This window comes from Chiloscyllium punctatum, chromosome 4 (genome assembly GCF_047496795.1).
Source record: "Chiloscyllium punctatum isolate Juve2018m chromosome 4, sChiPun1.3, whole genome shotgun sequence".
Lineage (NCBI taxonomy): Eukaryota > Metazoa > Chordata > Chondrichthyes > Orectolobiformes > Hemiscylliidae > Chiloscyllium > Chiloscyllium punctatum.
In genome coordinates, this window is record NC_092742.1 from 63,498,125 (window position 1) to 63,570,213 (window position 72,089).

The 72,089-nt window shown below is 39.4% G+C and overlaps 2 protein-coding genes across 4 annotated transcripts in view; one reads left to right on the plus strand and one right to left on the minus strand.

Annotated features, from left to right (window-relative positions):
* Positions 1-14,515: 14,515 nt before the first annotated feature.
* Positions 14,516-51,550, plus strand: gemin2 (gem (nuclear organelle) associated protein 2). Of its 3 annotated transcripts, none has more exons than XM_072568860.1 (11): positions 14,516-14,658; positions 17,310-17,450; positions 18,269-18,353; positions 19,737-19,826; positions 20,417-20,476; positions 28,522-28,641; positions 32,416-32,460; positions 42,803-42,871; positions 44,503-44,613; positions 50,473-50,531; positions 51,320-51,550. In XM_072568860.1, the coding sequence occupies exons 1-11, from the start codon at positions 14,654-14,656 to the stop codon at positions 51,354-51,356; spliced, it is 822 nt and encodes a 273-aa protein (XP_072424961.1). In that variant the 5' UTR covers positions 14,516-14,653; the 3' UTR covers positions 51,357-51,550. The 3 variants fall into 3 exon arrangements, with proteins under 3 accessions (XP_072424961.1, XP_072424963.1, XP_072424962.1); XM_072568862.1 differs by lacking the exon at positions 14,516-14,658 and adding an exon at positions 14,669-14,865; XM_072568861.1 differs by lacking the exon at positions 14,516-14,658 and adding an exon at positions 14,876-15,062.
* An 8,430-nt stretch (positions 51,551-59,980) lies between these two features.
* trappc6b (trafficking protein particle complex subunit 6B) overlaps positions 59,981-72,089 on the minus strand; it is a 19,877-nt gene continuing 7,768 nt past the window's right edge. The window contains exons 2-6 of the mRNA XM_072568863.1: positions 71,546-71,613; positions 69,683-69,800; positions 67,619-67,702; positions 60,656-60,749; positions 59,981-60,259 (exon numbers count right to left, since the gene is read on the minus strand). Of these exons, the coding sequence (XP_072424964.1) occupies positions 60,228-60,259; positions 60,656-60,749; positions 67,619-67,702; positions 69,683-69,800; positions 71,546-71,613 (396 nt within the window). The 3' untranslated portion in view covers positions 59,981-60,227. The remainder of the gene's footprint in view (positions 60,260-60,655; positions 60,750-67,618; positions 67,703-69,682; positions 69,801-71,545; positions 71,614-72,089) is intronic.

The window sequence follows — 72,089 nt, forward strand, 5'->3', positions numbered from 1 at the left end:
AAGCATCCCTCCACCATTACTTTTTGTCTCCTGCCATTAAGCCAATTGTGTACCCAACTGGCAAGCTCACCCTGAATTCCACGTGACCTAACTTTACTATCAGTATAAAATGCGGAACCTTGTCAAAGACTTTACTAAAATGCAAATACACACGTCTACTGAAATGTCATCATTAATCCTTTTGGTAACTTTCTCAAAAAGCTCAATCAAGTTTATGAAACATGATTTTCCTCGCACAAAACCATGCTGACTATCCCTAATTAATTTTTGCTTCTCTAAATGTATATAAATCTTATCTTTTATAATCACTTCCAACAATTCACCCACAACTGAAGACAGACTCACAGGGCTATAGTCCCCCGGTTTCTCCATACAAATTTTCTTAAACAAAGGTAAAACATTAGCCACCCTCCAGTTATCAGGCACCTCATCTGTAGTTATAGATGATGCAAGTATTTCTACATGGAGTCTTACAATTTCCTCCTTTACTTCCCACAATGCTCTGGGATACATTAGATCAGGTCCCACAGACTTATCCATCTTCATATTCTTTCAGACCCCCGAACCTCCTTGTCTGTAAAGCAAACTGTTTCTAAAACATCAAAGTTTATTCCTCTGCATTCTCTAGAGTCCATTTCTTTCTCCACAATAAAAACTGACATGAAATATTCATTTAGTATCTCTTCCATCTCCTGGGGTTCAACACAAAGACAACCTCCTTGATCTTTAAGAGGCCTACCCTCTCTCCAATTACCCTCTTGCTCTCAAAACATTTGTTGAATCTCCTGGGATTATTCTTAACCTTATCTACCAATGCCATAACATATCCACTTTTTGCCTTTCTGATTTATTTCCTAAGAATGCCACTACATTCCTTGCATTGATTAACAGATTCAATTGAACCGAGGTGTCTATATCTAAAATAAGATTTTCTTTTATCCTTGACTAGAATGTCAATATCTTTATTAATCCATTGTCCCTTAATCTTACCAGCCTTACCCTTCACACTAACAGGAACATAATGCCTCTGGACTCTTGTTATCACATTCTTGAATGCTTCCCGAATCAGTCTTTGCCTTTCCAAATACATGTACATCCTGTCCCTCAGGATTCCCTCCAACAACTTGCCCACCACTGAGGTCAGGTTCAACGGTCTATAGTTCCCTGGCTTGTCTTTACCACCCTTCTTAAACAGTGGCACCACGTTTGCCAACCTCCAGTCTTCCAACACGTCAATCTGTGACTATCGATGATACAAATATCTCAGCAGGAGGCCCAGCAATCACTTCTCTAGCTTCTCACAGAGTTCTCAGGTACACCTGATCAGGTCCTGGGGATTTATCCACTTTTAACCATTTCAAGACATCCAGCATTTCCTCTTCTGTAATCTGGACATTTTGCAAAATGTCACCATCTATTCCCTACAGTCTATATCTTCCAGATCCTGTTCCACAGTGAATACTGATGCAAAATATTCATTTAGTATCTCTCCCATTTTCTGTGGCTCCACACAAAGGCCGCCTTGCTGATCTTTGAGGGGCCCTATTCTCTCCCTAGTTACCCTTTTGTCCTTAATATATTTGTAAAAACCCTTTGGATTCTCCTTAATTCTATTTGCCAAAGCTATCTCATGTACCCTTTTTGCTCTCCTGATTTCCCTCTTAAGTATACTCCTTCCTTTATTCTCTTCCAAGGATTCACTCGATCTATCCTGTCTATACCTGACATATGCTTTCTTCTTTTTCTTAACCAAACCCTCAATTTCTTGGGTCATCCAGCATTCCCTATACCTACCATCCTTCCCTTTCACCCTGACAGGAATATACTTTCTCTGGATTCTTGTCATCTCATTTCTGAAGGCTTCCCATTTTCTAGCCGTCCCTTTACCTGCGAATATCTGCCTCCAATCAACTTTCAAAAGTTCTTCTCAGTATCTCAGAAAGTTGCAGATGTCAGTATCTATGACTGCATCATAAACCCTCAAAGCTGTCCTGATACTTCTATTCAAAGACCTAAATCTAATTGACTTTTCATCTGAACAAAATTCTGATCTAAAGATTTTCCATTATTTTATGGCAGTCAGTGTTCTGATTTTGTCAGCAGGAAGCTTGGAAAACCATGAGAAGTCATCCTTTGAGTTTAGACACTGGCCCACAAAGATGTTTTTTAGCCCCCTTTTGTCTTTTTATAAAACCAAGTCCTCTGCACTTCTCGACTGTCTTGTTTTTCATGTGTTTGTTGGGATTAAGTGGAGATAATTCAGTGCTGGAATATAGCTCAGTTGTTAATCACTTTTGCAACTTATTTAAAATTTTTTTTGTTTATGATAAATCAATTTTTGAGTTAATTAGAGAAACCTGGTGAAAGTCTCTTTTGTTCTTGGCCATTTTGTGGATTAAATTAAAACATGTAAACCATTGGTATGTCTTGAGAACTTTATCCTGGAAATATGACTTAATTTAAAATTATTTCCTATAAATAGATTCTCAAGTGTATAACAGGTATGAATCCACCACAGACTAATGTGACATTTGATAAGATGACAAATCCATCACTGACTTAGCCCTTGACCAGAATGCCCCGTGACGTGACCCTTGACAGTAAACCATGTAGGTCAATGCTTGGTATCCCGGCAACAAATACATCATCTTAATTCTGCAGCAGACCACTATGCCAGTCAGCCATGACAGCAAACTAAAGGGTAACTACTGGGCCATCAAGATGAACTACTGGCTGATGAGTCCAATGTGCACGTGGACAGCATGCATACAATGACTACCATGCTGTTGCAAGTAATGCTACAGATCAACATACTACAGAAAAATCTTGACTGCCTGGATTCAGCAGAATAGCTATCAAGATTTTTGGTAATCTACTATATGCGGCATGATGGTTAGCACTGCTGCCTCACAGCACAGAGACCCGGGTTCAATTCCCGCCTCGGGCAACTATCTGTGTGGAGTTTGCACATTCTCCTTGTGTCTGTGTGGGTTTCCTCTGGGTGCTCCAGTTTCCTCCCACAGTCCAAAACAAAAATATGCAGGTTAGGTGAATTGGCCATGCTAAATTGCCTGTAGTATTAGGTGTAGGGGAATGGATCTGGGTGGGTTGTTCTTCAGAGGGTTGGTGTGGACTTGTTGGGCTGAAGGACCTGTTTCCACACTGTAAGTAATCTAATGTTGTAGAACCTTACCAAGATGAGGAGAAAGTACCCCCTCACAATGTACACCTAAGAAGCAGAACTGAGAAAATTGAGGAAAAATAAGAGAAAACCTAGATAGTCTGTTTTTGCAATGGCTGCCCAAGTGCGATGTTAGTAATCACAACAGTTCCATATCTTACTGACTATGTCCCTGAGCATTCCAGCACCTGCTTGCAAAAATACAAAGAAAACCCAGCACAAAGTAAAAATTATGAACAAAATTTATAAAGAAAATCATCTCACAATGGAGTCCAGTACAGATTCCAAAAACCTTGGAGTCACTTTCTCTCTCATAGCGCCTTTGTTTTCAGGTTCCCAGGTCAGACCTACTTCCTGCATGATGGCTACTCCAGTCACAGCGCCCTTTTGGATAAGAGGTGCAGACTAGCTTTATTTGGCACTAGCAAATTGCAAACCTGGCATCCCTGCTGATCTACTGGTTACAAGCAGCAATCATTCAAAAACTTGGCAGCACAAATTTGGCAACCTGTCTGCACTACATTGAATGAGCTCAGATTAATCATACATAATGATCGCTCCGCACTTCAGGGGCTATCCAATTTAGCCTCTGTATTCTTTTTGCTAATTTAATTAGAATGTGTACAAAATATTTTTTAAAAAGAAATAAAAATATATCGTGAAGAATTTACATTTGGACCCTGATAGAAAGTGACACCATTTATAGGTTGACAATGTAATTCATTAATTGGCAGATTCTGCTGCCTGTGCCTTTTCCAGCGCCACACTTTATCAACTCTGACTCCCCAGCATCTGCAGTCCTCACTATTCTCCTAGACTTTGTCCAGACCTACAGTTCTAACATCCACCTCTGAGTTCCCTACCCATTGGAGAGAATGGAAATATTTGCATAACCATTTTGTTAAAAGTTTTCTAATTAAAGGTATCATAGTGTGATTGAGAAAATCTCACCAAGATTTACATTTTTGGTTCTTCAGAAACACAGAAATGGAGAGGAGATATATTAAATATTCTCCATGAGTCTCTGACTCTTAACCTGAAGGTCTACTGAGAGAGGTGAGGGACTGCACTGAGGAAGCCTCTTCCAAGGACTGGAGGAAGAGATTAATCTCTCCAACTAGAAATGACTGACGAAGTCCACAGCAGGTGTGGGTTTTCTACCTTGGAGAAAATGTATTAAAGGGAATTCAGGTCCACAGGAAAGCATGGCAGGTAAGTGGCATTAGCATTTGCCTAGTCTTCTTCTGCTCACCATACAGCTCCATTCATTCCTCGCTTTAAAGGCATACCATAAATCCATCTAAGCAGCTCACACTTCCAATCCTCCTCAACCAATTGTCTTTTCACACCTGTGTCTCACAATAATTCTCATTCTTCTTCCACCCTTTCTTCTCAATCATTTATATCTCTCCGCCTTCTCACATTGTAATAGCAGAGAGCACATATTGTAGCAGAAAACAGAGACTGAGGAGGAAATTGATGGGATAATGATCTTGGTAAGTGTGTGGATGCGCTTGGATGGCCTTAAGTGATAGGTATCTTATTGACCACACACAATAAGTATTTTCTTGCAGGAAGTCACAAGTGTCAGCCATGACCTGACTTGACAACCTGAGACTTCTCTGGGTCTCCCAATCCTGTGATGTTGACCAGGGAGTGTAGCAAGGCCCAAGACAGCTGTTTGAGGAAATGCTAAACATCAGGGCTGAGCTCATTGGCCAAGGTGGTCAATACTCAGAGTAGCTGATCTGGTGCAGACCATTCCCATGAAACAGCCACTGATTGCTGCTATTCTGAACAATGGCAATTGTTGGCCCACTATGGTTGCCAGAATCAGTGATGCTCCTCTTTCTTTCTGTCTTGTTAACCTCATCCTCTGGACAGTTCTGTCCAAGGTTGCTCGACCTGCTGTACCTGCTGAATTTCATGTGATAGAAAATGGCTCTTTCCACCACCACCTTCTGCCAAGATCCACTCCCCAAAGCAAGCTCCCTGCAAGTGTGACAGAAAACAGAGCAATTATAGGAAAAAGTATGGCAATGTGTGACAGAGTGAGAGACAATGTGAGTAAGCATGCATGAGAGAGTTAAAGAGGGAGTAATAATGATAATGAGAAAGAGCATGCGAATGAGCTTACATGAGTAAGTATGCATTTACGACATAATAAGTGAGTGTCAATAAGTGAATGAGTGTTCACTGCCACAGAAGGCTGTGGAGCCAAATCATTGCGTATATTTAAGATGGAGGTAGTTACCGGGACAATGGGGTTGAGAAACATCAGCCATGATTGAATGGCGGAGCAGACTCAATGGTCTGAATGGCCTAATTTCTGCTCCTGTGTGGTCTTATAGTATGTGTGAGAGAAATGGTGAGAGAGTGATATAGAGTGTGAGGAAGTATGTCAGTCAGAGTGTGAGGAAATTAGTATTTTAACCGAATGTGAGTATGAATAAGTGGGTGTGCCAGAGAGACATAGTGTGAGTAAATGACTGAATGTTATATGAAGTCAAATCCTGCTCACAAACTGAAACACGAACACACCCACTGCTCCCCCTCTGAACACAACCTCCACACAGCTCTGACTTGGCGTCATGACAATTTTCAAATTTCCAAATGGGGTCACTGTTGGGCAAAATGCTTGGATAATCAGAATCTGTACAGTATGGAAACAGGCCTTTTACATAGCCAATTCACCTGACCTGCACACCTTTGGATTCTGGGAGGAAACCCACACAAACATGGGAAGAATGTGCAAACACCACACAGACAGTCACCCGAGGCTGGAATCGAGCCTAGGATCCTGGTGCTGTGAGGCAACAGTGCTAACCACTGAGCCACTGTGCCACCTGATGTTTTCAGAAAAGATTCATAATGGCAACAAAAAATGAATCCCAGTTTAAACAACCTTAGTTACCCAATTAGTCAGAAACGTCTATTCAGTATAGAAATGCACAGATATTCAGGATGATTTGGTAGTTATAAAAAAGTTAAAGGACTGAATGGTGTTCCAACTTGTGGCTAGGTCAGGGTAAACAAATTTAGTTTTAAAAATCAACCACTTCCAAAGTCTTTTCACTTTTATAAGTATCAGAGTGAAGGAAGTCATTTTAATACCTAACATCTGACTACCTATAGACAAGTTCATATTCAGTAACTTTTTAAACTATATATTGGTTTCATGTAAAAAGTCAGTAATGAAAAAGATATTAAGCAATGAACCTCAACTAAGTTATATTTAGTGAATTAATGTTATAGGTAATTGTAATTAAAAGGACTGGACTTTTTTTAATTAATCCTTTAGAAACTTACTTGTTTCCAGAAACTGCAAAGCTAAAAGAGATTGTTTAGACAAATAAGAACTTTACAACTTTTAAAAACTACATTTTTCCAAAATACAGCTCAAGAATAAAACTAATCTAGCACCCTATCATGATCAGCAAGAAAGCTGTTCTCTTCTGCAAGCTGTCTTTTTGAACTACTGTACCTCGTATTAACTAAATATATTAATTGAAGGTTATTGTACTAATTAGTGAGCAATCAGCAACAGATTAATTTGTGAACCATAATTGAGTTACAATGAATGAATCAATAATGAATGTCATTATATTAAAAAGACTGAGTTTTACTTTCGATACAAATATAAAACCTTAATTGCTACTTATGTAAAGAATGTGCAATTAAAATGAATGCTTTGGCAAGAGAGACTTACAAGCCTCTGATTAGTCCCAAAATTTAAAACTGTAAAAAATAACAGATTGTATAGAATCAGATAGAGTTTATATGAAACATTTCTATTGTATTCCTACCGACATTAATAAAAGGTATGTTGTAAAAATAAATGTGGGATCTTCACTTAAATTATTGCAGTAACAAAATTGGCTCATTATTACAACAGATCCAATTTTGATGTGAAGTAATGGTCACTTTGGGGATAAAAGAACAGGTTGCGAAGTTCTTAATTGCTAGCCAAGCCCTGAAGATATCTCAAGGCAGAGAACAACTATCAAAGGAGGAGATTGCAAGCTTTATACTGCCACAGACTGCAGACCTACTTGAAGTTGTAAACAGTCCTTGTCTTAAAGTTGTTAAGTATATCTATTTAAACAAACTGATTTTAAAACAGTCTAGAGATTTCTAATTTTGCCTTAATTGATTATAGTCTTCTTCAAATTGTTGGAATATTGCGTGCAATTCCGGTCTCCTACCTTTCGGAAAGATATTGTGAAACTTGAAAGGGTTCAGAAAAGATTTACAAGGATGTTGCCAGGGTTGAAGGATTTGAGCTATAGGGAGAGGTTGAATAGGCTGGGGCTGTTTTCCATGGAGCATTGGAGGCTGAGGGGTGACGTTATAGAGATTTATAAAATCATGAGGGGCATGGTGAAATCCAGAACTAGAGGGCATAGGTTTAGGGTGAGAGGGGAAAGATATAAAAGAGACCTAAGGAGCAACCTTTTCACTCGGAGCGTGTATGGAATGAGCTGCCAAAAAAAGTGGTGGAGGCTGGTACAATTGCAACATTTACAAGGCATCTGGATGGGTATATCAATAGGAAGAGTTTAGAGGGATATGGGCCAGTTGCTGGCAGGTGGAACTAGATTAGGTTGGAATATCTGGTCGGCATGGATGAGTTGGACCGAAGGGTCTGTTTCCGTGCTGTACATTACTATGATTCTATGACTCTAAATCAAAGTAAATTGAAGTTGGGTGTGGCTGACTTCAATTAAGTTATAAATAATGAGATCAGATTATGTAAATGTTAAGAAATTCTTCTATTGATAAGCGCATGGCTGAGGAGCTGGTGTATGGGAGAGGGATTCACATTTTTGTATCATTGGAATCTCTTTGGGGTAGAAGAGACCTGTACAAGAAGGACGGATTGCACCTAAATTGGAAGGGGACTAATATACTGGCAGGGAAATTTGCTAGAGCTGCTTGGGAGGATTTCAACTAGTAAGGTGGGGGGGAAACCCAGGGAGATAGTGAGGAAAGAGATAGATCTGAGACTGGTACAATTGAGAACAGAAGCGAGTCAAACAGGCAGGTAGGATTAATAAATTAAACTGCATTTTATTTCAATACAAGGGGCCTAACAGGGAAGGCAGATGAACTCAGGGCATGGTTTGGAATATGGGACTGGGATATCCTAACAATTACAGAAACATGGCTCAGGGATGGGCAGCACTGGCAGCTTAATGTTCCAGGATACAAATGCTACAGGAAGGATAAAAAGGGAGGCAAGAGAGGAGAGGGGAGGGGGTGGCATTTTTGATAAGGGATAGCATTACAGCAATACATCCAGGGAAGTTATTTGGGGTGGAACTAAGAAATAAGAAAGGGATGATCACCTTATTGGGATTGTATTATAGACCCCCCTAATAGTCAGGGGAAATTGAGAAACAAACTTGTAAGGAGATCTCAGTTATCTGTAAGAATAATAGGGTGGTTATGGGAGGGGATTTTAACTTTCCAAACATAGACTGGGACTGCCACAGTGTTAAGGGTTTAGATGGAGAGGAATTTGTTAAGTGTGTACAAGACAATGTTCTGATTCACTATGTGGATGTACCTACTAGAGAAGGAGCAAAACTAGACCTACTCTTGAGAAATAAGGCAGGGCAGGTGACTGAGGTGTCAGTGGGGGAGCACTTTGGGTCCAGCGGCCATAATTCTATTACATTTAAAGTAGTGATGGAAAAGGATAGACCAGATCTAAAAGTTGAAGTTCTAAATTAGAGGAGGGCCAATTTTGATGGTATTAGGCAAGAACTTTCGAAAGCTGTTTGGGGGCAGATGTTCGCAGGTAAAGGGACGGCTGGAAAATAGGAAGCCTTCAGAAATGAGATAACAAGAATCCAGAGAAAGTATATTTCTGTTAGGGTAAAAGGAAAGGCTGGTAGATATAGGGAATATTGGAGGACTAAAGAAATTGAGGGCTTGGTTAAGAAAAACAAGGAAGCATATGTAAGGTATAGACAGGATAAATCGAGTGAATCTTTAGAAGAGTATAAAGGAAGTAGGAATATACATAAAAGGGAAATCAGGAGGGCAAAAAGGGTACATGAGATAGCTTTGGCAAATAGAATTAAGGAGAATCCAAAGAGTTTTTACAAATATATTAAGGACAAAAGGGTAACTAGGGAGAAAATAGGGCCCCTCAAAGATCAGCAGGTCAGGCAGCATCCAAGGAGCAGGAGAATCGACGTTTCGGGCATGAGCCCTTCTGCCCGAAACGTCGATTCTCCTGCTCCTTGGATGCTGCCTGACCTGCTGCGCTTTTCCAGCAACACATTTTCAGCTCTGATCTCCAGCATCTGCAGTCCTCACTTTCTCCCCTCAAAGATCAGCAAGGCGGCCTTTGTGTGGAGCTGCAGAAAATGGGAGAGATATTAAATGAGTATTTTGTATCAGTATTTACTGTGAAAAAGGATAAGAAAGATATCGACTGGAGGGAAATAGATGGTGACATCTTGCAAAATGTCCATATTACAGAAGAGGAAATGCTGGATGTCTTGAAAAGGGTAAAGGTGAATAAAACTCCAGGATCCGACCAGGTGTACCCTAGAACTCTGTGGGAAGCTAGAGAAGTGATTGCTGGGCCTCCTGCTGAGATATTTGTATCATCAATAGTCACAGGTGAGGTGCCAGAAGACTGGAGGTTGGCTAACATGGTGCCACTGTTTAACAAGGGTGGTAAGGACAAGCCAGGGAACTATAGACTGGTGAGCCTGACGTCGTTGGTGGGCAAGTTGTTGGAGGGAATCCTGACGGACAGGATGTATATGTATTTGTAAAGGCAAGGACTGATTAGGCATAGTCAACATGGCTTTGTACATGGGAAATCATGTCTCACAAAGTTGATTGAGTTTTTTCAGGAAGTAACAAAGAGGATTGATGGGGGCAGAGCAGTAGATGTGATTGATATGGACTTCAGTAAGACGTTCAACAAGGTTCCTGCTGGGAGTCTGATTAGCAAGGTTAGATTTCACAGAATACAGGGAGAACTTGCCATTTGGATACAGAACTGGCTCAAAGGTAGAAGACAGAGGGTGATGGTGGAGGATTGTTTTTCAGACTGGAGGCCTGTGAGCAGTGGAGTACCACAAGGATCATTGCTGGGTCCCCTACGTTTTTGTCATTTACATAAATAATTTGGATGCGACCTTAAGAGGTATAGTTAGTAAGTTTGCAGGTGACACCAAAATTGGAAGTGTAGTGGACAGCAAAGAGGGCTACCTCAGATTACAACAGGATCTTGACCAGATAGGCCAATGGGCTGAGAAGTGGCAGATGGAGTTTAATTCAGATAAATGCGAGGTGCTGCATTTTGAGAAAGCAAATCTTACTTACACACTTAATGGTTAGGTCCTAGGGACTGTTGCTGAACAAAGAGACCTTGAAGTGCAGATTCATAGTTCCTTGAAGGTAGATAGTATAGTGAAGAAGGCGTTTGGTATGCTTTCCTTTATTGGTCAGAGTATTGAGTACAGGAGTTGGAAGTCATGTTGCGGCTGTACAGGACATTGGTTAGGCCACTGTTGGAATATTGCGTGCAATTCTGATCTCCTTCCTATCGGAAAGATGTTGTGAAACTTGAAAGGGTTCAGAAAAGATTTACAAGGATGTTGCCAGGGTTGGAGGATTTGAGCCATATGGAGAGGCTGAACAGGCTGGGGCTGTTTTCCCTGGAGCGTCGGAGGCTGAGGGGTGACCTTGTAGAGGTTTACAAAATTATGAGGGGTAAATAAGCAAAGTCCCCTGGGGTTGGGGGGTCCAGAACTAGAGGGCATAGGTTTAGGGTGAGAGGGGAAAGATATAAAAGAGACCTAAGGGGCTTTTTCACACAGAGGGTGGTATGTGTATAAAGGGCATGCTCAGCCCATACAGTCACTGTGTCTATAATAGCAATACCAGAGACACCACAAATAACTGTCTGTATCTAATATTAGGAGCTGCCAGAGGAAGTGGTGGAGGCTGGTACAATTGCAACATTTAGGAGGCATTTGGATGGGTATATGAATAGGAAGGGATATGGGCCGGGTGCTGGCAAGTGGAACTAGATTGGGTTGGGATATCTGGTCGGTGTGGACGGGTTGGACCGAAGGGTTTGTTTCCATCCTGTACATCTCTATGACTCTATGATAAAGGAGAAGACAGAAGATTGAATCCTTAAGTTACAAAAACATAAGTGTTAGGCAATTCTTTTCCTAGGGGTTGACAGACAAATGGAAAAACATGTTAACTTGTGCTAAATTTTGCCTCCGTGAATAGCTATAGAAGTAAACTGAACTAGTTCCTAGTTGAGGTAGAAGTCACATTTTATAGAGATGGATGATTTGACAGGTAAAAACATATGACCAATCTAGTTTTCTGGAATAGTTTTATTGCATACAATAATGAGAAAAATGTCCAGATCTTTCCATCCCAATTGCCTTGAATTATTATTTTTTTGCCACTCCCGGGGTTGAGTTGTTCTCACAGCAGCATGGGACAGGGTTGATCTACTGAATGTTATTTTTGTGTGAGCATTTTCACATGCTTGAATGTTTGCAAAGATCTTTGTTCACTATAATGATGACTTTTAATCACACAATACAAGGATGTGGGTTGGTGCATGATATGCATACTAAAGTCATCAGCCTTTGACAGAATTGCAGTAAGATATTTAAGGTCGATTGGATTTTGTAACAAGACCAAGAACATTATTGCTCAATTGCTTAGGTCAGTTATATCCTTACAAAATAAGTATTGTACAGGGAAATATGTTGGTGGAAAGAGGGTGACTGATCATCTGGGAACAAGATTTTTCACAATAGGAAATGGAATTAACACAGCTACACTACATGGTCAGAATGTGAAACATAACAACAGGCGAAAATGTGATTCGAGAGGAGAATGCTTTTTGACAATTCTGATTGATCGTTCAATTCTAAAGTGAAATTAAAGTATTTTAGTTTCAACACGCTCACCTCTGGATTATAAGGAAACATATGAGACTGCCACAGTAGAATCACCAACAAGTGATTTAAGTGTTGCTAGAAATGAAAGTATTTAGATTAAGGGTTTTTTTGTTTGTAATTCTTACTCCTTATAGACTGTTTGCCTATGGCAAAGCTTCCCAAATTAGAATTTGAAATAAGCAAACTGATATGATGTGGCCTCAAGCTCTGAGGAAACTACCTTGAGAATCTTTTATCAAAGCTGCCTGAACTGCCACTGGAACCATAAAGGGCATACTCAGCCCATACAGTCACTGTGTCTATAATAGCAATACCAAAGACACCACAAATAACTGTCTGTATCTAATATTAGGACCAAGGAAATGAGTGATTTTCAAATGTTCTCAATCAATTAAAATACTGGGATTATGTTTCTCTCACTGCCCACTTCCAATTTATCATTCTGTTCCCATCCAAAGGATCAAGGGAGCAATGCAGCAAGCAGAAGGGAGGGGGTATGGTTAAGAGTAGGGCAACTAGTGTGGGAGCAAGTAGCTCAGTAGAAAGCAAGGTGCCAAGCAGAGCACCAAATGGAATTAAGAGTGGCAAGGGACTCCTCAGGCAGCACCATCCATGCACATAGGAGTCTACTTCTAACGCTAGGTACTTACCAAGGACGTGGTATTGACCTCCTGCTCCACTACAGTGAGGGGAGAAACTGATTTTATTTTAAATTGTCAGGAAGGTATGGAGGTACTTTTTAAAAAATTGATTGATGTATTTTATTTTGCACATCATTTCTACTGGGAAGAATATTTTACCTTGTGCCTTATTTTGCTCAAGGATGCCTGAAGGAAACTAACTTTGGATTTATCAATTACAAGATAGAATACAGGAGAGAACACCAAATCAGGAGAGAGATAGACAGCTTAGTGGCATGATGTAAAGACAATCTTTCCCTCAATGTCTACAAAACGAAGGAACTGATCATCAACTTTATGAAGTGGAGAACACGCCCCTGTCAGTATCGATGATGCTGAGGCTGAGCTCTTTGACAGTTTCAAGTTCCTAGGAGTAAATATCACCAACATTCTATCCTAGTCCATCTACATTGACGCTACAGGCAACAAAGCACACCAACACCTCAACTTCCTCAGATGGCTAAGGAAATTTAGCATGTCCACAATGACTCTTACCAACTTTTATAGGTGCGCCATAGAAAGCATCCTATCCAGGTACATCACAGCTTGGTCTAGCAACTATGCCCAAGAGTGCAAGAAAATAAGAGTTGTGAACACAGATCAGTCTATCATGAAAACCAGTCTTCTTTCCACTAACTTCATCTATACTGCCCACTAACTCAGGAAAGCAGCCAACAAAATCACTTACAAAAACAGAAGTTGCAGGAAATGCTCAGCAGGTCTAGCAGCATCTGTGAACAGAACCAGAGTTAATGTTCTGAGGGAGGGTCACCAGACCTGAAACATTAACTCAGTGGTTTCTATTCACAGAGCTAAACCAGCAATGTCTAGTTTTGTTTCTTTCAGTTTTTATTTAACAAACTGAGTTATACCATCTTCCACCTTCTTCCATCGGCAGAAGATACTTAAATTTCAACACATACCAACAGAACCTGCTGTTATCAGACTTGTGAATGGTCTTTTCATATATTAGAGTTTATCTTTATCTACACCTTCTCTTTAGCTCTGCATTCTGTTCTATTACCCTGATCTATTTGTGTAAGGTATGACTTGCCAGGTTCGCACACAAAACACTACTTTTTCACTGAATCCTGGTAAATATGACAATAATAATGCAAAACCAAACATTGATTCCAATGGGAATCTAAAATTCATTTAAAAACTTTGTTTTTTTTAAAAGAAACACAAACACAATTTTGAGAGCACATATTGTTTTATTTCGAGCACCAGGAGAGTCAAACTGAGCACAACAGCAAGGACTATCCACAGTCTCAATGAACTGGAGCAAACAGCACTCAAAAACTGAAATTGCAAAGAAAAACTATTACTTGTCCACCAAAATGCAGTACATCGGTGATAGCTGCATAATATATAACATGTGGATAAAATCCTGGCCCATCATTTACAACAGTCTAACCTGCTGATCTCATTGTACCCACGTTTCCTTACCAACCTTTCTACAGAACAAACACCAAACACCTCTGCACTTTCACTGCGCAGTTGCGTTACCTCCCCCATATCATCCACCATCACTGCGCAGTCGCATTTTCGCCCCGTCATCAGCCACCAGCATTGCGCAGTCGCATTACCATCCCTTTAATTCCGCCGTCACTGCGCAGTTGTATTACCACCAGTCGTTACTGCGCAGTCGCGTTACCCGTCCCGTTACCGTCCGCTGTCACTACGCAGTCGCATTGCCATCCCGTTGGACCCGCCGTCATTGCGCAGTTGTTACCGTCTGTCATTACTGCGCAGTCGCGTTACCAGTCCCTTTACCGTCCGCCGTCACCACGCAGTCGCGTTACCCACCCCGTCACCGCGCATGGGATAGCATGCAGTACGTTCTGGTTAATATCGCGCACAGCAGTTGCATAAAACGAGTACAGGCGACGGTTTTTAACATGAAGTGGATTGATGCTTCTACTTCTGGGTGGAGTATTGATAGAGGGGAGCTGCTAAAGAGCTGGACGGGGCGGGCAAAGGGGGAGGTGGCGATTGGCTACCAGTGGCCATGTGACTTTGGGAGGTGATGACCCTGTGCTCGGTGAGTATGTGCAGGTTGAGGGAGGGAAGAGGAGAGCAGGGTTTGAGCCTAATACTGAGACTACAGCATATTCTTTGTGAATAGTAGAAACTACAGATTATTCCTCATGTTGTGGCTTTCCTTGAACTTGTGTTTCCATTTCCGGTGATGGAAAATGTAACTGAAATCCAGCTGCATCTGTAGTAATGTCATAAAATGTTAGTTTTGGAAAGGAGCCTTAATTATTTAACCACAACCATTTGTAAACATTTTTGTAAATATTATATTCCATGTTCTTTAATGAAAATAATCTCTATTATTGTCTGTTACTTGATTTTTTTTCCTATCTTTGATTTGATTAACTGCTTTAAGTTTACTTTTCAGTTTCACTGATGTCTAGCCTGTCAACTAAAGAGGAAAGGCTTTGTCTTTGTGATGTAACTTAACACAGTTTGCCCTTGTGCAACTTGTGAAGATAATTTCAACTGAAAATAAAATCAAAATAGTGCAGATGATGGAAATCTGAAATAAAAGCACTTATGAAAAAAATTTGACATGTAAACATTAACTGTTACTCTCTCCACAGATGCTACAAGACCTGCTGAGCTTCTCCAGCTTTGTTTTCTTCTTTCGTATTGAATTCATTTAAGTGGCCAATGTAGCACCAAATTGACATGTAGCATCCAAAATTTGGAAACAACAACAAATCAATGGAAAAGCTCAGCAGGTTTGCCAGCATCTGTGGAGATAAATCAGAGTTAATTTTTTGGGTCCAGTGACCGTTCTTCAGAACTGATTGTAGCGAGGAAAAGATTTTTTTTAATGCAAAATATAGGGTGGGAGAGGAAATAAAGAGTAAATGATAGGTGGCATGATGGCTGTTTAGTTAACAGTGCTGCCTCACAGTGCCAAAGACCCAGATTCGACCCAACTCCTGGCAACTGTATAAGAACTTGTGCATTTTCCCTCTATCTGCATGAGTTTCCTCTGAGTGTTCTGGTATCCTGCCCAGCCCAAAGGTATGCAGGTTGGGTAGATTGGGCGATTTGGCATGGTCAGAGTGACCAAGGATGTGCAGGTTAGGTGGGTTAGCCATGGGAATGCAGGGTTACAGGGATAGGGTAAGGGAATGAGTCTGGGTGGGGTGCTTTTGGAGAGTTGGTGTGAACTATGGTCAGCTGCCACACTGTAGGGATTCTGTGAGAAGTAGAGAGAGCAAAGAGCGAGAAGAACGGTTGGACAATCAAAGGAATGGATACCGTTCAGTGCAGCAGAATGAATAGCTGCTAATAGGGACTATTAGTGGCTAACAATGGGTTGTGTGTAATCGCAGACATGTGATAACAAAGACTGGTGAATGGGGTTAGGATAAGGACGTGGGCGAAGGTGCCTCAAGCCCTAAAATTGTTGAACTCTATATTGACTGGAGAGGCTGGTCGAGTTGCCAAGTGGAAAGTAAGGTGCTGTTCTTGCTTGCACTGAGCTCCACAAGCCTGAGACAGATGTTGGCCAGAGAACAAGGTGGTGTGTTGAAGTGGTAGGCAACTGGAATCTAAGAGTTTTTTTTTTGCAAACAGAATGTAAGTGTTCTGCAAACCAGTCACCCAGACTACACTTCATTTCTCCAATGTAGAGGAGACCACATTGTGTGCAGTGAATACAGTGGACTAGATTGAATGAAATGCAGCTAAACACTGCTTCCCCTGGAAGGTGTCTAGAACCTTGGATACTGAAGAGGAAGGAATTAAATGAACCGGTATTACACCTTCTGTGGCTGTCTGGAGGGAACGGTCCTTACAGAAGCCTGACAAGGGATGGGAGGAATATCCAAAATTTCAAGTTTACTTAACACCATCTAACAAACAACACGCCTACCTTTATCTACTTTTATACAGGAAGAACAGCATCCACTGAGGCTTAGAATTTTTGTTTTGGTGTATTAATTTCTGTTGATACGATCCCAGTTGCCCCTGTGCTTCATTGATACAAACAGCACTTTGAGAATTTCACTGATTCTCAAAATCAAAATACTTAAACCGTGCTTTTAAACCAGTTTCTTTTTGAGGTGTTGGATCCATTTCTTCCTGTGAAATAGTATAAGTACTTTCAGTACTATTTGGTCATAAATCAGTTATGAAACCAGAATAGTGCTTTCAATGGATACTTATCCAAACATGAAAAATATGTAATACTGCAGAACAGTGTGTTAAGTACCTGAATATTCACAAATCAAAATCACTAATTGCAATGTGTATTTTACAATCGTGGACTTTTCAAATGAGAACTGATATAAAAACTTATGATCAGAAACTTAAGTGTTTTGTTAAAATATGTCTGCAAGGTGTGATGATGCTTCCTTGTCTTTCTGTTCTGAAGTTCTCAACTCTTGTTCCAATGTTTGATTTTCGTAGATAGTGAATTTTATCACTCTGGTGAATTAGATGTAAGTCTAACATATTTTATAGCGTAGAGAAAAGCGTGACAGCAATGAATTTTGAAGAAGATTTGATGCCCAGGCAATTGCCTGTGGATGACTGGGATACTATTGAAGACTTTGATCCTAGCGTGCCACCCAGAACACCCCAAGAGTACTTGAAAAGAGTTCAGTAAGTAAAAGTGAAAGAATTGCCAAAATTGCAATTAAATATTTGGTATGAGTTGTAAAATATAGAAGAAAGTAAAGACTGGTTTGTATTCCTTGTAAAGAATTTTGAATTCCATGTAACGTGAGTTGTAAATGTTTTATTAGAGTTGAGATTTGGATCAAACATAGCTTGTTCCTTGTACCATTTATCAATCTAATATGATAGTTGAGGGCTGAGAAGACGTCACTGTTATAGGTGACACATGATCATGCGGATGAGAGGATAGGGAAGTTAGTAGGTTAAATGCCCCCAAACATAAAGTTAGTCTGGCCAAGCATGTTTTAAATATAGCATTGACCTTTTTTTCACTCTTAACCCTTGCACCATTTTAAGAGATTTTAGTTTTAATATGAGCTTGTATAGTATTTGTGAACAAAGTGTTACGTACCTTGAGAAATTAGCAATTCTGATCAAAAGTGGAGATCTTAATCACCCATCATACTGGTGGGGATTTTCCTGCTTCCAGTCTCCAAAGGTAGATTATGAAAATCTCCAGATCCCGTAATTTGGCATGTGCATGAAATCACAATAACATTGATAGAGAAACGAAGGTGAATGTAATGCAAATAGCAAAAGAATCATGGTGCTTCAATTTCTCACAAGGTTTTATCCTATGACATTTTGGTGGACAGTAAAATATGAACAGTGGACATTCAAATGTAAGACAGGTGAAAATTGCTGAGTACAAAATAAGTAACTGAATGATTTTACTTTGTGTTGCTGTTTACAGATTAACCTATAAATTGTAATTTAGAAGTTGTTTAAAATTTTGCACTCAGGATTGAAGCATCAAGATGTCCTGAAGTGGTAGTGGCAAAAATTGACCCAAGAAAGTTGAAACGGAATCCAACAGTGAATGTCTCAGTAAGTACAATAATTTGATATATTACATGAAAACATTTGTTTTGAAAGAACACATTTTATATTTTTAATTGTTTCTTGTCCACTTTATTTCTGTAGTGTCAGTCTATGTCAACAAGTAAAATTTAGCAGAAAGATAAAACTGACTGAGGAAAATTGGCTGTGTTTTCACAGCAGGAACTTTTTCTTAAGTAGAAATTGAAAGAAAAGTAGCTTAGCTTGCCCAAGGAAATACATTTTAAGACATGCTGTTCTGTAGTATTGAGCATGCATTATAGTTTTAGGTCTCTAGTATGTCATGTTAGGAAAATGACTTTTCAGAGGTTAGAGAGTATCCTGACCAACATTTCTCTCAACTTATTTGGATGGAATTTATTAACGGCCCATCCGTTTACGTGTTGTTTGGATCTAGGCATCGTACGTTTCCTGTTTTAACGATAGTGATTGTACTTTGAAATAATTGTTGCACAGTACTTTAGAACTTAACAAATGAGATTCATGTTATTCTGACTGAAACAACAAAAAATATTATTTTGGTCTGAGTGTTTTTCTTTGATACTTGGTTAAGCTTTTTGTCCTTCTTGATGTTGTGCATGTGATCTTCAGATCATGTAAAACTGAAGCACAAATAGTTCTTTTAGCCCATTAAGCCAGCAGCAATGAGATTCATGGCTATCTGATTGTGGTCTTACTCCATTGTTTGCCTATTCCCTATAACACTTTAGATCTTTGATTGACAAGACATTTATCTTAGCATTGAATTAATTAAAATGAAGTGTAACCATTTTGTGTAAATTTAAACATAGAGCTTGCACATTGACCATGTCTAGAATTGATGTATTTTGAAATGTATGCATGGTCTTACAGGATTGTGGCAAAAATAATGCACTTTTGTTTCTTCTCCAAATTAGTTTTGAAAAGTTTAAATATTATATTATCATTGTATCTATTTATATGATCTACTGTAACCTTGTATAAAATCATGTTGCATATTTTATTCAAATTGCCACGATATTTTTGTATGCCCTCTTATTCTGCCCCCAAAAGTAAAAACTTAATGTTTTAAAAAAGAACTGCTGTGGAATGCAATTCAAAAACCTAAGCAGGTACTCAAAATGCACTGTGTTGAAGTCAATTTTTTTTGCCATATCTGTAAACTGTTCAGCTCCTTTCTTATTGTTCTTTTCTGTAATTGACCTTTTTTTTAAAAAAAATGTTCTATTACATCATAAAACACAAGTATAATCAATATAGTTACCTTTACATTTAAATCACCCAGTCCATCCCTATTCTGCTGTAAAAATGCAGCTACATTTGTCAGATCACATATACTTTAGGTTATCATGTTGTACATTTTAGAAATTTATGATAATTTATATATTTTAGTTATCAGGATGTCAACCTGCCCCTGCAGGATTTTCTCCCAGTCTCCGTTGGCAGCAGCAACAAGTAGCTAATTTTTCAATCCTCCGACAGGTAATGTATTTGTATTGTTAAATTATTTCTATAGATATTTAAGAACTTGGTGATGAAAATTAATTTAGAATAACTTTCCGTAGGAAAGCAGGCAATGTTACATAGTAAAGAAGCTGCTTGTTGAATATGGTGCACTGAGACTTTTAATAGAACCTTTCAATCCCAAAAACTAATATGGTGATTCTATGGCATTTCATATCAAGCTCTAATTTTAAAGTATTTATAGGATAGTTCATTCAGTGGAATACATACAGTTTTAGTAGGTTCAAAAATACACACAAAAATGGTTTTTGATTTAATATTTCCACATATAATTCTAAAACGAAAATGCACAGTGAATAATTGTGGCCATTGGGATGCCCCTATGCTAATTTATGGTGTAAAACATTAATAGAAAATGCTGCAGGATAAATTGTATGTGTGGAATGTAGCCCCAAACATCAGCACCAGTTAAATGCTTATTTGAAAGTATAATTTATTTGTGTCTTCTAGCAGTATTTAATTTCATGGGTTTTTTTTGCTTTAATATTAGTACAGTGATGCTTGTGTTTTAGGAAAAAGACATCAATTTTTATTTCTTTATTTCCAAGAGTATAGCCAAACACCGGGATCATTGGAAGTCACAGCCTTTGGACAGTAATGTAATGCTGGTAAGTGATTTGCACTGACTCAATACCACTAATTTAAAGTAATGAATATTAGTGGAAATGTTCACAGACTTGTCTTCAGATGGGCTTGCAAACCTGTCAATGAGTGATAGATGCAGGAAAAAAAGCAATGTTGCAATTTTCATCAAAAGGATCACTTTGTTACAAGAAATCAAAGCAAAGTAAATTGGGATTTGAATTTGACATTTTGGAAATAAATTTTGAGCATGAGTTTGGTTTCGTCACTCCACTGGAGACTGTGCAGTTGAAGCTGAGGGCCCTTTCTTTTGCTGGTGCTTGCTGTGCCCCCAGCTGTTTCTGATGTCATGAGCTGTTTTGAGTGGACATCCCCTACATGCACCAGAAGCAGCTAATTTATTGCTATCCTGACATCATACAGCCTGAGCATCTGATAGAATGTCCATCTACTATATTTGGACCATATAGGTCAGTTGGATAAATTTAGTCATCAATCCACGTATACCAAGTATTCATCTACAAAATGGGTCCTGCACTAGCTTATTATTTTCTCTTGTTGTACCGAGAAGTGTTAGTACACATACCTGTGTACCTTCCCACCATCAAAATCACCATGAGTTTTCTTTGCTTTTCTCTTAAACTAGCAACCACCACCAGTAAAAATACCCAAGTATCCAATTATGTATCTAACTGAGGATTTACAAGCAAAATTCATTGTGGGCAATGCAAACCATCAAATGTGAGGGGTTGGGAAGCTACAGCAGCTTACTTTTTTTTTAAATCAACCTGTTCAGACATGTTATGACACATATCTGGGGCAGGTGGGACTTCAACCCAGGCCTCCTGGCTCTACCACTTCACCTCAAGAGGCCCTCTTCAGCAACTTTATTAATTTTTTGAATATGTTTTATTTAATATATTTTCTAAACAGCCTGTTCAGAGATGTTATGACATACCTCCCTGTGTCTGCGTGGGTTTATCCGGTGCTCCGGTTTCCTCCCACAGCCCAAAGATGTGCAGATCAGGTGAATTGGCCATGCTAAAAATATTGCCTGTAGTGTTAGGTAAGGGGTAAATGTAGGGGTATGGGTGGGTTGCGCTTTGGCGGGGCGGTGTGGACTTGTTGGGCCGAAAGGCCTGTTTCCACACTGTATGTAATCTAATCTAATCTAACCTCCTGTAGCAGGTGGAATGCGAACCCAAATCTCCTGGTACCACTGCGCTACAAGTGGTCCCTGCAGCAGATTTTTTTTAAAAATTGATTAATTTCCACAAATTCATCCTAAATGAATGTGTTGAGTTAGTGGCATTTTTATCCATTCAGGAAACAAGAACTGAGGCATGTCTGACCCAGGGATGGGGGCTTTGTTGTACTGGCGCTTGGTCTGCAATGTGGCCAGGGCACAGATCAGATCATAAACACAACAGGAAGGTTCCCTGCAGAAGATGCTACCCACTAAGAATTTTCAAAGATAAATTATCCTACTTTCACCAGACTTATCACATGCTTTTGCCAGGTTTTGTGTTCCAATGCTGCACTATCCCAGTAAATGAAGTATTTCTGGTTGAAGAATTAAGACTTTAGTGGGGGAAACAGCTTTGCATTACACTTATCAACAGCCTGGCTGTTGAGGGGCCTGGCTTTGGACTCTCCAGCTCAGATTTGACAGTCTTGAATGGTTAAGAGGCAGGAGTAAGAACATTGCCAGAATGGTAGTGCTGCAAGGAAGACTTGCACAGTTGCACTTTCTGGTGAGCTGCTGTGTGAGCCACCCTTTCCCCATGATCTGGCAGTTTGCCCAGTAAGTCACCACAACTTTGCACTTGCTTCAAACCTTTGTGCAAGCCTAGTGCCTGTGATTTTGTGATCAAGGGAAAGTGCTTCTGAATTGCTAATGTAGGCTTTCTTTCCCTTTCCTCCTGGCTACTCAGGCTGGCCAGGAGGCAGATCCTTTGTATCTGAAAGCATAAAATATATAAACAGACAGAGAATAAGGATCTTGAGGAATGAGGTGGGAGGGAATCTAGACATCAAGATCACCCCACTGGTGGGTTTCAGTTTAAAAGGTCTGAGGAGAACAAAGAGTAGAGAGTTGAGAAGGGACGTAAGGCTTTAGCCCGACATCATCTCAATGTTCTTGATGGCATTGGATGCCACAGATCCTGTTGCTACTGGCCCTGTCATTCTGAGCACCTGTCTTCTTTAGAGTGGTTGAATAGAGTGAATCCCACCCTCATCTCCACTGAGTCACTTGTGCTACATCCTGTGATAGACTTCTTCAGCATAAGAGGGCAGAAGGTCAGTGATTGTCAGACACTAGTGATTTACAAACAAAACCTGATTAACTACAGCTGTCTGAAACACAGATTAGGATAGGAGACTGGCATGATTGCAAAGTGTGTAGTTGAGTTTGTATATGTGAACATTAGGTATGATTTCTGAATGTTAAATGTGGCTGGGTGAGTGATGGGGGTATCATGCAGTGGCATCTCAATAACCAGGTGGCTTCGTGGATATGAAAATTAATGTGAAGGTACACTCACTGAGCAGGAGCACTTGTATGAGGCCTTGAAACCGCTTTCTGTCAGGTCCTCATGGCCAGACTCTGAGCACTAAACCCACTTTCCCTTTTCCACCTGCTCCCACATCCTCCAAGAACATGATTTGGGAGTGTCCTCTCCCTTAGTTGGTGCTGTATTTTCCTTCATCCTGAATGTACCTGTTTCCAGTTTCTTTCAGACTTGTGTTGCAGTGCAGCTTCCCTTCAAGAGAGACACTGCTTTTAAAAGTTAGAACATATGCTAGCTATGTATGCAGTTAGATCCCCTAATACTCAGCAGCCATCCAGTAATGAAGACTACAATAGGTTACACGGCTCACTCTTGGTAACGAGGATGCAGCAAAAGTTTGCTTGCTACCAACTTTAATGAAATTGTTGAGAGCAGATATGGAATCATGAGTATTTTTCCCAACTAATGACTCTGACAAATCTGAACCCTTTACTAGGCACATGTAAATCACTCTTTAGAACAAAGAACAAAGAAAATTTACATCCCAGGAACAGGCCGTCTGGCCCTCCAAGCCTGTGCCGGTCCAAATCCACTATCTAAACCTTTCACCCAATTCCTAAAGATCTGTATCCCTCTGCTCCCCACCTATTCATGCACTTCAGATAAAAAACAAAATACAAAAGAAAAGTCACACTGGATTCAATGTTAACTCTGTTTCCCTCTCCACAGAGTTTCTTCAGTACTTGTTTTGTTGGTGCCTTTGAATTATGAAAAAAAAGTATCAAACCGTTCCTTAAATGAGTCATTCACGTGGGTAGTTTTGGGAATCAGCTGGTTAATCAGCACATCTCAGCCGGATATGGGTCCAAAGTTTAATCTTCTAAATTATTTGATTTACGATCGGACTGGAGGAGGAGAGTTGAGTTACGGCTACCGATTCTAATCAAAGGTTGTTATCTGAAGACTTCCCATTTACCTGCAAACATCTGCCCCCAATTAGCTTTTGAAAGTTCTTGCCTAATACTGTCAAAATTGGCCTTTCTCCAATTTAGAACTTCAACTTTTAGATCTGGTCTATCCTTTTTTCATCACTAATTTAAAATTAATAGAATTATGGTCGTTAGCCCTAAAGTGCTCCCCCACTGACACCTCAGTCACCTGCACTGCCTTATTTCCCAAGAGTAGGTCAAGTTTTGCACCTTCTCTCATAGGTACATCCACATACTGAATCAGAAAATTGTCTTGTACATACTTCACAAATTCCTCTCCATCTAAATCCTTAACATTATGGCAATCCCTGTCGATGTTTGGAAAGTTAAAATCCCCTACCATAACCACCTTATTATTCTTGCAGATAGCTGAGAGAAAGTATATTCCTATCAGGGTGAAAAGAAAGGCTGGTAGGTATAGGGAATGCTGGATGACTAAAGAAATTGAGGGTTTGGTTAAGAAAAAGAAGGAAGCATATGTTAGGTATAGACAGGATAGATCGAATGAATCCTTTAGAAGAATATAAAGGAAATAGGAGATAGCTTTGGCAAATAGAATTAAGGAGAATCCAAAGGGTTTTTCCAAATATATTAAGGACAAAAGGGTAACTAGGGAGAGAATTGGGTCCCTCAAAGATCAGCTAGGTGCCCTTTTATTTTGCATCAATATTTACTGTGGAAGAGAACATGGATGATATAGAATGTAGAGAAATAGATGGTGACTTCTTGAAAAATGCCCATATTACAGAGGAGGAAGTGATGGATGTCTTGAAATGCATAAAGGTGGATAAATCCCCAGGGTCTGATCAGGTGTACCCTAGAACTCTGTGGGAAGCTACAGAAGTGATTGCTGGGCCTCTTGCTGAGATATTTGTATAATCGATAGTCACAGGTGAGGTGCCAGAAGACTGGAGGTTGGTTAACGTGGTGCCACTGTTTTAAGAAGGGTAGTAAGGACAAGTCAGGGAACTATAGACCAATGAGCCTGACTTGGGTGGTGGGCAAGTTGTTGGAAGGAATCCTGAGGGATGGGATGCACATGTATTTGAAACGGCAAGGACTGATCAAGGATCGTTAACATGGCTTTGTGCTTGGGAAATCATGTCTGGCAAACTTGATTGAGTTTTTTGAAGAAGTAACAAAGCGGTTTGATGAGGGCAGAGCAGTAGCTGTGATCTATATGGACCCCATGGGAAACTGCTTAGCAAGGCTAGAGCTCAGAATACAGGGAGAACTAGCCTTTTCGATACAGAACTGGCTCAAAGGTAGAAGACAGAGGGTGGTGGTGGAGGGTTGTTTTTCAGACTGGAGGCCTGTGACCAGTGGAGTCACAAAGATCACTACATTTTGTCATTTATATAAATGATTTGGATGTGAGCATAAGAGGTACAGTTAGTAAGTTTGCAGATGACACCAAAATTGGAGGTGTAGTGGATAGCAAAGAGGGTTATCTCAGATTACAAGAGGATCTTGATCAGATGGGCCAATGGGCTGAGAAGTGGCAGATGGAGTTTAATTCAGATAAGTGTGAAGTGCTGCATTTTGGGAAAGCAAATCTTAGCAGGACTGATACACTTAATGGTAAGGTCGTAGGGAGTGTTGCTGAACAAAGAGACCTTGGAGTGCAGGTTCATAGCTCCTTGAAAGTGGAGTCTCAGGTAGATATGATAGTGAAGTAGGTGTTTAGTATGCTTTCCTTTATTGGTCAGAGTATTGAGTACAGGAGTTGGGAGGTCATGTTGCGGCTGTACAGGACATTGGTTAGGCCACTGTTAGAATATTGTGTACAATTCTGGTCTCCTTCATATCGGGAAGATCTTGTGATACTTGAAAGGGTTCAGAAAAGATTTACAAGGATATTGCCAGGGTTGGAGGATTTGAGCTATAGGGAGAGGCTGAACAGGCTGGGACTGTTGTCCCTGGAGTGTGGGAGGCTGAGGGGTAACCTTATAGAGGTATACAAAATTATGAGGGAAGTGGATAGAATAAATAGACAAAGTCTTTTGCCTGGAGTGGGGGAATCCAGAACTGGAGGGTTTAGGGTGAGAGTGGAAAGATATAAAAGTGACCCAAGGGGCAACTTTTTCAGAGGGTGGTAAGTGTATGGAATGAGCTGCCAGAGGAAGTGGTGGAGGCTAGTACAATTGTAACATTTAAAACGCATTTGGATGGGTATATGAATAGGAAGGGTTTGGAGGGATATGAGCTGGGTGCTGGCAGGTGGGACTAGATTGGGTTGGGAAATCTGGTTGGCATGGACAGGTTGGACCGAAGGATCTGTTTCCATGCTGTACATCTCTATGACTCTGACTTCTGAATGACAGAGCACAGATGACAGATATTGGATTTGGCTGTAATGTGCTGCACTATTGAATAACCTGCCTACTCACTGACCAGTTTCCAGGATTGCATGTAAAGAACATTCTCTTGGGTGAAGTACTGGAGGCTGACTGTCACCCATACAACTTCAGCAGGGAGTCAACATCTTCAGGAAGACAGGGGAGCAATGTTATTATTATATAGTGTACTAAGCTGAAGCAAGTCCAGAATTAGTGGTTAATTAGACACACAGACCAGAACTTTAAACAAGTAAGCTTTATTCAGACACATCACCACTGCTGCCTCACAGCACCAAGGACCCGGGTTCAATTCCAACCTCTGCCGACTGCGTCTGTGTGGAGTTTGCACATTCTCCCTGTGTCTGCGTGGGTTTCCTCCGGGTGCTCCAGTTTCCTCCCATGATCCAAAAATGTGCAGCTTAGGTGAATTGGCATGCTAAATTGCCCATAGTGTTCAGGGATGTGTAGGTTAAGCACATTAGTCAGGGGTAAATGTGGGGTAGGGGAGTTGGTCTGGGCAGGTTGCTCTTTGGAGGGTCGGTGTGGACTTGTTGGGCCAAATGGCCTGTTTCCATACTGTAGGCGTTCTATGATTCTATGTTTTTAAGGGCAACAATCAACATAATACTAACAATATCTTCTCACTTTCAGTTCAGTCCTCTTCAATGTTGAACTCATTCCTTGCCTTGTATCCTACAGGCTGGAGTTATTCCTGATTAATATATTTTAAAGCAGTAGCTCCTTGCTTCAGACACCCTGATATCTTGCCTATCTTTAAAATTTGTGTTGTCCTTCCAAAGCTTTCACAAATCTGTCATATACTCTTCCCTGTCTTTGGTACAATGATCAGTAGGTGAATGTATTTTTTTTTTCCCTGCAGATAGCATAATTCTGACACTGGTTAAGTGTAACAAAATAACAAATCTATACATGACACAGATTGCTAACTGCATCTTTTGGTTACAAAGGAAAAACATTCAGCAATATCTTGCTGCCATCTAGTGATAAACTGTAGTAGTCACTCACTCAGAAACATATCTTACAAACAGTGCACACCATCACCATCCATGTGTATGCCCTGTCCTACCAACAGAGCAGACCCATGGAAGGAAGAGGATTGCAGTTATTAAGAGTCCATCATTTCTGTCCCAGGATATCATTGCAGGATTTCTTAGTGGAGTGTCATAGATCCAGTCATCTTGAGCTGCTTCATCAACTACCTTTCCTCCATCATAACATCAGAAACATGAATATTAGAATTTTCACTGTGCAATCTTCAATGTTCCGCACCATTCCTGATTCTTCATACTGAAACGTTTGTGTTTACGTGCAGGAAGAGCTGGAGAACCTCTGGGTCTGGGCTGATAAGTGAAAGTAACACTTGCACCATGCAAATGCTGTGCATTTCCATCTCTAACTAGACACAATCTAATCATTTCTTTCTGACGTTCAATGGCGGTATCATTGTCTAATCTCACATGATCAATATACTAGGGAGCACCATTGACCAAGAATCAAACAGAATTAGACATACAAATTCTGTGACTTCAAGGGCAGGTTGGAGACTGAATTCTGAAGTGAGTAACTCATCTCTGGACTCCACAAAGCCTGCCTACCATCTACAGGGCACGCATGATGGAATACGCTCCACTTGCCTGGATGAGTGTTGATCCAACAACAATGGAAATTTGATACCAACAAGGACAAAGCACATTCATTGTTTGGCACCACATCCATTACTAAACATTGAGTGACAGCAGTAGCTATCATTTATAGTACCCACATTTGTAATTGAATAATCACTCCTGTGACATCCATCATTTAAATGATATGGGCTGTAGATGCATAGGATCGTGACCACCTACAAGTTCTGTATGCCACACACCATTTTAGCTGGGATTGTATCACTGTTCCTTCATTGTTGCTGGGTAAGAATTCTGGAACTCTGTTCCTAACAACACTGCACGTAAAGGACGTATAAAGTTCAAGAAGGCAGCACACCACCACACCTCCAGGGGAACCAGGGATGGACAATAAATATTGGCCTAACCAGTGATGTCCACATCCCATGAACTAATATCTAACATAAAGATGAATGGCTTCTTTCATGTAGCATTCTCAATGTGTTTTGAGGATTGAAATATAATTTTTATTTAACCAGATAGTGTTTCCTTGAAGACAATGAAACTTTTTTCTTCTGAATTAATTGAAATTCCTATTAACTTCACAGCCAGCACCTGACGATGAAGAAGGATGGAAGAAGTTCTGTCTTGGAGAAAAATTGTACTGTGATTCATCTGTATCACCAAACACTAATGAGATTGATAGTCCAGGCATTGACTATGTGCAGGTAATTATTTTATTATTTTCATGTAAATAGCACAATTTGAAATCAACTGCCTCCACGCATTGGGGATTAGTGTCAAAAAAAAACCCTTTTGTTTGTGTTATGCTAAAGAAATTATTTTATAACTGGAATTGATGAAAATAATAAAAATGTAGTTATTCTGTGCACTGCTCTTAGTTTCATTCGAACCCTTTCTGTTAGAAGTGTTATGCAGTCATATCAACTTGTTGCAGGTTTGCTAGTTTAGTTATGTCTATTAATAGTTTTGACAGTGTTCGTGTTCTATTTGTCAAGCATAGCAATATATTACTATGCAAATTTGTGTATTTTGCTGTTCAGGACAGAGTATTGACTTGAAGATCATCAAAACAAAATCCAGATTAAATTTATCACTATCCTTAGAAATAATTCATTTAAGTGAGGTGCCTTGAAATTCTGTAACTGTAACTTTTTATCTCTACTGTATGTCACCATAATAGCCAGTGGTATTTAAATATGAAATAACAATTAGCTGATGCAATTGGTTGCAAACGGGTCTTAGGATAGTAAAGTAGACTGGAGTATTGGAAGGCATGCTACTGAAGCTTTGGTGAATTAATGAACATCTGGCATCAGTAACATTTGAGCCTTTTAGCAAATATAAATTACTAGTGCCAGCTGCTGATGTATTTGCTTCATGGCTGCAAGAGAAGAATGCATATCAAAAGTCGAAGAGTAACACTTGGATGCTCTTCATATGTGTTGCATGTCCAGCATACCCTGCCAATATAGTAGTAGGTCTATTGTGAAATGACCCTCATCCAAATTTGGCACTCAAGACACAGTACTCATTCATCAAAACAAGTGCAGACGCTTTCACATTCAGCGTGTGGGTCTGGAACATTTGTTATGACTGATGTTAAGTAGGAGTACTGAAAGGAGTCAGGATAACATGACTTGCAAAGGAAACAACAGAAAGCTGTGTGCCATAGTAAAAGGCAGCAATTTAAGCTGCAAAATACCTACTTGCGGCAATAGTTTGTAAAACATGAATGTAAATTATATATTTGAGTATAATAGAAATTTCTTAAGAAACTCAGTTGTACAAATCTCTTTCCTCACAGCGGGGGGGTCATTTTTTCAACAAGGGTGGGTGGTAGGTTGGGATATGTATGAGGAATTAAATCCGCTAAACATACATCAGTTTGGGTTGGGAAACCAATGTACAACTGTTGGTTAAGTAATATAAATATGCGAAAAAGTAACTGCAGCTTTAACCAAACACGTTAGTTTGACAGCCAACATATCTATTTCCTCAGCTGTAATTAACCCTCCAAGGCCAGTCAGGTGAGACTAGGAAGCATTTAGTCAGTGAAATGAAAAAGCTCAAGTCATGGCGAGGTGTTAAGCCTACTCATGACAGTCCTTTCTCAGAGTGTTTTCATTGCTGGACAAATAATTCACAACTTCTTGAAAGTCATTTTAACTTACGACAGTGCAATTTATCAGTGAACATCCCCACTTCTGACCTTGTGATGGAGGGACTATGTTCAGCACCATTTGTAACTCCTCAGATACCGAAGCAGTCCATGTTTAAATGGATAAGTGAAAGACCTGGACAATATCCAGACTTGGGTTGACAAGTGGCAAGTAGCATTTGCGTCACACAAATGCCAGGCAATGACCATCTGCAATAAGAGACCATTTAATCACTGCCCTTGACATTGTGGTGTTACTATCACTGAATCTCCCAGTATCAACATTGTTGGGCTTACCATTGACCAAAACTCAGCTGGACTCCTATACACACTGGCTACAAGAGCAGGTCAGAGGCTAGGAATATTATAGTGAGTAACTCATGTCCTGATTCCCCAAAGCCTGTCCACCATCTAGAAGCCACGAGTCAGGAGTGTGGTGGAATACTCCGCACTTGCCTGGATAAGTGCAGCTCCAACAACACTCAAGGAACTTGACACCATCCAGGACAAAGCAGCCTGCTTGATTTATACCACATCCACAAACTCCCACCACCACCAATACTCAATAGCAGCAGTACGTACTATCTACAAGATACACGACAAAGGTTCACCAAAGATCCTTGCACAGCACCTTCCAAATCCATGACCACTTCCATCTAGAAGGACAAGGGCAGCAGAAATATGGTATCACCACCTCCTGCAAGTTGCCTCCAAGCCACTCGCCATCCTGACTTGAAAAAACATCAGTGCTCCTTTACTGTCACTGGATCAAAATCCTGGTATTCCCTCCCTCACAGTATTGTAAATCAGCCTACAGCATGTGGATTGCAACAGTTCAAGAAGCCAACTCACCATCACCTTCTCAAGGGCAACTAAGGACAGGTAATAAATACTGACCAGTCAATGATGCCCATGTCCCACGAGTTAACTTAGGAAAAAAAACTTGTTTGCACTCCCCTTCCTTTCAGCTGCATTTTCCTGCTATTAAGCTTTACCATAGCATGGCTCTACCTTGCAGTCTGGTAAAAATCAAAAGAAACCCCACCAACACCATCTGCATTCTCAGCAACATGCTGAACAGAGAGGATGGCTGCACAGATCTATACCAAGAAAGCAAGAACTAGAACACAGTATACAGGCAGAGAATTAATCCTTTGACATATGTAATCACCAGAGTTTCAGGTGATTGAGGCATTCACAGTAGGCTGCTGCTGACACTTACAGACTTTTGGAACAAAATCTTGTTCCACATGGAGCAGATGGGCACATATTGCGAGCAGGTGTCAAGGTGCCTATCACCAGAAGGCCACAATCAATTGCACCATGCCATCCCCTGTAAGTCTGTACATATTCCTAAAGTAGAATTGAGTATTAGTTTATCTAGGAGGAATAGATATTTTGTGGAGAGTTCCTGTGAGGCATCAGTGTAAGAGGCAAATAGAATGTATGAAAATGAAACATGAATGAGTAGAGCTGCATCTTGGAGGGCATCCCCTTTCTCTTGCTGAGCACTCTTCAGGACATGTTGGCAAAGTCATGAATGTAGGTTTGGCACCTAAAGTTGTTAAACAATCCTCTTTCCTAAGATTCTGGAACTAATTGGTGCACTGTCTGCAAATGTGTCTGTAATTGTAGTGACCATATTTCCCCTCCTGAATAATTTGGTTTCTGTTATGCACACCTCCTCATCTGGAGAAGCTATTCACTTCCTCCCATTTGCAGGCAAGATCACCTTGCTGTAAAGCTTTGAAGCTCACAGCAGAAACCCCAAGTAAAATAAACCTTCTCCTATCCCATTTTCTGTTGCTGCAGCTTCTAAAATAGTTAAGCTATTCTGACCTGCCTTGGCACCTTTTAAGTAAATATCTTTCCTTTGACAGATCCAGTTTGTCAGCCTGCCTGTCCTATCCTGTGATTAGCTGGAGGGCCCAGAGAGGGACATGCTGATGTTATGGCTAGGTTGAAGAGATACAGCAAAGTCTGGTACAGATTGTAATGCATTCCCAAACCCAGTGCAGGTTCCTCACTGTCTAGTCAGCAACCATCATTTAAAAGTTATAGTCCCAATGTGATCTTGTGTAGCTTCTTTAGTTCATCTGCTGGGGTCTAACTGGGAATCTCTGAAATCCTTATGTTGTGATTGTCAACTTTATAAGTAACATGTATGGTAAGATGTAATTGATGTTAGCATCTGTCATGCTTTTGTTCTGCATGCTCGTACAGTACTTTTGGAGTGTGCCATTGGTATTATGTAGATTTTTTTTGTTGTTTCAGTTGGTGATAAGTTTAAATTTAGTACAAGTGCTTGATTATTTTACAGGTGGGATTTCCTCCCTTGTTGAGCATTGTCAGCAGAATGAGTCAGGTATGTGTAGATTTGACATTTTGGCTTTTTAGCAGTGTTCAAATGCAGACCTTAGAAGAAATTTCAGTATAAAGACTTAAGGTTTCAACTACAATCTCAAGTAATACAATCTTAAAATGTGAAGTATTTGAGATGTGAAGTATTCTAACCTAAACTGTTTCTAAACAAAGCAATAAGTGAATTCTAACCTCGTACATATTAAAATATCTTGTGATCTTGCAACAATAGTACTACAGCTTAAGGTATTGCATGTTTTAAATAAAACCTAATTCTTTACAAGAGTAATTTATATAAACAACATCGTGGGAAACCCACAAGCAAAATGATCAGAGAACACAGGTTGCACAACAGGTGTCCAGCTTTATTATGGGTGCAACATAATTTTAAAATGTAGAATGCTTCCGAGCTAATTTGACAAACTTCAGTCAATTAAATTCAACCTTGCTCTCAAACGACCTGACTTGAAAGGACATAATGATACCTTACCAAAGTAATATTTGCTGCCTTACAAAATTTAATACACATGCGTGTTTTATTATAAATCATCCAGACCCAGGCTTGCTGGGTTCAGATTTGCCTCTTGCACTTGACTATAAGATCACACGAGAGGATATCACAGGGAAGTGGGAGAAATTGAGATTGGGATGGTATCAGCTGGTTATTGCGAGTTTATGGAGGAAAGTCAGAAAGCATTTCTCCCTCCAGCCATGTTGGAAAAGCACTTGATCTCTTGGATCCAGTAGAGTTCCTGGAAACCCTTGCTGGAGGTGTTGCATCCAGCTAGCTGAGGAATGATGTCTCATTTGTTGTGGTTCTGTTCGCCGAGCTGGGAATTTGTCTTGCAAACGTTTCGTCCCCTGTCTAGGTGACATCCTCAGTGCTTGGGAGCCTCCTGTGAAGCGCTTCTATGCTGTTTTCTCCGGTATTTATAGTGGCCTGTCTCTGCCACTTCCAGTTGTCAGTTCAAGCTGTCCACTGCAGTGGCCGGTATATTGGGTCCAGGTCGATGTGTTTGTTGATAGAGTCTGTGGATGAGTGCCATGCCTCTAGGAATTCCCTGGCTGTTCTCTGTGTGGCTTGCCCTATAATGGTAGTGTTGTCCCAGTCGAATTCATGTTGCTTGTCGTCTGTGTGTGTGGCTACTAAGGATAGCTGGTCGTGTCGTTTCGTGGCTAGTTGGTGTTCGTGTATACGGATCGTTAACTGTCTTCCTGTGTGTCCGATGTAGTGTTTTCTGCAGTCCTTGCATGGGATTTTGTACACTACGTTAGTTTTGCTCATGTTGGGTATCGGGTCCTTTTGTTCTGGTGAGTTGTTGCCTGAGCGTGGCTGTTGGTTTGTGTGCTGTTATGAGTCCTAGTGGTCGCAGTAGTCTGGCTGTCAGTTCAGAAATGCTCCTGATGTATGGTAGTGTGGCTAGTCCTTTGGGCTGCTGCATGTCTTCGTTCCGTTGTCTCTCCCTTAGGCATCTGTTGATGAAATTGCGAGGGTATCTGTTTTTGGCGAATACTTTGTATAGGTGTTCCCCTTCCTCTTTTTGTAGTTCTGGTGTGCTGCAGTGTGTTGTGGCCCTTTTGAATAGTGTCCTGATGCAACTTCGTTTGTGTGTGTTGGGGTGGTTGCTTTCATAGTTTAGGACTTGGTCTGTGTGTGTGACTTTCCTGTAAACCTTTGTGGTGAATTCAGGACACTATTCAAAAGGGCCACAACACACTGCAGCACACCAGAACTACAAAAAGAGGAAGGGGAACACCTATACAAAGTATTCGCCAAAAACAGATACCCTCGCAATTTCATCAACAGATGCCTAAGGGAGAGACAACGGAACGAAGACATGCAGCAGCCCAAAGGACTAGCCACACTACCATACATCAGGAGCATTTCTGAACTGACAGCCAGACTACTGCGACCACTAGGACTCATAACAGCACACAAACCAACAGCCACGCTCAGGCAACAACTCACCAGAACAAAGGACCTGATACCCAACATGAGCAAAACTAACGTAGTGTACAAAATCCCATGCAAGGACTGCAGAAAACACTACATCGGACAAACAGGAAGACAGCTAACGATCCGTATACACGAACACCAACTCGCCACGACACGACCAGCTATCCTTAGTAGCCACACACACAGACGACAAGCAACATGAATTCGACTGGGACAACACTACCATTATAGGGCAAGCCACACAGAGAACAGCCAGGGAATTCCTAGAGGCATGGCACTCATCCACAGACTCTATCAACAAACACATCGACCTGGACCCAATATACCGGCCACTGCAGTGGACAGTTCGAACTGACAACCGGAAGCGGCAGAGACAGGCCACTATAAATGCCGGAGGAAACAGCACAGAAGCGCTTCACAGGAGGCTCCCAAGCACTGAGGATGTCACCTAGACAGGGGACGAAACGTTTGCAAGACAAATTCCCAGGTCGGCAAACAGAACCACAACAGTGAGCACCCGAGCTACAAATCTTCTACCAAACTTTGTCTCATTTATTATGATTCCTAACCCAATATCAGCCAACAATTAGAAATTGATGCATTTGTAGCTGGTTACAGTCCCTTTTGAACAAATGAATTACTCTCCCGTTTTCCTGAGATGTGCATTAAAATCATCCTGAAGGAATAATGATGTATAACCTCAAGGGAAAGATATTGAAAAGCAAAGGTAAACAGACACACCTGGAGATTTAATTACATCAACTTCTGAAAGTTTACCTGGAGGCAAAGTATTTTTTTCAGTTTTTTTTAAGATAATGAGTACAAGAATGAAGAAGTAATGCTGAATTTTTATTTGTTATTAGTAAACTTGTTTTTGTATTCACGTCTATCTAAATTGAATAGAATATTAAAGCCATAGAAAGCTTAGTGCAGATGCATCATAATGATGGTGATGAACTAAAAGAAAAGTTGTTTCAAAGAGAAATTTAAGATACTGGATGTTTTTAACTAGAGCAGAAAGCATTAAGAGGGTATTTTAATTGCAGTTTTAAAACTATCAAGGATTTTGATTGGGTGGTTACTGCAAAACTGTTTGCTCTATTTGAGGGTGAAGAACAAAAGGTTATCAATTTTGAAAATTGACTGGCAGGTTGAGCATTTCTTCACACAGTGAAATTTAAGAACATAGCTTGTTTCTGTTAGTGTGTGGCTGATAGGGGCAGGCATTATTGCTTTTCAAGAAGTCTGATGTCACCTATGGACATAGTACTTCCAAATTACTGTTGGATAGGGAGATCTAAAATTTCAGCCCATCGTCAGTGAACAAATGATGATATTTATAGTTACTCAAATTTGGCGATCTCTGGACCACGATCTTGCTGGATTTCAGATTGTCCTTTATTTACAACCAGCTCCTTCACACAAACCACCTTTCTAGCACAAGCATGCTTGCAATGCACAAGTTCGCATGAACATAATGAGCAAAGCCATTGAAGCTTTAAAATTTTGATTGGGCAAATTATGAAACATCTATTAATCTTAGTGGAATAATTCTTGCAAGAAAAGAGCATTTGCTTGAACTATAAAAGTTGAGACTGGGAGAAATAGCTGAGGTGCTGCAGTGGACTCAGATCCTGTGTGCACACAACTCTCCCTCTCTGGTTCTGTATTCAGGGATCAGCTTGACAGTAGTTTCTTCATTGCTGCACTTAGGGAATAATGCCCAAGAGAACAATATATAGTTTTTGCATAACTGTATTTTTTTTTGGGTGGGGGGTGGTGGGTAGCTAGATTTGAGACACACTGAACTGTGTTTCCAAATCATGATGTATGACTTAGAGGAAACCTTGCAATTAGTAGTGTTCCCGTGCCGCTACCACTCTTGTTTTTGCCGATAGAAGTTGAATTGGGAGCTTCTGTAGAAAAAGCATTTGGTAAGTTGAAAGTGCCCCATGTAAATGGAACATTGGAGTTATGTTGTATTAGAGGTGCATAGAGTGCTGATTGTGTAAGCTATTTGTCCTTAATGCTGTCAAAATTCTTGTGTAGTTGAAGTTGCATTCACAAATAGTAGAAATTAAAAGTTTCACTCCTGACTTGTGCATTGTAGATGTTTTTCATACTTAGAGATTTAGTTGAGTCACTTGCTTCAGAATTCCCTATTACTGTAATGATCATTTTGTGACTGGTCTAGTTAAGTTTCTGGTGATAACCCCAGATACTCCTTGTGGGATGTTTGATTATGTTGTCTTGAAGGGAATGGAGAGGTGTTGACATTGTCTCTTTTTGGAGTTGATTATTCTCTAGCCCTAATGACGCATGAATGTTTCTTGCCACTCAGCAGCAAACATGATACAGAGTCATAGAGATGTAGAGCATGGAAACAGACACTTCAGTCCAAACTGTCCATGCCAACCAAATATCCCAACCAAAATCTAGTCCCACCTGCCAGCACCTGGACCCATTCTGCCAAACCCTTGCTATTCATATACCCATCTAGATGCCTTTTAAATGTTGCAATTGTACTAGCCTCCACCACTTCCTCTGGCAGCTCATTCCATACATGTACCATCCACTGCCCCTTAAGTCTCTTTTATATCTTTCCCCTCTGACCCTAAACCTATGTCTTCTAGTTATAGACTCACCCACCCCTTTGTCTATTTGCCTATCCATGCCCCTCATGATTTTCTAAAAATCTATAAGGTCACCCCTCAGCCTCCAATGCTCCAGGGAAAATAGCCCCAGCCTATTCAACCTTTCCCTAGAGCTCAAATCCTCCAACCCTGACAACATTCTGAACCCTTTCAAGTTTCACAACATCCTTCTGATAGGAAGGGGACCAGAATTGCGCACAATATTCCAAAAGTGGTCTAACCAATGTCCTGTACATCTGCAACATGACCTCCAACTCCTGAACTCAGTACTCTGACCAATAAAGGAAAGCATACCAAATGCTGCCTTCACTATCCTATCAAACTGCAACTCCACTTTCAAGGAGCTTTGAACCTGCACTCCAAGGTCTCTTTATTCAGCAACACTCCCTAGGACCTTACCATTAAGTGTATAAGTCCAGCTAAGATTTGCTTTTCCAAAATGCAGCACCTTGCTTGATCTGCCTATTGGCCCATCTGATCAAGATCCTGTTGTAATGAGGTAACCTTCTTTGCTGTCCACTGCACCTCCAATTTTGGTGTCATTTGCAAACTTAGTAACTGTACCTCTTATGCTCACATCCAAAGCATTTATGTAAATGATAAAAAGTAGTGGATTTAGCATCGATCCTTGTGGCACTCCACTGGTCACAGGCCTCCAGTCTGAAAAACAACCCTCCACCACCACCCTCTGTCTTCTACCTTTTGAGCCAGTTCTGTATCCAAATGGCTAGTTCTCCCTGTATTCCATGAGATCTAACGTTGCTAACCAGTCTCCCATGGGGAACCTTGTCGAACACCTTACTGAAGTCCATATAGATTATGTCCACCACTCTGCCCTCATCAATCCTCTTTGTTACTACTTGAAAAACTCAAGAGACATGATTTCCCATGCACAAAGGCATACTGATTTATGCCTAATCAGTCCTTGCCTTTCCAAACACATGTACATGCTGTCCCTCAGGATTCCCTCCAACAACCTGCCCACCACCCAAGTCAGACTCACTGGTCTATTGTTCCCTGGCTTGTCCGTACCACCTTTCTTAAATCGTGGCACCACATTAGCCAACCTCCAGTCTTCTGGCATCTCACCTGCAACTATCGATGATACAAATATCTCATCACTTCCCTAGCTTCCCACAGAGTTCTAGGTTACACCTAATCAGGTCCTGGGGATTTATCTACTTTTAGCATTTCAAGACATCCAGCACCAGCACTTCCTCTTCTGTAATATGGACATTTTTTCAAGATGTCACGATCTATTTCTACACATTCTATATCTTCCATGTCCTTTTCCAAAGTAAACACTGTTGCAAAATACTAGTTTAGTATTTCCCCCATCTCCTGCAGCTCCACACAAAGGATGTCTTGCTGATTTTTGAGGGGCCCTATTCTCTCCCTAGTTACACTTTTGTCCTTATTGTATTTGTAAAAACCCCTTGGGATTCTCCTTAACTCTATTTGGCAAAGTAGCTCATTTTTGCCCTCCTGATTTCCCTCTTAAGTATACTCCTACTGCCTTCGTACTCTAAGGATTCATTCAATTTATACCTGACATATGCTTCTTTCTTTGTCCTAACCAAACCCTGAATTTCTTTAGTCATCCAGCATTCCCTACACCTATCAGCCTTTCCTTTCACCGTAACAGGAATAAACTGTCTCTGGACCTCCTATCTCCTTTCCAAAGTCTTCCCATTTTCCAGTCGTCCCTTTACCTGCAAACATCTGCCCCCAATCAACTTTTGAAAGTTCTTGCCAAATACCGTAAAAATTAGCCTTCTTCCAATTTAGAACTTCAACTTTTAGATCTGGTCTATCCTTTTCCATCACTATTTTAAATCTAATAGAATTATGGTCGCTGGCTCCAAAGTGCTCCCCCACTGACACCTCAATCACTTGCCCTGCCTTATTTCCCAAGAGTAGGTCAAATTTTGCACCTTCTCAGTAGGTACATCCACACACTGAATCAGAAAATGTTCTTGTACACACTTAAATTCCTCTCTATCTAAACTCTTATCTAGATCTTGACTGTTTTGGTGGGCTGCTTCATTATCTGAAGAATTGTCAATTGAACTGAACACTTTTGACTTGTTTATGGGATGTTGGTATTCAATAATCTTTCCCTCATGCTGTTTTAAATGTTTGTTAAAATCAATGTCATTTTTAACATTTAAAGTACATTAGCAATGTTATGTAGTCTGCAATACGTTGTGTAATCCTCTCAGTACAATATGCAAGTACATAAAATTATGGAATTCAAATACCTGAATACTTGAAAGTATCTCCATTTCTGTAATATCCTAGGGTCTTTTCTTTTCAGAAAATGCAGTTTAACTTCATTTAGGGTGAAGTAGTGTCCTTGAATCAAATACAATTTTTTGTTCAAACTCAATACCAGTATCTCCATGGGAAAGTTTTTCATTTAATAAATTTGTACCCACCAAGTTGTTTTATTATTCCTCCATCCTAAAAACATTTAGTAGCTGAAGTAGATCCATATTACCTCCCTTACTCAGATGTTGAAGTTACAGCTATTTTTGAATTATTTGGTAGAGTCATAGAGCCATCCAGCACAGTAACAGACCCATTAGTCCAACCAGTCCGTGCTGAACATAATCCCAAACTAAACTAGTCCCATCTGCCTGCTCCTGGCCATATGCCTCCAAACTTTCCTATTCATTTATCTATCCAAATGTCTTTTAAACACTGTAATTGTACCAACATACACCACTTTCTCAAGAAGTTAATTTTGTATGCAAACCACCCTCTATAAAAACAGATTTGCCTCTTAAATCATTTTTAAATCTCTCTCTCCTCTAACATTAAAAAAAATGCCTCCTAGTCTTGAAATCCCCCACCCCAGGAAAAAAAAACAACTACCATTAACTCTATCTATACTTCTCACTATTTTCTAAACTTCTGTCAGATCACCTCACAACCTCCTGTGCTCCAGTGAAACAAGTCCCAGTCTATCCAGCCTTTCTTTATAATTCAAACCTTCTGGTAAATCTCTTCTGCACCCTCTCCATCTTGATAATATCTTTCCTATAACTGGGTGACCAAAACTGGACATAGTATTCCAGAAAAGGCCTCACCAATATCATGTACAATCTCAACATGACTTTCCAACTCCTAAATTCAAAGGACTGAGTAATATTAAATGCCTTTTTAACCACCCTATCTATATGTAATGCAAACTTCAAAGAATTATGCACCTACACTCCTAGGTTCCTGGTCTCCAACGTGACAGCACAGTAGCTCAGTGGTTAACACTGTTGCCTCCCTACACCAGGGACACTGATTCGATTCCAGCCTCAGACAACTGTCTGTGTGGAGTTTGCACATTTCCCCCAGGTCAGCTGCAGTTTCCTCCCACGATCCAAAGATGTGCAGGTTGGGTGAATTGGCCGTGCTATATTATCCATAGTGTTCAAGGATATGTAGGTTAGGTGCATTAGTCAGGAGTAAATGTAGAGTAATAGGTTAGGGGAATGGGTCTGGGTGGGTTACATTTTGGAGGGTCATTGTGGACTTGTTGGGCCAAATGGCTTGTTTCCACACTATAGGGATTCTAATTTCTAAGTTCTTTACTACCTGGGGTCCTACCATTATCGTTGTAAGCCTCACCCTTGTTTATAATACCAAAATGCAACACCTCATGTTTATCCAGGTTGAACTCCATCTGTCATTTTTCAGCCCGTTAACACATTTGATTAAGATCACCTTGTAATATTCTCTACAATGGCACCAATTTTGGTGTCATCCATAAACTTAGTAACCATGCTTTCTAAATTCTCTTCCAAATTATTTACATAAATGACAAACAAAAGAGGACCCAGAACCAATCCCTGCAGAACACAGCTAGTCATCAGCCTCCAGTCGAAGAGCAACAGTCCCACCATTACTGTCTCCTGCCATTAAGCCACTTATGTATCCAATTGGCAAGCTCACCCTGAATCCCATGTGATCTAACTTTACTAATTAGCTTACCATGTGAAACCTTGTCAAGTTTTTTTACCAAAATCCAAATAAACAATGTCTACTCCTCTGCCATCATCAATCTTTTTCGTAATTTTTCAAAAACCTAAATGATATTTGTGAAACATGATTTTCTTCACACAAAAGCATGCTGACTCTCCTTAATCAATTTTGGCCTCTTTAAATGCCCATAAATCCTATTGCTTTATTAAATGGAATCTTTCAACTGTTGAGCTGCAATATTGCCCACATACCCTCTCTCAAGCACTTTAGAAAGCATTTAGATTGGGTATCTCAAATAACTTAGAGGATTCCTGGCTATTTTTACTCAGTTTCCTAACCTTAAGTATTTGAACAAATTGATAACCCATAATTTGCATCAGTGACTAAAATTGACAAGAGCTGCACCAGCATTGGCTTCTAATTAAGCAATCTGTTGTGTGTGGAGATGCAATAATCAATTTGAGGGAAAACTTAAACTAATATGAACATTTTAATGTGTAAAGTTTCCTGGTAATATTTCAGTGTAAAATATTGCAAAATGAGAGAGTCTTTTTCAGAAATAATCTTTCTAGCACTACCATTCTGTTTAGTTTCATGATGTTATGGACTAAGCCAGACCCCCTCAAAACATCTCAAGATAGTAGCCCAGACTCTAACTTTACATCTGTTTAAAGCAACTAGTAAAGTGGATATTCCAGGAGGGATGCAGTTGGTCAAACCACTTTGTTTTAAACAAAACAGAATTTATTTACAAGATTACCAAATGAAACACAAGCAAAAGAGAACAGAATACAGAATAACGTAACCTAACAAATCTTCCCAATTTAATAATGCTGTTTGTAATACTTGCAACAATCCCCATCAACAGCCCTTGGCACAAAAGGTAAAAATCAAACAAAGGGTCTTACAGGAGAGAAGTCAGAGAGAGAGAGAGAGAGGAGGGTCAGCATGGACCTGCTTCTTTAGGTCAACAGCTTTTTTTTTCAACTGCGTGATTGCTTTCAGTGAACAGGCAGACCAAACCAAACCAGAGAAAAGATGAGCTAGGAGAACTGATCATTCCCCTTTCATTGTACAAGTGCTCTTTCTAAAAACTTGAATTGGAAGAGCCAGTGTTGGACTGGGGTGGATGAAGTTAAAAAATCACACACCAGGTTATTGTCCAACAGGTTTATTTGGAAGCACTAGGTTTCGAACCACCTGACGAAGAAACAGCGCTTTGAAAGCTAGTACTTCCAAATAAACCTGATGTTGTATGATTTTTAACTTGAAAGCCTTTTACCTGAGGAAATATCTATTAGCTACAATCAAATTGGTCCTAAAACCCAGACATTTTGGAACCTGTCTTTTTTATAGCCTCTTGGGGGGGAAAAAAAAACAAGGACAGCATAACCCTGTTAAAGGAACAGCATCATCAAAATGATGCTCGTTTCTTTTTCATGTGTTCATCACAAAGCTTGTTTATATCCTAACTAAATGTTCTTAGATACTGGTTTTGATTTTCAATCCATGGTATTCCAACTGCTCAGATGAGGATAGCCTACATTGTGATTTCTTAATTGGATAACTAAGCTTAATCAGTTTCCAGTTTTAGCAACACATTAATCAGTACTGGAAATATTTGTTTTGTTAAATCTCTTGCAAGATGTCCATACAGATTGCATAAGTGCTTCCTGTGTCAGATTTAACTGTGCTTCAGTCACTTGTTTCTGTGTAATTTTTGCATGAATATTCATAATTTGTTTTTACTTTTTCAGCCTACTGTATTTAACACACTGGAGTATCTAATTAACTGGTTTGGAGATAAAAAATTATATCCAGAACTAGTAAGTAATTTCTTCCCTCTGGTCTACGTTGTTTTATTTTAAATCTGTTGGAAGTACCTTCTTTTGGTAGACTGCCTGTCGCTGTAGCTGACCATAAATCCTGAGTGTGCATAATTTACTTGAGGCATCAAAAAACCTTATTCCATCCTCTCTCAGTTGGTCTATCAATGCAATACAGCAGTAGCAAAGGCAACTAGCTATACCAACCTTGTATTAACTTAGATATGCGTTTGATTTTTTTGATTAGACATATTATAATTTTATTGAACTTCTCTATTGTTAAGAGTGTCCTTTGGTACACTCAATCTAGCTTAATTTACAATTGAATTTCAACTTTTATTAATGCCTTTGATTGTACTGGCTTGCCCTTTGCAACTTTTACGTAAAGACACTAGTTTTAGTTACCATTGCAATTGTTTAATTATTTTCGAACCAAGTTTACCTTTAACCAATAACCTTAGCAACACTTAGCTTATCACTCAAGGTAACCATGATAACAGGATTGAGTGATGAGTTACAAAGAAAATCTGAAACAGTAATTAACCTTCTTGTGAGTAGGATTTTATGGAGGCATTCAAAATGATAAAAGGAATAAACAAGGTATTTTCATGATTGATAAGTTGAGATCAGGTGGCCATGATCTCAAGAACATTAATTTATAGGCGGAACAAGGTATATAAATAGGTTTTGCCAATAATGGGATTGCTAAATTTATTACAGCAATCAAAAGGAATTGAATCATTGATGAAAAGAAAATTGCTATGGGGTGTTTGGGTGGGTTCTTGTGGCTCAGTGATAGTGTCCCAGGTTCAAGTCCTACCTGCTTCAGAAGTGTCATAATATCTCTGGACAGTTTGATTTTGAAAAAGAGGAAGAAGTGAAAAATAAATAGTTATGGGGAAGAAAGCTGCAACCTTGGGGTAGATTTTCACTGACCAGTTGTTGTCAGATAGGAGTTGCACTTAGGGACTCAGCCACACTTCCCTTATGCACCTATGCTTAACACAAGCTGTTAAAAGTGAACGTCGGGACATCTAAATGTCAGATTATGGCAGCTGACTGCTGTGAAAAGAGTGGGGTTTGCCTACTCTACAAAAGAACTGTCAGAATGGAAGTAAGGCTGCAAATTTGAGGGAGATCTGAGCAAAATCTCCTCTCAGAAATGCAGAGCTCCCTCCTTTTGTAAAAAAAAAATGATTGGCCAGAATGGCAATCTACATGAGACTGTCACTCCTCAAAAAATCTGGCCTAATAATTTTGTGGAAAAAGCAAACTCTTAGGCACATTCTCCCAGTGCACCTAGATTTCAAAATCTAGTTTTCTTCCTCAAAAATGCCTTTAGCTCTAGGAAACATCTTAATGGACAATACTGCTGTTGCCATTTGTTGATTATTAACTTGAATCGCAAAGAGTGTGGTTAGATCCTTGTCTAACGACTACCTGATTAGGTTCTGGAGCTTGAGAACTTTTAATCTTTTTGTGCTTCTTCAAACTAACTCCTATGCAACATTGGCCCTCTAAATTGTAAAACATGTTCTAAGGACAATCTACCAATTCATTGTGAAGAGCATGATCCCAATAGACCATGTATAGTTTGCTGTGTCAGTGCTGTGTTTGAAATTTTTTCACAGGGCAGATGGTTGTATGCACTGTTAGCCTGTATAGAAAAACCACTACTACCTGAGGCCCATTCACTTATTCGACAGCTGGCTAGAAGATGCTCTGCAGTTCGCGCTAAACTAGTAAGTATTTGTTGATGTTTTTTATAGGAAACATAGTATAAATGCATGAAGTTTTAAAATGGCTTTGTTCAATGTTGGAACTTCATTCTCCTTACACTTTTCATAACTGAAATATATATATTCAATTTAATTGTGGCACAGTGTTCTGTTTGTGTCCATGTAAATATTGTTTCTACAGTCTGCAAAGCTATAAATGCATTTACTGCAGTTAATTACTGAGTGTTTTATTTAAGGTAAGTGTTGACATTTATTACTCCAGAGCACAGTAAATAACAGCTTCGTTGCATTAGTCAATGTTGTCTGTTGCAATACAGACTGGGGTGGGAGAAAAGATATTACCATCAGGAATAACAATTTCTACTGCACAAGGGGGTGCTGTTTCAGCAAAACATAACAGAACTGGGATATATCTATCTGAGGTTGTGTCAATGAATGATGATAAATAGGAAGTGAAACTTCTGAACCACGTTTATCCAAGCCCCAAACTCTCTTTATCCTTATGGTTTTAGACAATAGACAATAGATGCAGGAGTAGGCCATTCAGCCCTTCAAGCCTGCCATTCAATATGATCATGGCTGATCATTCCCAATCAGTATCCTGTTCCAGCCTTATCTCCATAACCCTTGACTCCACTATCTTTAAGAGCTCTATCCAATTCTTTCTTAAATGAATCCAGAGACTGGGCCTCCACTGCCCTCTGGGGCAGAGCATTCCACACAGCCACCACTCTCTGGGTGAAGTAGTTTCTCCTCATTTCTGTCCTAAATGGTCCACCCCATATTTTTAAGTTGTGTCCTCTGGTTCGGCACTCCCCCCATCAGCGGAAATATGTTTCCTCCTGCCAGAGTGTCCAATCCTTTCATAATCCTATACGTTTCAATCAGATCCCCTCTCAGTCTTCTAAACTCAAGGGTATACAAGCCCAGTCGCTTCAGTCTTTCCGTGTAAGGCAATCCTGCCATTCCAGGAATTGACCTCGTGAACCTACGCTGCACTCCCTCAATAGCCAGAATGTCTTTCCTCAATGTTTTCTCCCTTCTCTGAAGTTAATTTTTTCTCAGAATATTTTCAATTGTCGTCTTCCCAAATGGCTATTCTTTCTAAGTCCAGACAATGGTGTTAGTGGATTTATCGAGCATTGCAGCTCTTAATAAGATCCCGCAACACTGCATTTGAGGGAATGAATCTGGGGCTCTCTATGTTTGTAAATCAGTGGCTGCCGCCTGAACTATTCAAGAAAGTAAGAATTACATTTGATTAATTTCTCAATTATTTTCAGTATATGCTTTTGAAAGATAAAGGCTGCTGCAGTGCTCTTTCCTCTTCTAAGGCATTTCCTGAGAACAATTAATGAGCACTGTAGAGTGTTTTTTTTTTAAAAAGAAAGTTGCTGATTTCATGTCTATCCATCAGCAAACAGATCTTTAGAGTGTAGGAACAGAAATAGGACATTAAGTCTCTGAGCATATTCCACTATTAAGTTAGATTGTAGCTTTTCTGTAAATTAATTCCACCTACCAGTCTTTGTTAACCCACCTTAATATAAAGCTGGAAAAACATGGGAGTGATTCCAAAATTGCTGGTGCAGAGAGATGATAAACAGTTTGGTTCATTTTATATATTGCAAATTCACAGGTATTGATTCTTCAGAAACTTTATGGGCTGGAGTTTATGTGGGACCACTTGGTCTATCTTCCTAACTCCATAACTAGGGACATAATGAGGTTTTTAAATTGGATAGTGGGGGCAAGGGATCAAATTCAGCAAGATGTGATAAATGAATGAGTAAAGTCAAGGCAAAACTGAAAGGTATTAATATGGTAAATGATAAACAGATCATGACAGGAAAGGATAGAGTATAAATTTGTCAACCAACAGCTAAAATTAGAATTTGCAAAGAGGGTTAAAAAGTGGAAACTGAAGACTGTTAGCAGATACAAAATGGATGAACAGAAAATGCAGATAGGAATGACTAAGTGCGATCTGGTAGCCATTACAAAGACATGGGATGACATTAGTTGGAACCTGAATCTTGAAGGGTGCAGGGCACTTTCAAATGATAGTAGTAAAAAATGGAGGGGTGGCTTTGTTGATTAATAATTGATTTTGCACAATATGGAGAGATGACTTCAGTTCCAGAAACCAAGATGTGGAATCTGTTTGGGTAGAAATGAGAAATTATGGTAAGGGGTCACTTGTGGGAGTGGTGTAAAGGTCCCCTAACAGTAACCACAAGGGTGATGCATAAAAGGAAGAAATAATGAGTTTGTCAGAAAGGCATTGGGAAATTTCAATGGGAAATTCGATCTGAATATTGACTGGAAAAGCTAGATGGACAAGGTAACAGATGAGGAGTTCATAATTTTTTGAGTAATTTCATAGAACAAACATTCCTCAGCCAACCAGAGAGCAGGCCTGGTTTTGTACAACAGTAATTAATCTCCTATTGAAGGTACCCCTAGATAACAGCAAGCATAATATGACTGAAATTTACTGGCAGTTTGAGTTAGAGAGGAGTAAGTCGGAGAATTTTTTAAAAATTTTAGATAAGGACATGTAGGAGGCCATGAAAGCAGAGTTAACTAAAGTGAGTTACAAATTAACTTAAAGGATAGGTCAGTAGAGATGTAGTGGCAGACAGTTAAGTGGACATTTCAAAATATACAGAATAGAATCAATGAAGCAAGCAAGTAAAATTCCAAAAATTACCTGTCTGTGGTTAACTAGAAATACAGAAATAATAGTATCAAACTTAAAGAAAAAGCATTTAATTGTGCAAAGATAATTGGCAAGTCAGAAGATAAATCTGAGTCTAAAAAACAGCAAATAATCAAAAAGTTTAAGAAGAAATTATTATATTAGGACAGAAAACTAACCAGAAACTAGAAAAAAACAAATAGTAAGTCTCCAGAAATACTGAAAGAGGAGTGAACAAAGTGAGCTTTGGTCCAAAAGAAAACTAGGTTTGAGAATTAATAGCTGAAAATAAGGAAATGACATGAATTTTGCATCAGTCTTCACTATAGAGTATAGAAGTCACATGCCAAAAGGATTGATAAATTAGAAAATTGAAGGAGACAAATTTAAGCATGTCACAATCACCTGGTGTAAATTGTTGAAATTGCAGACTTAATGAGTGCCTGGATTCTGATGGACATCATAGAGTCATAGTGTTGTACAGCACGGAAACAGACCCTGAGGTCCAACTTGTCCATGCCAACCAGACATCCTAAATTAATCTAGTCCTATTTGCCAGCAATTGGCCCATATCCATCTAAACCTTTTATTCATACATTCATGCACACATTTCTAAATGTCATTGTACCAGGCAGCTCATTCCATGTACACACCACGCTCTGCCTGAAAAAGTGGCCCCTTAGATCTCTTTTGAATATTTCCCTATCCCCTTAAACCTGTGCCCCTCTAGCTTTGGACTCCACTACCCTGCGAAAAAGACCATGGCTATTTGCCCTCATGATTTTATAAATTTCTAAACCCCCTCAGTCTCTTGTGCTCTCAGGGAAAATAGCCCTAGCCTATTCAGTCTCTTCCCCATAACACAAACTCTCCAACCCTGGTAACACCCTTGTAAATCTTTTCTAAACCCTTTCAAGTTTCACAACAGCCTTCCTTTTTAGCAGGGACACCAGAATTGTATTCCAAAAATGGCCTAACCAATGTCCTCTGCTGCAACATGACCTCTCAACTCCTATATTCAATGTAATGATCAACAAAGGCAAGCATACTAAATGCCTTCTTCATTATCCTGTCTACCCGTGACATCACTTTCAAGGAACTATGAACCTGCACTCCAAGGTCTCTGTTCATCTACACTTGCCAGGATCTTTAACATTAACTATATAAGTTCTGCCCTAATTTGCCTTTCCAAAATGCAGCACCTCACATTTACCTAAATTAAACTCCCATCTGCCACTCCTTGACCCACCAGCCTGATCAAGGATCCATTGTACTCTGAGATAACCTTGGTTGTCCACTACACCACCAATTTTGCTGTCCTCTGCAGACTTACTAACCATCCTTCCTATGTTCACATCCAAATCATTTATAGAAATGATAAAAAGCAGTAGACTCAGCACCAACAATTATGGCACCCCACTGGTCACAGCCCTCCAGACTGAATAAAAACAACAGGCAATGTCAAAGCTTCCAATAAATCATTCTCCATCTGCCAAAACCAGTCAGAACTGTTTTTCTTTTTCCCTGTTTTTTTTAAAATCAATATTCTGCCATTGGCTGGTTAGCATCAATCTCCCATGATTGACCAACTCAACATCCAACCAGTTGCCAGTCCTGGGCATAGCAATACTCAGTCCCACATCATCCAGTGTTCTTTACATCAGTATTTAAGTTACATAATCTTCTAGCCCCATTACCAATAGCAAACAACAGCATTTGTTTTCTTCTCTTTTAAAACATGCAGCTGTTCAAAGTTCAAGTAACCCTTACCTCAACTCTCAGTTCCACCAAAAAAAAGCAATATAGTGAAGGTCACCACACAGCGAGGGCGATATATGAAACCACATCTGGAGGACTGTGTGCAGTGTTGGTCACCTTACTTAAGGAAGGGTGTAAATGCACTGGAGACAGTTCAGAGATGTGCTATTAAACTAGTAGCTGGAATGGGTGGGTTGCTTTATCAGGAAAGGTTAGACAAGCTACACTTGTATTCACTGGAGTTTAGAGCACAAAGTGACTTAAAGTCTTGAGGGGTCTTCACAGGGAAGGTATGGAGAGGATGTTTCCAGCTTGTAGGTGAATCTAGAACTAGGAGTCACTGTTTAAAAATGTGTTTCCTGTTAAATGAGGTGAATTCTTTTTAAGGTTAAAAATTCTATAGAATTCACTCTGCTTCCATCACCTTTTTGGGGAGACTTTGAAAATGTTTAAGGTAGAGTAAATAGATTCTTGTTGAGCAGGGTATGAATGGTTATTGGGTGGTCAGGAATGTGGATTTGAGCTTACAATCAGATTAGCTGTGGTCTCATTGAATAGCAGAACAGACTCGAGAGCTGACTGGCCTAATCCTGTCCCTGGTTCGTATGGGGCACATAAAATAGATTATTGGATAGCCCACTGCCACTGTGCCCATCCCAAACTCTCAGCTAATGTATAGATGGTAACTGGATGTTGAAATCAGCAGCTGGCCTGCCATATGTACATAACAAAGGGTCTATTGAGCTGGTTAAAAACTCAATTGAGTAAAATTACTCTGCCCACTCCATAAAACAAGCAGCCAATTAAGAGACAGGGTAGCCTGCTTTTATTGCAAGTTTTAAAACCGCCAATTGTTAAGGGGTGCGATCATTAAGTGGTACCTTTGTCTGCTGGGACACTTCCTCAAGCAGGTAGCAGCCCCTCCTGCTCATATACCTAAGATGAACATGCTGCTTCATCGGTTTCAAAATCAAATTGTTTTAGTTCAATTAGTAGCCATACCATCTCTTATTTTCTAGTACAGAAATATTGGGTATTTATTTAATTATTTGCAGCTTCTCAAATGTGAGAAAAATGCTACTTTCTTTGGCTAAAAGTTGTTGTGGGTATAGAGTGATGGCTCAAAGCTGCTTGTTGACCACCAAAATGACAATGTATAACCCTGTATTAAACAGGTGCAATGCTGTGGAATAAGAGTGGCAGGGAGGAGCTGGACACTTCACCCTGCCTCTTAGTAACTGTACTGCCATTTGTACAGCCAAAGGTAACTGTGCTATCACCATAGAAAGTTTAAATGATCAAGCCACATATGTTGAATTTTGTATGCTTTTATATTCCAGTATATTTTTTCAAAGTCCGTTTCAATCCCTCGCAAAAATCACTTTTATTAATTTTTCTTCTAGGAAAATCCAGAAGATGCAGAATTGTCAGCAGTGAATTTACTTATTTGTTTAGTTGCCAGGTATTTAATAATTTGTTGTCGACTCCATATCTGCATATTTAAGAGTTTGTCAAATTTGAGAGTCTTATCTTTAGATTAACCAAGGAAGAATGGAAAGAAGAAACTGGGAACTATAGACCAAGTGGCATAACATCTGTAAGAGGGAATATACTAGAATTTGTTGTTGAGAACATGGTATTAGAGTAATGGAAAATCAAAATATGTAAGCGTTAATATGGTTTTGTAAAAAGAAAACATTTGTGACAAATCCATTAGAATTTTTGAGGCTGTAACAAGATGGAGTATTAAGGTCCAGAAGACATTGGATAGTACTATATAATAACCTCATCTCTTATACACCAAGGTTGGGATAATATTTCAGCATGACTAGGTATAACTAGTGGAATTCCATGAAGATCGATGTTTGGACCTTGGCTAATTGTAATCGATACCAGATGTCATAAATTTGAGTACACAAAGATAAAAGCTGTAAGAACGTGAAGGAATGTAGACTGATTAGTGACTAGACAAACAGATAGCAGATAATGTGGGGAAGTGTGAAATTATTGTGCTTATGAATGAGTATAAAAGACAAGCATATGGAGAAAGGTTTGAGTCAGTACAGGTTTGCCAAACAAAGCTGCAGTGAAACAAAAAATGAGTTTAAGATCTTTGAATAAATTTATATAGAACAACTATCTTAATTCTTTTCAGAATTGAAATTTATTGAAAAACAGGAATTTTCTCTGTAGAAAGTAGCTGAGTAACTATTACATTATAAAAATTAAGTTATTTTGTTTGCTTTTCAGGTATTTTGAACAGAGTGATCTTGCAGATAATGATTAACATGATTGCAGTCTGGAATAAATTCTATAATTTTCAACTTATTACATTCTTTTTTTAATGTGGATTCTATTTTGATGGACAAACAATGTCTGAAATTTGAGGATATTAAACATTGCATTTATCTTCAGTTTTAAAAACAAAGATAAAAAACAAGTTGTCAAATAACTTTGTTTTGAATAAATAATCTGACTAGTTTTGGAATGGTTTGTTATTGACTGGTTTAATTGCCAAACTAGTTTTTGCAAAAAAAAACCTGTGCACCAATTTATTTACTGAAGGAATGAAGCCACAAAATTCCTAAGTTTAAACAAGACTTTTTAACCATATAAAAGTCAAGAACACTAACTACCTTAGCTCACTACTTATGCAGATTCTCTTTCAGAGCCAGTTAGATTAATCCTGGTAACTGGTCAGAATATCATTGATTGATGGAATGTCATAGAACATTACAGCGCAGTACAGGCCCTTCAGCCCTCTGTTGCGCCGACCTGTCATACCAATCTGAAGCCCATCTAACCTACACTATTCCATGTACGTCCATTTGCTTGTCCAATGACAACTTAAATGTACTTAAAGTTGGCGAATCTAATACCGTTGCAGGCAAAGCATTCCATACCCTTACTAGTGAGTAAAGAAACTACCTCTGACATCTGTCCTATATCTATCACCCCTCAGTTTAAAACTATGCCCGCTCGTGCTCACTGTCACTATTCTTGGAAAAAGATTCTCCCTGTTCACCCTGTCTAACCCTCTGATTATCTTATATGCCTCTATTAAGTCACCTCTCAACCTCCTCCTCCTCTAACAAAAACAGCTTCAAGTCCCTCAGCCTTTCCTCATAAGACCTTCCCTCCATACCAGGCAACATCCTAGTAAATCTCTTCTGCTCCCTTTCCAAAGCTTCCACATCCTCCTTATAATGCGGTGACCAGAACTGTACGCAATATTCCAAGTGCAGCCACACTAGAGTTTTGTACAGCTGTAGCATAACCTCATGGTTCCAGAACTCGATCCCTCTATTAATAAAAAGCTAAAACACAATGCATTAACAACCCTGTCAACCTGGGTGGCGACCTGTGTACCTAGACACAGATCTCTCTGCTCATCTACCCTACCAAGAATCTTACCATTAGCCCAGCACTTCGCATTCCAGTTACTCTGACTAAAAAGTGAATCACCTCACACTTGTCCGCATTAAACTCCATTTGCCACCTCTCAGCCCAGCTCTGCAGCTTATCTATGTCTCTAACCTACAACATCCTTCGTCACTACCCACAACTCCACCAACCTTAGTGTCGTCTACAAATTTACTAACCCACCCTTCTACGCCCTCATCCAGGTAGTTTATAAAAATGACGAACAGCAGTGGATCCAATACAGATTCTTGCGGTACATCACTAAAAACTGGACTCCAGGATGAACATTTCCCATCAACCACCACCACCTGTCTTCTTTCAGCAAGTCCAATTCTGATCCAAACTGCTCTATCTCCCATAATCCCATTCCTCCGCATTTTGTACAATAGCCTACTGTGGGGAACCTTATCAAATGCCTTACTGAAATCACATACACCATATCAACTGATTTACTCTCATCTACCTGTTTAGTCACCATCTCAAAGAACTCTAAGGTTTATGAGGCACAACCTAACTGTCACAAAACTGTGCTGACTATCCCTAATCAAATTATTCTTTTCTAAATGATTATAAGTCTTCTCTTTTATAACCTTTTCCAACACTTTACCAACAACTGAAGTAAGGCTCACTGGTCGATAATTACCAAGATTGTCTCTACTCCCCTTCTTGAACAGGGGAACCACATTTACTATCCTCCAGTCTTCTGCCACTATTTCTGTAGACAATGATGATGTAAAGATCAATGCCAAAGGCTTGGCAATCTCCTCCCTGGCTTCCTACAGAATCTGGGACTTGGCTATTTTCACACTCTGCAGGATTTCTAATACCTCTTCCTTGTGAACCTCAATCACACCTAGTCTAGTAGCCTGTATCTCAGTAATCTCCTCGACAACAGTGTCGTTTTCTAGAGTGAATACTGTTGGAAAATATTCATTTAGTGCTTCCCCTATCTCCCCTGACTCCACACACAACTTCCCACTACTATCCTTGATTGGCCCTGCAAAATGAGCTGATTTAGGGCAGCATGATGGCTCAGTAGTGCTGTCTCACAACATTAGGGACCTGAGTTCAATTTCAGTCTTGGATGACTGTCAGTGTCAAATTTGCACGTTCTCCATGTGAATTTCCTCCGGGTGCTCTGGTTTCCTTCAACAGTCCAAAGATGTGCAGGATAGATAGATAGATTGGCCGTACAATGGGCCGTAATGTTTTTAAGAAATGCTTTGTTTTTGGATATTTTTGTCAAAAAGGCTGATTATTCCAATGCTCTCCAGCATCCCAAGCAGATGTTTGCAGGTAAAGGGATGGCTGGAAAATGGGAGGCCTTCAGAAATGAGAGAACAAGAATCCAGAGAAAGTATATTCCTGTCACAGTGAAAGAGAAGGCTGGTAACTATAGGGAATGCTGGATGACTAAAGAAATTGAGGATTTGGTTTAAAAAAAAAGAAGGAAGCATATGTCAGGTACAGACAGGATAGATCAAGTGAATCCTTAGAGTATAAAGAAAGTAGGAGTATACTTAAGAGGGAAATCAGGAGGACAAAACGGGGACATGAGATAGCTTTGGCAAATAGAATTAAGGAGAATCCAAAGGGTTTTTACAAATTTATTAAGGACAAAAAAGGGTAACTAGGGAGAGAATAGGGCCCCTCAAAGATCAGCAAGGTGGCCTTTGTGTGGAGCCACAGAAAATGGGGGAGATACTAAACGAATCTTTTGCATCCGTATTTACTGGGAAAGGGATATGGAAGATATAGACTATAGGGAAATAGATGGTGACATCTTGCAAAATGTCCAGATTACAGAGGAGGAAGTGCTGGGTGTCTTGAAACAGTTAAAGGTGGATAAATCCCCAGGACCTGATCAGGTGTACCTGAGAACTCTGTGGGAAGCTAGAGAAGTGATTGCTGGGCCTCTTGCTGAGATATTTGTATTATCAATAGTCACAGGTGATGTGCCGGAAGACTGGAAGTTGGCAGACCTGCCACTGTTTAAGAAGTGGTAAGGATAAGCCAGGGAACTATAGACCAGTGAGCCTGACCTCTGGTGGGCAAGTTGTTGGAGGGAATCCTAAGGGACAGGATGTACATGTCCCGAGGGACAGGAAAGGCAAGGACTGATTAGGGATAGTCAACATGCCTTTGTGCGTGGGAAATCATGTCTCAAACTTGATTGAGGTTTTTGAAGAAGTAACAAAGAGGATTGATGAGGGCAGAGCAGTAGATGTGATCTATATGGACTTCAATAAGGCGTTCAACAAGGTTCCCCATGGGGGACTGATTAGCAAGGTTAGATCTAATGGAATACAGGGACAACTAGCAATTTGGATACAGAACTGGCTCAAAGGTAGAAGACAGAGGATGGTGGGTTGTTTTTCAGACTGGAGGCCTGTGACCAGTGGAGTGCCACAAGGATCGGTGCTGGGCCCTCTACTTTGTCATTTACATAAATGATTTGGATGTGAGCATAAGAGGTACAGTTAGTAAGTTTGCAGATTACACCAAAATTGAAGGTGTAGTGGACAGTAAAGAGGGTTACCTCAGATTACAACAGGATCTTGACCAGATGGGCCAATGGGCTGAGAAGTGGCAGATAAGAGTTTAATTGAGATAAATGTGAGGTGCTGCATTTTGGGAAAGCAAATCTTAGCAGGACTTATACACTTTAAGGTCCTAGGGAGTGTTGCTGAACAAAGCACAGGTTCATAGTTCCTTTGAAAGTGGAGTCGCAGGTAGATAGGATAGTGAAGGCGGCATTTGGTATGCTTTTCTTTATTGGTCAGAGTATTGAGTACAGGAGTTGGGAGGTCATGTTGCGGCTGTAGAGGACAGTGGTTAGGCCACTGTTGGAATATTGCGTGCAATTCTGGTCTCCTTCCTATTGGAAAGATGTGAAACTTGAAAGGGTTCAGAAAAGATTTACAAGGACGTTGCCATGGTTGGAGGATCTGAGCTACAGGGAGAGGCTGAATAGGCTGGGGCTGTTTTCCCTGGAGCGTTGGAGGCTGAGGGGTTGACCTTTTTAGAGGTTTACAAAATTATGAGGGGCATGGATAGGATAAATAAGCAAAGTCTTTTCCCTGGGGTTGGGGAGTCCAGAACTAGAGGGCATACGTTTAGGGTGAGAGGGGAAAGACATAAAAGAGACCTAAGGGGCAACCTTTTCACCCAGAGGGTGGTACATATATGGAATGAGCTGCCAGAGGATGTGGTGGAGCCTGGTACAATTGCAACATTTAAGAGGCATTTGGATGGGTATATGAATATGGAGGGATATGGGCCGGGTGCTGGCAGGTGGGACTAGATTGGGTTGGGATATCTGGTCGGCGTGGACGGGTTGGACCGAAGGGTCTGTTTCTATGCTGTACATCTCTTTGACTCAACCAAAATTCTGCTACCTGTATCCTAACCTATACAGGACCAGCTCACCCATCACCTCTGCCCTCACTGATCTACATTGATTTCCTGGCTTCACCAATACTTTGGACAGGAAGAGGAGAATTTTAAGCACTTCTATGATCTCTGTTCTCACCACCTTTGTGACTTCTTTCCTGCCATACAATCTTCAAGAACAGTATTCCTCCAATGCTGGATCCGGCATACTCTATTTCATTCACTACAACTTTGGTAGTTGCACTTAAGATTCCCAAATTGCACCTTTAGAGAGTTGGATTTAAATAGCACTCTCTAACAAAAATATACCATGAGTGCTTCATGTGAGCATTAAAGTCTGATACACCCACGTTAGGGGATCTTAGGGCAGATGACCAAAAGGTCTTTTTTCCTATTTTGTAAAAGAAAATTGGTGTAAACTCCAAGGCGCCAGTTAGAAGATTGAAAGGATGGATTTTAAGGAATGTCACAAACTGAAGTTTAGTGTTTTATCAGCTGAAGGAATAGCTGTCAGTTATGCAGTCAGTAATTAAGATAGGTGAATAGCCAGAGAAGTGTTTGAAAATGATCAGACTTTATAAAGAGTGTTTGCTCAACCAGGAGCTAATGTAGCTATGTTAACTAAGGTTATGAAGAAGGGTCACTCAACACGAAACATTACTTTGGATTTCTCTCCACATTCGTTACCACTCCTGAACTTACAGCAATTTCTATCTTTGTTACTAAGATTAGTCACCGATCTTCTCATGACTTGCTGTCTGCTTTTAGTTATTTACACTTCAGCATTTTGGGACATTTCCCTATATGAAATGAATATATTTTAAGTAAACAAACTACTCTCCATAGATACTACCTGACCCTAGCATTCTGTTTTGGATATTGTGGGATTACAAGTTATTTCAAAACAAGAATATCACTTCAGTAAAACTTTATGTCCAAGGTGAAATTTGTATTTGGCTGGAACAGATACAACCACTTTAAATTTATCTTGAACAAAACTCAGTTTCTCTCCCTTCAAACATTATTTTTCCTATTAACAAAACTTACAAGTATAAAAGTTTGAGTTTGAAACACTGGTTTATACAAGAACTGGGATGATAGGGTGGTTTAGTATTTGCATGTTGGAAAAACAGCAATGTATTTTTCATCCTTTTATTAATGTTTTCAATCCAGTCAAAATATTACATTAAATCTGACAAGTTATAGAATTTATCAATTAGTCTGGTATATACAAGTTATAGAAAGTGAACTCACTCAAAGATAAAATAAATATGAATTACATTTTAATCAATTCTAGATACCATATTTATACTCAATGTTGGCCTAAATAAATGAACAATAAACATGGATTGCAGTGTCATTTTTTTTCATGGCCTACTTAATTCTCAACAGATATTAACCTACAGTAGAAACCGGGAAGTTATAATGGGGAAGAAACATGATAAAACCAGTTAAATACATACTTTGGTTCTGACTTCACAAAAGGAGCAAACAAATAGTATCCCAATACCAGTCGGATTACAAGATCCAGTGAGGAGAGGAACTGAAGGAATTCAATATTTGTAGAGAAATAATGTTGGCGAAATTGATAGGATTAAAGGCCAATAGCTCACCAACACCCGATAATCTACATCCCATTACCAATACAATCTGCGAAAGAGAGTGCACTGGTGGTCATTTTTCAAGATTTGAGAGAGTATGAAACAGTTTGAATTGGGCAGCAGCTAACGTAACCCCACTATTTAAAAAAGGTATGAAAAACAGTGCGTGGGATTGGGGCAAGTATACTGACAGAGAGAGAACTGATTGGCAAACAGTAGGAATAAACAGCCTTTTTCAGAGTGGCAACCAGTGTCTAGTGGGGTACTCGAGGATCAGTGCTTGAAAATATATTTTCATGATTTAGAGATAATCTCCCCAAGTTTGCAAACAGTACAAAGGTAGGTGGAAGAGGAGTGTACTGAGAGGAGGATACAGGGATGTTTGTGTGATTTGGATAAACTGAACGAGCGGGCAAATGTATGGCAGATGTAATATAATGTAGATAAAGATGAAGTTATCCACTTTGATAGAGAAAAAAGGAAGGCAGATTGAGAAAATGGGAGGTGCAACTAGACCTGGGTGTCATTGTGGACCAGTCACAGTAAGTATGCAGGGACAGCAGGCAGTGTACAAGGAAAATATGTTAGATTTCATAGCAAGAGGATTTGAAGAGGAGTAGGGATGTTTTGAGGCAGTTGTACAGGGCCTTGGTGAGACAACAGCTGGAGTAGTTGTGCAGTTTTGGTCTGCTTTTTTGAGGAAGGGTGTTCTTGCTATGGACAGAATGCAATGAAGGTTTACCAGACTGATTCCATGGCTGGCAGGACTAAGTGATGGAGATTGAAGGTGGTCTTAACCAATCCATTCTATGAAGTTTAGAAAAATGATGGGAGATTTCATTGAAACTCAAAACTCTAAACAGACTGGTCAGGGTAAATGACCAGGGAGTCTAGAACCGGGTCTTATAGTTTTAAGTATACGCAGTCAGCCACTTCATATACATGATAAATTCATCACCCCAAGAATGATGATGAGCCTGTGGAATTCTCTGCCACAGAAAATGGTTAAGACCAAGTTGTTGCATGTGTTTTCAAGAAGGCATTTGATAAAGGTCTTGGAGCTAAAGGAATCAAAGGACATGGGGAGGAAGCAGGAACCGGGTACTGAAATGATCAGCCATTTTCACATTCAATGGCCTCCTCCTCCTATTTTATATGTTAATTGTTCAGAACAACTGGTTCTATCTTTCTGTTCTCTTGCATACTTCAGCTGTACATACAGTTATAATTCCTGACTACTTTGTAAATGAAAGCTGAGGGGAGGTGATGGTCTAGTGATGTTAATCACTGGACTATTAATTCCAGGTAATGTCCTGGGATCCAGGTTTAAATCCTACCATGGCAGATGGTGGAATTTGAATTCAATAAAAATTTGAAATTTAGAGTTTAATGATGAGCATCAATACATTCCTCCAACAATCGGCAAAAAAAAACAATGTCCTTTAAGGAAGGAAGCTGCCATCTTTGCTATAGGTCTGGAGTTACTCTAGGTAATGTTGCTGACTCTTAACTGCCCTCTGGGCATTTAGGGTTGACCAAAGTTTGGCCTCATCCACGACTGGAAAAAAAACGCCAGTTACTAACAATAACATGCTCGATTTAGCCAAGAGGAGAAACAAAAACGAAAACCACTGCCATTCGGCAACATCAATGGTTACTTCAGCTGGTTAAGTGTGTGGGGGTATGGGGACAACTACAGTTTGTTTTGTTGCACACGTGACTAAGAATATTAAACATACAGAGCTATTCCTCAATTTGTTATCTCACCATAATTTTACAGTTACATTGACCAATACTGTTTCGTACTCATACCAAATTACAAAATTATAATATCTGCATATTCTCTACACATAAGCCTAAGTTACCTTTTTTCAGCACAACATGCTGAGTACATAGTAAAATTTAGCACTTTCATACTAACAGGTTTGAATGTCTTCCCATTTCAGGAGAAATATTTGCAGAATTCTTAAGATAGGGTCTGTATCTGAGAAAATAAAATGCAGTTTTGTTTATATGCAATTCAAAACATCAGTGATGATTACTCCATCATCTCATCTGAAAGACAGCACATTTGCTATTACAACATTGTAATCCGAACTGTACTAGTGTGTCAGTCTCAATGGGTGTGTCAGGAATGGGACTGGACTCCAAATAAGGAGGGCTCTTATGGCACAATGGTAGCGTCCCAACCTTGGGCTAGGTGGTTCAAGTCCCACCTACTCCACAAGTGCATCATAAATTTTGAACTAGCCTGTTCAGACATGTTATCTAAACTGACCAAGGATCTTCACCTAAAATTGTTCTGCCTTGAAATGTTTCAAATGTGTTGTATATTTTAAGAATTTAATTCTGTTCTAAGTTTCTGCACTTGCAGTTAGTTTATTTTTACTTTAATTGTATAAAGTAAATATAAAATAACAAGTTTTTTTTCAAATGAATTGCAAAGTAAAACAAATAAATCAAGTTAGTTACATCCCTATAAACAAAATCAGAATCCACACCATGAGTCCACTTTATTACCTAATCTAAAGTGAATTTTTATTCCGCCTGATGATCAGTGCAGTGGTATATGATGATCACTAAAGTCCCATTTAAAAGTTACAAAAAACTTAAACACAGCTGAAGACAAATATGTAAACAAATTCATTGTCATGTTATTTCACAGAAAATAACAATACTTCCATTGTTTTAAATCATCTAGATTTTCAAAGCTAATACTTGAGTGTTTGTGAAGATATCTTCTACATCTTTTGTATCATTACTTGGAATTTACCTGCAAAACAAAAAAGGATAACTACTTCATTTGGGATATAAAAGCTCTTGCAATTATTTGTTTTAATTAATATCATTTTATCACTGTAGACTAACAATCATACTCTTACCTGAATTTGAATACATCCTTTAAGTCAAACTAGAGTTTTCTAAATATATTATTAAGAAACATTCAAGGAGAAAAAAATACAAGCCAGAGGTAAAAGCAGACTTTTGGCCAAATATTTTAAAAAGATAACCAACTCTCTTCACTACATTTTGTCAGAATTCGGTTTGATCGCCAAAATTAGAAATTCTGATAAAGAGTATCAAAACACATGGATGATGATCAGCTAATGTAACATGAACTAAAAATCCTCAAATGCAGCAATTAATTTTAAGACACTAATCAACTTACATGCAGGCATTGTAGTAACTTCCACTGTCACAATACTTTTAATTCCCAAGTTCGATAATGCACCTCGAACTAGTCCACAAGTAAAAGCCAAATACTGAAATAAAAGATATATTGTTAACCTCCTGTCAAGATTATTGCAAATCAATATTAAATTAAAAACTCAGTTAATTCACAATCAAGTGTCTATTAAATTTGAGTATGAGACACACAAGGTTACGCATTTCCAAGTGTACTGATATTGCTAAAGCTAGACAGTGCCACAATTTAGTGAGCATTCATGAAGAATGAGTTTGAAAAGATTGTTAGTAGAAGATACATCTGAATCATGCCCCATGAAATACTGAGGTGCACAAATTTCTCACCTTTTAATAATGATCTATTTGTAACATTATTTTGCCCGAATAGATGACTACACCATAGGCAATACTGCAAACACCCACCCCCAACCTGTGGCACATCCACATAATATGCTCTTCTAGTTCTTGGATCTCTTAATCATAATTTTTGTCTAATACTACAATAATTTGCTCAAATCAACCCATCACCATCACGGCCTTCTTATTGCTCTTCTCAATAGTCCCTGTGAGGGAAAGCATTATGTTTGCAGTTCACCAACCTTAATTAAGATGTTACTTGCACTTCATGTACACACTCCAACCCATCTTATTCCAACCTGTACTCCCATCTAATCGCTTACTTCTGAACCAATTTTAAACATTTTTTTGCCTCTTAATTCTCTCCACTCTGCTTTCTTCCTGGTGACCATCCATTGAGAAAATAATTTAAATCTTCACCATAACAACAGATAATGTTTCACTGAAGACATTCCCCAGTCCCACTTCTTTCTGGATGCAAACCTCTTGCGTATCGCAATTCCAAAGTCCCATCCCCCCGCACCATTTCTCCAGCCCCACACAAAGCTATCTTATCCTGAGTATAGAAATATCAGGATATGCTACTGGAGGTATTCCAGACATTACTATCTTGGAGACCCTGTTTCTTAATTTCCTCCTGAGACACTTTTCAGATCCTCAACATTTCTCTTTCCTACATCACTACTTCCCATGTGGACTATGACTACAGGCTGTTCCCCTTTCGCTCTCAAAGATATTGTGCAGCCTCTTTTTTTTTTGCCTAACACTAGGGAAGTATCATAGTCTATGGTTTCCCCACAGAAGAAGATTAGTCTCTCCCACTCTCAGGGTGAGTCCATAGATGGCTAAACAGATGATGTAGCTACCACAGGTTCTGTTAAACTTGGGAGCAGGTGGTGATCTCAGGAAGAAGTGGGTGGGGCATCGGCCTGGCCTCTGCTACTTCCCCTTGATGGCAAATCTCAAGGTACTCAGCATCTTCCCCGATGCCCCTCCTCAACTTTGGCCGGCCTTGGACCAATAATGTGAGAATGCTGTACAGCACCAGTGAGGCCAAGAGGGTTTCACTGAAGCACTTCCTCAATCCATCTGGGGGGGTCCCCTATCATTTCAGAGCTGGGAGTAAAGTGCTTGCTTGGGGAATCTCATGTCGGTCATGCGGATGACATGCCTAATCCATCGTAGCCGATCATGGGTGGTCAGTGCCTCAATGCAGGCATGTTGGCACGTCTTCCAGCAGGTTTGCAGGATCTTGCACAGACGCAGTGGTGATACCGCGCCGGCACCTTGAGGTATCTGCTGGAGACAGTACATGTCTCAGAGCAACGTAGGAGGGCAGGAACCACCACAGCTCCATAAATCATGAGCTTGATGTCGGAACTGATGTTGTTGTCCTCAAACGCCTTTTACATCAGGTGGCCGAAGGCTGCACAAACACATCGGAGGCAATGTTGGATCTCTTCATCAATAGCAGTTTTGGCCAAAAAGAAAGTTGGGGGCTAGAAAGCATATCTCTTGGGATTACATTAAGCAGTCACAGAATTATTTAGCTATGAAATTCCCTACAACTCAGTAAATTTCTAGATTTTGCTGTCAGAAATAACCCCACAAACATTGGTACCCTGTCAACAAGTTACCCTTTATTTACATGTGCATAGTATAAGACACTGATCCAGCTAGCTCAAAGCCAGCTCAGAGAGTGAACAGAACCTCAAACTCCTGTTTTTCTTTTACAGCTTCAAACAAATAGAAATAAGCAGAAAGCAAACCCAGAAAACAAACAAACACAATAACCAGTAAAGAAAAATAAAAATTCAAGATAAACTCCTCCTCAGTAGGAAGACACCAACAGCAGTAAATAAGATACACTGACTGTGTGGTTCCAGGCTGTTCATAAAAATCTCTGGTTCACTAATGTCCTTTAGGGAAAAATGTCTACCATCCTTACCTAGTTTGCCCTACATTTAACTTCAGACCAACAGTAATGTGATTGACTCTTGCTTGGCCCTGAAATGGCACAGTAAGCCAGTCAGTTTACGGGCACTTAGAGATGGGGAATAAATGCTGGCTTTTCTATTTACATTTCTATTTTTTGTCAGCTCTGATAAAAGATTATCAACTTCAAACATTAACTCTTTCTCCTGTAAGTACTGCCAGACTTGCTGAATATTTCACCTCAAATTATTATTATTAGAGAAAATATATATTCCAACTCAAGTGATCAGGCAAGTAAATGAGGAATCAAATTGGAGTTTTTTTGGAGGGAATTAGCTATACTACTGCAATTAACTTTATTCACTAAAGAAGTTGCACCTAAAATGTTACTTCTTTCATACTTAGAAAAAGAACAGTCTTCATTACCTATTTAGCAGTTTAGATATTTTCATCTGTTTGGTTCTGTAGCAAGAACCTTTACAATGATCAACCAGAATCCAAGATGCATATATTGTAAATTTTGCTCATTATATTCAAGGGAAGTGATCTAGGCACTGCTGAAAATCAAAGAAAAAAATGAATGTCATTCACAACATCTAATCCACTCGAAGCTTTCCACTGTGACTTTTCAAATACCTATCTTGAAACAAAATCTGCACAACCTCAAGTCTATATGGAATTAGAACGAGACAGACAGCTTCAGCAGATCTCCATGAAATGTAATTTTTTGTTACTTAACCAACACAGCTATAGTGGGCTTCATATTAGATCTTGATTAATGTTCTTTATTATTTCTGTTCAGATTTTGAAGAATATTCCTATATTTAATTAACTTGTACATTAATTTTAAAACCAGAAAGTAAACCCTGGTCTTTCCTCTCCCAAGTGCAGAAACAAAAAGAAATTTTGCTAATTTTATTAAAGTTATTGCCGTAAAAGTATTTTCATTGAATCACTGTATTTTGGAGCACAGAATTTATTTTAATTCTGTTTCGCACCACTCTATCAACAACCTGGTTTCAGGCACAATTCCACATTGCTTCATTCCAATGAAATTTACTCTTTATCAAATATTGATTTTGCTGTCCCACAGGATTCATGTTTTTTGATCAATAATTCACTATTTATGAATGACTTACATAATAGGCACCAAACCTTTCTCCTTTAAATCTGTCATAATCATCCCTTTCCCCAAAGGGAAAGGCTCTGACCTTGCTGTTCCTGAAAACTATCACCCCATCTCTAACATTCCAAGGACTTTGAACAAACTGTCACCTCCCAAACCAATGCCCATCTTTCCCTGAACACTTTTAACCCAAACAGATTTCAGTCCCTGTACCTACTCTGCTGCTGACAAGGCGGCTAGTGCAATATTTTACCTAGCTCAATGTCGTGAGGGGGGTGGGGAGGAGGCGGCTCCAGCCCGATAAGTCGATTCTCCTGCTCCTCGGATGCTGCCTGACCTGCTGTGCTTTTCCAGCAACACACTCTCAACTAGTAACAAAGTCAGCCAGCTGGACCTTAGAGAAAACAAGTTTCCTGATTGGACCAGATTAACAGTCTGATGTAAAAGGATGAATGTCAGGGATATTAAAGGTCCTGAATGCCTGACTGAGGAGCAGAACTATTTATTTATTTATAAATAAAAAGGCTATTTATAAAGGCTATTTATTTATTTATAAATAAAAGAGTGAATGGTGCCAGGATGACAGCCTTTGAAGAGTTTAAAGTTGGTTAGTTGATTGGATCACTGAGCCACGAATCAGTTATCAGTCCAATTCAAAATGCCTCCACTTCATTGAGAATCCAAGGTACCCAAATGCTGTTTTGGTTAAGCAGCCTGGCCAGATGCTCAGGTGTCAAAATAAACCATCTAGAGTGTAATGCTTGAGATTATATCTCAAACATCCTGTCACCAGAACAGCTCCCCAGCTCATCTTTGAATAGGGGGTGGGGGCTTGTCATGTTGTGGGGTTTCAGTCAGGGCATCAGTATAACGTTTCATCAGGACAATATTCATCCAGTGTTGCATTGAAGTGTCATCTTAGATTAGATTATTTGCTTGAATGTCTGGAGCAGAGCTTTATGCCACAACCTTCTGGCTCCAAAGGGAAACTGCTACCACTGGGCTGAGGGATTACAGGAAATACAATTATAAGCTATCAAGCAGAAAAGAAATGCAAGCAAATTTACTAAGGTTCATCATTAGTGCCTTAACTACTGAAGTGATGCTGTGCAACCTTAAGTGTTTCCCCTGTATACACTGAGTACAACAAATGACAGACTATCAAAGCAAGTCACTTAAGATTTGGGTAAAGGCAAAATGTTTAAGATTACTTCGAGTAAACGCAACCCCCGAAAAAAATTCACAATGCCAAGTACAAGAGGAGTTTGTTTGCCTCCTAAAACAGTCCAAAATCTTGATTAGAGTTCATACTTTAAGAGTGAAGTTCAGCCTAATTAGTACTCAAATCCACATTTATTTCCCGAATTGAATTTTCAGTTCACATTAGTCTTCATACTACACAATTTTCCATGAACCAAGATATAAATGCAATAAATTATACAAGGATACTAGTGAGCGAGCCACTGTCCCCTACATCAAAGGCATCTCAGAAATGACTGCCAGACTTCTCAGACCCCTTGGCATCATGGTAGCCCATAAACCCACCAACACACTAAAACAGCAGCTAATGAACTTGAAACACCCTATACAGACAACAAGCAAAAACTAATGTCATTTACAAAATACCGTGCAAGAACTGTAACAAATACTACATTGGACAAACACGCAGAAAACTAGCCACCAGGATACATGAACATCAATGAGCCACAAAATGACATGACCCTCTCTCAATAGTATCCTTACACAGATGAGGAAGGACACCACTTTGACTGGGCCAACACATCCATCCGAGGACAAGCCAAACAGAGACATGCACGAGAATTCCTAGAAGCATGGCATTCCAACTGGAACTCTATCAACAAACACATTGACTTGGACCCCACTTACTATCCCCCAAGAAAAAGAACAGGAAATGACTTCACCACAGGAAATTATGTCACCAACCCAAGGAAACCCAAACATACAAATAGAAAGCAGGAAACACCAATAATGCTTTGTCCAGAGGATCACTGACGATGTTACCCAGTATGATGACAAAATGTCTGAAAATGAACCTTCCAGCTTAGCTAGCAAACCTACATCCACATTTGGCCACCTGGATACAGAACTGGCTGGCCCATAGAAGACAGGGGGTGGTAGTAGATGCAATGTATTCAGCCTGGAGCTCAGTAACCAGATAAGGGGAAATGCTTTCAGGATGGCTACTTGTAGAGTGCCACAGTTAGATTAGATTAGCTTAGTTTAGTTTACTTAGTGTTATTTACAATGTATGAATGACTTTCATGAGGAAAGTAAATATACTGTAACCGTGTTTGTAAATGACAAAATAAAAACATGGTTAATCAAATGATGAGTGTGCCATGGGGTATAGCAATGTTAATTGAATAGGCAAAACTTTGATAGATGGAACAGAGTATGGGAACTGTAAAGCTGGGAAAATAGTGCAGATGAATATTTAAGTGGAGAAAGACTGCAGACAAGGTAGAGAATGAAGGGATTTGAGCTGAAAATTTGTTGCTGGAAAAGCGCAGCAGGTCAGGCAGCACCCAAGGAACAGGAGAATTAACGTTTCGGGCATGAGTCCTTCTTCAGGAATTTGGCAATGGGATTTGGCAGTCCTTGTGTATAAATCACAAAAAATCTAGCATCTAAGTTCAGCAGGTAATAGGGAGTGTTGGTTTTATTTAAATGAATGGAGTATAAAAATAACTTATTCAAACTAAACATGCCACTAATCATATTACACAGTGAATAATTTTGGTCCCTTATCCAAGGAAAGATATAGTGGCATTAGAGTCAGTCCAGAGAAGGTTCACTAGGTTGATCCCAGGTATGAACGACTGCCTTATGAGGAGAAATCAAATATGTTAGCCTGTACTCAATGGAATTTAGAAGAACAAAAGGAGAGCTTAATGTAAGATACAAGATTCTTAAGGAACTGGAGAGGGTAGAGCAAAATGGTCATTTCCCCTTCTGAGAAATTCTAGGACCAACCAGCATTTTCAGAATGAGGGGTGGCCCATTTAATGTAAAGACAAGGAATGTTTTCCTTCATACTGCAGTGAATTTATGGAATTCCACACTGCAGAAAGCTGTAAAGGCTGGATCATTAAAGATTTGTCTATATGAGCCTTGAAGATATTTAATCAGCAAGAGAATCAAGGATTATTCGGAAAGTGGAGTTGAATCTTATTGAATAAGAGATTAAACTGAATGGGCTGAATGGCCTACATCTGCTCCTACATTTTATGATCATTCCATAATTCAATGACTCTGCATAAAAATCTCCTCCTATATAATCCCTTCACTCTCAATTGTCTTTTAAATGGACCAACCTCCACCACCAATTGAAATGTAATTCTGTAGTTACAATAAAACCTTTTTAAAAAACCAGTTAAATCTTCAACTGATGAGCCAACTTTTTTTTAACTGTTCTATCAGTTATATTTCATAGCTTAATTCTTTCCAGATCATCAACATGTGGCTCTGTGAACTCATTTATTCATTCAAATTAACTAGACATTGTACCTTAGGTGCATGTTCCAAATATTGTTTCCCTGCAGACATCTGAGTCAAGAGGCGGAATTTATTGTCTTGGAGCACATAAATACCCTGTAAAGTTAAGTGTGAAGGTATCAACACATTAACAAGACAATGACATAGCAATCTAAATGTTATGATAAAACTCAGCATTACACATTAAACTAACTTGATTGACTCCAAGGATACTGAGGGTACTGCATTGCCATATGCATCATTCTTTGGTTGAGACACTGAACATAAGGCCATCTTCCTATAATTCAAGGAAATTCTACAAATTCCATTAGCACTATTCAAAGAAAAGCAGGGAGTTCTGTGCCCTAGTCAGCATGTCCTCTTTAAATGACAAAAATAAAATGAATTGGTCAGTCATCCAATTGTAGAGGATGCCACAGTAATAAAACACAAGTTCCTGTCTGCAGTTCTTCGGATGGAGGCATCCTGATCCTGTTCATGGTTTTACAGAAGGGGGACTAACAGTCCCATTTGCTTTCGTAAATTGTCAGTTGAGTTTCTCAGGTCAACTTGATGTACTTGATGGTATCACCACATGAAACCTAAAAAAACGTTTTAACTACAGAATTTTACAGAACCAAGGAAGTCCGTTTTCTTAAAAAGTTATCCACAGAGTCACAATGTTCTGTCCTTTCCTCACATCATTTTAGATTCTTCTTACCTACTCATTCTGCACTAGATAAAGTACACAGAGATCCGAAGAGGAGAAACGAAGTTAGACCTCAGATAATGGAACCACATTTTCTTAAAATAAAATATGACAAACCAACTTGCATTTGCACTTGTTCTAATTGTTATGGTCCAGACTAGAATCCACCCTCCAGCCAAAGTATATAATGGAGATAGCCTAGACCTTAACTTTTGTATGTTTAAAAGGCAAGTGTAAGGCATTGTGTTCCAGATATGGTTTGACTGGTCCACCACTAGACTTTAATCAAAACACACTTTATTGTTACAACACAGTAAAAATACAACAAAAAGAATTAGTACAACTTTATTGAAATACTTAATGTATATATTGGTTACCCACTAATCATCAACTGTTCCAATATAGGCAACATCCCATAAACACACCCCTTGGCAAAGGCGATTCAACAATGTTATTAAAATCTCGTGTTGCATCTCTCCAGTCCAGTAGAAAGAAATAATCTGCCCCTTTTGATTTTCAAAGAGGATGCATCTCCATCCAAGATTTCACTCTAGCAGCAGAGAACTCAAGCTTTCAACTCCAGTAGCCAGCAAAACCTACTCAACTAACTGAAAGCAAAACTAAAGTCTTTGGGTCTGAGAGCCGGACCCCATGATTAGTTTGTCTTACATTTTAGAAACAAACACCCAGGGAGAATTCAAAAGCAGTTTACCAACTGCCTGTCTGAATTTTGGTGGCATTTCAGCACCACCGTGACAACACTCCTCTACAAGAGAAACAGGACAGAACCCATGTCTATAAGGCACAATATCATCACAGATTCCTAAAGCATGAAAACAAATCATTCAGTACAGCCAGTCCACTGCAACCATAATCCCAAACTAATCTAGTCCCATGGTCTTGCACTTGGCTGATATTCTTCCATACATTTCTTATTAATGTACTTATCCAAAATATCTTTTAAACATTGTTACTGCATCCACCATTTCCTCAAAGTTCACTCCACACACAAACTAAGTCCTTTTTAAAATCTTCTTCCTCTCACCCTAAAAATATACTCCCTCGAGTTGAAATCCCCCACCCTAGGGAAATGACACCTGCTTTCCAGCTTATTTATACCCCTCCTGATTCTATAGACCTCGGAGGTCACCCCTCAACCTCCTATGCACCAGTGAAAAAAACTCCCAGTCTGTACTTATGCCTCAAACCCTCCATTCCTGACAATATTCTGGTAAATCTGTTCTGAATCCTGTCTAGCTTGATAATATCCTTCCTATAACAGGGTGGAGGCATATGTCATTATTTATTTTGCCAGCTATATCAGAAAAATTCATTTTAAAAAATGGAGTGACCGAACTAACAAGCTTTAAAATATACAAATTACTTACCTGATGATTAGTCCGAAGATTGTCAATCTGTTTTTTAAATACACTGGTCCAAAAATCTTTACAAATGAATTTCATGACATCCAGTTCATCCTTGAATCGTGCAGTATCTTTAGTAAATCTGTAATAAAATCAGCTGAATTATGAACATCCAATTACATTAACTGAACATTATTAATATCTAAATACTATTTCAAAGCTGGGATAAGTACATAAGCAAAATGTAAAAATAGCATCCTGCAAACACTAATTTCACTGAATGAAGAATTCAACTTATAAATCTGTCTTTAAATGAACTGCTGGCTCCTTTTAGCAGTGACGTAATTTTAAATTTAAAGCAGGCATGAGTGGAACACATGAAGTTGACAGGGCTTGAGCTTTATTGATATAAACTATCTATACTGATGTCAATAATTTCTTTAATATCAGCTCCTTCCCAAATTAATTCTAACCAATATTGATCATGTCTGTGTTGGCACTAAATATAGCAAAGAGCGAGTTATTTTTATATCAAAGCAATCATGGATAGGAGTAGATGATTGGTAACATATTCAATTCTGTAGTTTAAAAGTATAGAGCTCCCATACTTTATTGGCAGCAACACTAAAATACACACACTCTCAAGTATTGTAGATTTAATAACAATACTTTTGTGCATTGGTGGAAGTCTGTGACCTGGAATCAGTGATAAATATTTACAGCCATTCTATGGTATCATTCCGCATAAAATGTATGATGTGGTCTGAAGCCTTTGAACCAGTGTTTATCTGTATTTCAAATCCTATTCTAAAAAGGAAGACAAACTGCAGAGACACTGCTCAGAACGCAGGAACACACATCAGAGAGGTGCTTTGCAAAAGTTTTTTTTTTAAAGTTGCCCGATATGCAAATATTGGCCATCTAAAGGCACAGAATCCATCAATTATAGATGCAATACACTGGGAATTCTAGAAACAAAAACACAAGATAACCTAAGCCACCACACATGCAACTATTGGCAGCAATTACATTACTGAATTAGAGAAACTAACAAAGAGATAAGATTAGGAAACCACTCAAAGAAATCATTGATGGGGAGGAACTGGAAGGCACAGAACCGGTTGTTCCTGATGAGTTCACAAAGGCTGGAATGGAGATGGTTTTGAACTGCTAACAAAATAGCTACAGTAGGTATTGAGGAAAAAATAGATTGCTTCATATTATTTCCATTACACAGGAAAATACCACAGGTGCTTAAATAAAAAGTAAAAAACAGAAAATGCTAGAAATAATTCTCTGACAGGTCCAAAAGCAATTTATGGCATATGGTTTGTTTCGTTTCTAAACAATAAAATGGCAGTCAATTCAAATTAGTTATTTTTCTGCCATAACAAATCATACTTATCATATTGGTTAGCCTCATAAAATAATATTTTATACCTTGCTTAACAGGGTTTGCTATTGTGATGTTTGACTAATTCCAGATTTTTTTTTAAAAAGTCAAACTCAAACCAAGCAAAATTTGGAGCTAGTGCTGCAGAATTCTCTCCAGCCTGTACTCCCTGAAAAATATTCCAGCAAAGCAATTATGAATTAGCCCTAATATTTCTTGAATATGATATATAATCCCACAGAAGTGACAATTCCATGTGGCACAAGCTTCTTGCTTTATGGCCAGCAAAATAGATATCCAAATGCTAAACAATTGAGTTGAAGACTTGACTATGCATTACAAATGCAAAAAAATGTTACTTACTTTTAATTCCTGTTTTTCTCCCCACCCCCACAAAAAAGTGTACTAATATGATTTGTGATCAGATAGAACAATTAGGATACAGACCACTAATTTATTGTTCAATCGCTTCAAAAGCTGCCACTGCTTGCTACCTTTCAATTAGTCCTTGTCCCACTCTGAATCCCATGTTTTCCAATTTGGTGACACATCTTCCACTTTCCTAAGAAAAGGAAAGAAGTATTTAGTTGCATAACTTATGTATTGCCAAAGCACATGGCGGAATTTATGTACTCGTAGATTAGATTTCTCACTTGTTAAGAGTTTTCATGTATTCAAATAATTTATTGACTGAATAAGCTGCCCCGGTATGAAAATAACTTTCATTTTATGTTGTACAGTAAATAATGCAATGTTTTGATATGCCAACATGCACCAATGATGCAATACTAAATGAGTTTCAATTGGCAAGTTAAAATTCAATTCTCATAACTCGAAGTTTCTTACCTTGAGAAAAACAAACATGATAGATTTACTTTGCTAAGTACAAATTCCAGTCAAGTTGTATCTCATTTAATTCAGACTCCTATCTTAGAATTATCCTGCTCTCTGAACACTGACTAATTAACATTCAAAAACACGATCCAATTTTAGAAATTTAAATACTTTAAGTAGGAATAGAAATATTTGCAAATTTCA

Excerpts from the sequence above, each read along its gene's own strand:
- gemin2 (XM_072568860.1), top strand. Across the intron at positions 44,614-50,472 it reads CTGCAGTTCGCGCTAAACTA|GAAAATCCAGAAGATGCAGA; the intron begins GTAAGTATTTGT and ends TTTTTCTTCTAG. Across the intron at positions 50,532-51,319 it reads CTTATTTGTTTAGTTGCCAG|GTATTTTGAACAGAGTGATC; the intron begins GTATTTAATAAT and ends TTTGCTTTTCAG.